The sequence below is a fragment of the Phodopus roborovskii genome, unplaced genomic scaffold (genome assembly GCF_943737965.1).
Source record: "Phodopus roborovskii unplaced genomic scaffold, PHOROB, whole genome shotgun sequence".
Classification (NCBI taxonomy): Eukaryota; Metazoa; Chordata; class Mammalia; order Rodentia; family Cricetidae; genus Phodopus; species Phodopus roborovskii.
The window spans coordinates 6,276,486-6,348,574 of record NW_026126603.1 but is presented as its reverse complement, the minus strand read 5'-3'; the positions used below and the strand labels follow the sequence as shown (position 1 = coordinate 6,348,574).

At 40.0% G+C, this 72,089-nt stretch overlaps 1 pseudogene; it reads left to right on the top strand.

The window, feature by feature from the left end:
- The first annotated feature begins 61,741 nt into the window (after positions 1-61,741).
- Positions 61,742-62,680, top strand: LOC127237530 (glyceraldehyde-3-phosphate dehydrogenase-like; annotated as a pseudogene).
- The last annotated feature ends 9,409 nt before the right edge of the window (positions 62,681-72,089 follow it).

The following is a 72,089-nucleotide window of genomic DNA, read 5'->3' as shown; positions in this document are numbered from 1 at the left end:
TTACTGAGAATTCTCTATTTAGTTCTGTAACCCATTTTTAATTGGATTATTTGGTGTTTTGGTGACTAGGTTCTTAAGTTCTTTATATATTTTGGAGATCAGCCCTCTGTCAGATGTGGGGTTGGTGAAGATCTTTTCCCAGTCTTGTTGACTATGTCCTTTGCTTTAGAGAAGCTTCTCAGTTTTAGGAGGTACCATTTATTAATTGTTGATCTTAGTGTCTGTGCTATTGGTGTTATGTTCAGGAAGTGGTCTCCTGTGCCAATGAGTTCAAGGGTACCTCCTACTTTATCTTCTAAGAGGATCAGTGTGGCTGTATTTATGATGAGGTCTTTTATCCATTTGGACTTGATTTTGTGCATGGAAACCCATATGGATCAATTTGCAATCTTCTACTTGTCAGCATCCAGTTATGCCAGCACCATCTGTTGAAATTGCTTTCTCTTTTCCATTGTATTTTTTAACTTCTTTGTCAAAAATCAGGTGATCATAGGTGCGTGGATTAATATCAGGGTCTTCAATTTGATTTCATTCATCAACCTGTCCGTTTTGGGCCAATACTAAGTTGTTTTCATTACTGTTGCTCTACAGTAGAGCTTGAAGTCAGGGACAGTGATGCTTCTGGACGTTCCTTTATTGTACAGGGTTGTTTTGGCTATCCTGGGTTTTTTTTCCATATAAAGTTGAGGATTATTCTGTCAAGGTCTGTGAAGAATTGTGCTGGGATTTTTATGTGGATTGCATTGAATCTGTAGATTGCTTTTGGTCAGATTGCCATTTTTCTATGTTGACCCTACTTATTCAAGAGCATGGAGGATCTTTCTATTTTCTGATATCCTTTTTCTTTCTTTAAAGACTTAAAGTTCTTGTCATACAGGTCTTTCACTTGTTTGGTTAGTGTTACCCCAAGATATTTTTTATGTTGTTTGTGGCTCTTGTGAAGGGTGATGTTTCTCTAATTTCTTTCTCAGCCCATTTATTGACTATATATAGGAAGCTCCTGGTATTTTTTGAGTTAATCTTGCATCCTGCCACTTTCCTGAAGATGTTTATCAACTGTAGGAGTTCCCTGGTAGAATTTTTGAGGTCACGTATGTAAACAATCATATCTTTTGAAAATAGTGAGAGTTTGACTTCTTCCTTTTCAGTTTGTATCACCTTTTGCTTTCTTACTGCTCTAGCTAAAACTTTAAGTACAATATTGAAGAGATATGGAGAGACTGGACAACCTTGTCTTGTTACTGATTTTAGAGGAATCACATTGAGTTTCTCTCCATTTAATTTGATGTTGGCTGTTGGCTTTCTGTATATTGCTTTTATTATGTTTAGGAATGTTCCTTTTATCCCTGATCTCTCTAAAACCTTTATCATGAAGGGGTGTTGGATTTTGTGAAAGACTTTCAGATCATGTGGTTTTCTTTTTCAGATTGTTGATATTGTGGATTACAGTGAAATGAAAGAAAAAAGTATTATTCATTAGAATCCTTCTTAAGAATGAAAGGTATTTTTGTTAGGGAAATATACTGATAACCAAACTGTGGTGACACTGTGGGAGTATTGGTATAGGCAGCATTACTCTCAATAAGTGTGTACATCCTCTTCTTCCACAATGATGGACCAGCCTGAATTCACTTTAAGATCAGAAGCCATCCTGTTACAAAGTCAAAACAAGTCCATTCCTGTTTTCTTCAAAACTTCGATTTGACCAGGTCTTGATCCATCCTCTCTGACATGTCCCCCACACACCCTATACTCTGACCTCCACCCTGAGGATAAGATGTTCTGTGAAATAATTTTGCGGTGTTCAGACAAGGTCCGATGTAACTAAAATTCGTCTGGAAAGCCCCCAAGCTTTGAAGATGCTAGTCTTGCAGTTTTGAGGCTGTATAAATGCCAGTGCCCCCTGTGTTTGCTACTATTTTCTCAAAACCCTCTTTAGGCAGACAGAATTGTCTGGCAGAAAATAAAGCTTGCTTAATTCAACTAAAAGAATTTAGGTGATAGTCTTTCCTGTTTTTTGGTGGGATTAACAATTGGAGACCCCTGTGAGATCAAGATCCCAACCCAAAATCTGAAGCTGGGCCTTCACTCTGGAACTTCTAGACTGGAATGCTGCCCCAGGGGGTACTGTGCACCTTGAAGATGTTCCAGCTCCAAGGTACGCTTTTGGGTTGGTGGATGGTGTAGCCAGCAGGCACTTGTATGAGGAAGCCTCTGTTGATAAATCATACAAGGTGTCTCCTTCTGTGACTTCTGTTAACTGTTTCTGCTGGGATTCAATCTCGGGTCAGAGGGACCTGATGTGGTACACAGACTCCTGTCCAAGTTATTGGGAGAACGTTGCACTGCCCACCTGTTGGTTTTTGTTATTGTTCTTTGTTTTTTATTCTTTTTTTGTTTTGTTTTCCTTTTTAAATTCCCAATTTCCTCACCCTCCCATCTTCCCCTGCCCTCCCAAACCCCAGTCCATCCCCTTTCTGCTCCCCAGAGAGGGTGAGACCTTTTATGAAAAGTCTGTCATATCATTTGGAGCAGGGCCTAGGCCCTCCCTCATGTGTCTAAGCTGAGAGAGTATCCCTCTATGTGGAATGGGCTCCCAAAGTCCATTAGTATACTAGGGATAAATACTGATCCACTACCAGAGGCCCCGTAGACTGCCCAGGCCTCCTAACAAACACTACATTCAGGGGGTCTGGGTCATCCTATGCTGGTTTCCCAGCTGTCAGACTGAGATGCAGGAGCTCTGCCTTGTTCAGGTTGTTTTGTTTTTACCTTGTTCTCAGTCCCCTGTGTTTTATTCTGTGTTTTGTTTGTATTCTGCCCAGGACACTAGTGAAAATCGCGGTGTTCTGCAGGCCTGGTTCTTGGATGCTGGGAACCAAGATAGGAATTGGTCAAGCCTAGTTAAATATATGAATGAAGGTGGCTGCTTTATGTTTTGTTTTTGACAAGTCTTTTTACGTGAATGTTCTGTGATATATGTTTACTGGTTTCTTTTTCTTTTTCTTTTTTTCTTTATGCTGTGTCTTTCTCTTTAAAATTGGCCACTACCAACTGCCATTGCTGTAGCTGTCACAAGTAACTGAAAATATCTGCACTGCTTTTCTCCCTGGGTCTGCTTGGCAGAAAACCCATGGTGGGCAGTGGAAAGTGAGTGCACCAGGGCTGCAAGGGGGTAGGGTAGGAGGGAGAGGGGGCCCTATATGAGAAAACCAACAGGCACTGCTGCTACGTCTTCTGCCACCACTGCTCACTGGACTCAATTTTAGATATGGGTAATATTGAAATATTCTTTATGCTATTGTGCTTTATTGAGAAGCTGGCTCTGGAGTTGGGCTATGGCTCCCCATTCCCTAGACATAACATGCTTATTTAAATGTTTCCTATCTGTCCTATGACAGGGGAGCCACCTGATTTTGTGACAGAAAAAGAGGAGAACAAAACAAATAAAAAAAATAGACTATTGGTTTCACTTGACTTTTGCTAAAATATAAACATTATCTCAAAATTCCTAAAGCTATCATCTGAACTTTCTGTGCCTCAAGATTTGTAAATTTGAAAGAGGCCTCAGCTGGAGAGTGGCAGCTAGATCTGCCTATCACTGCAGAAACAACCTGAGTATCAGCCCAGCCTTTGTCCCCCACTGCCAGGCCTTGGCTAGAGGTGAGTCTGGAACAATCCGGGTGGACTCTCCCCTACACCCTTCCCTGGGAATTCCCTGGGTTGGCCCTAGATGGCCCTGCCCCTGAGTCCTGTCCCCATCGAGAGCACTCTTGGAGCTCTGATACACGCCCACCCATCCCCACCTAGAGCCTGCCCTCCCCCTACCCTGTGCCCTACCCTGCCCACTGTCCCACCACTCTGGTTGAGCACTGGGACAGAGGGTGGAGTCAACAATCCAGACACCTTCAAGGAACTTCCAGGCTCTGAACACAGGAGACCTACCTATCTACATGGGACCACCCGTAATTTCTACCTGCCTGGTCTCTGACCCCCACCTCAGGTCCTCTACTGGAGTTCCGGGCCCCTCCCAGAGATCTGGCTATCTTTGCGGGACCATTCTGAGTTTCTGCTGGCAGGATCCTTGACCCCCATTGCAGGGCCTCTGCTAAAGAGGCCTCAGCTAGAGAGTGCCAGGCCCAGGTTAGATCTGCCTACAGACATCGAACCTCTGACCCACCTAAGCCCACTGGGGAAGTACCATAGAGAGAGGGAGAGACCCCACCAACACCTCCTGGAAGAAGGCAATACAAGAAAACACCTAACAACAGAAAAAAAAGCATGACACCACCAGAATCTAGGGAATCTACACCAACTAGACCGGAACACAACAAAACAGATGAAGCAGAAGGGAACAACTTAAAAATTATCGTCATAAAAATGGTAGAGGCCCTCAAAGAAGATGTGAGAAAATCCCTTAATGAAATGGAAGAAAAAACAAACAAAATATTGGAAGAAATAAACAAATTTCTTAAAGAAAGTAAAGAAAAAACAATTAAGCAGGTAAAGGAAACAGTTCAAGACTTGAAAACTGAAATAGAGAAAATAAAGACAACACAAACCGAAGGAATGCTGGAAATAGAAAAATTGGGCAAACGATCTGGAACTACTGACGCAAGCATAACTAACAGAATTCAAGAGATGGAAGAGAGAATCTCAGGCATTGATGATAAACTAGAGGAAATAGATTCATTGAACAAAGAAAATCTTAAATCCAACAAATCCTTAGCACAAAACATCCAGGAAATGTGGGACACTGTGAAAAGGCCAAACCTAAGAATAATAGGCATAAAGGAAGGTGAGGAAGCCCAGCTCAAAAGTGCTGAAAACATATTCAACAAAATCGAGGAAAACTTTCCCAATCTAAAGAAGGACATGCCCATAAAAGTACAAGAAGCATACCAAACACCAAAGAAAAAAGACCCCTCGACATATAATAATCAAAATACCTAACATACAGAATGAAGAAAGAATATTAAGAGAAACGAAGGAAAAAGAACAGGTAACATATAAAGGCACACCTATCAAAATTACACCTGACTTCTCCATGGAAACCCTCAAGGGCAGAAGGTCCTGGACAGATGTTCTACAAGTACTAAGAGTCCACGGATGCCAGCCCAGGCTACTATACACAGCAAAACTCTCAATCACTATAGATGGAGAAAACAAGAGATTTAATGACAAAGCCAGATTTTCCCAATACGTATCTACAAATCCAGCCCTACAGAAAATTTTCGAAGAAAAACTCCAACCCAAGGAAGTTAACTATGCCCACAAAAATGTAGGCAACAGATAATCTTACTACACAAGAAACCAAGGGTAAAGTAGAACAAATATATTCACAATATCACTGCCAACAACAAATCTAAAACAAACAATCATTAAAAATCAATGGTCCTTACTCACCCTCAACATTAATGGTCTTAACTCACCTATAAAAAGACACAGGCTAACAGAATGGAGATGAAGACAGAATCCATCCTTCTGCTGCATACAAGAAACACATCTAAGTTTCAAAGATAGACATTACCTCAGGGTAAAGGGTTGGGAAAAGATCTTCCAATCCGATGGACCCAAGAAGCAAGCAGGTTTGGCTATCCTAATATCTAACAAGTTAGACTTCAAAACAAAATTAATCAAAAGAGATGAAGAATGTCATTTCATATTCATCACAGGAGAAATCCATCAGTACAAAGTCTCAAATCTGAAAATCTATGCCCCAAATACAAAGGCAACCACATTCATAAAAGAAACTCTACTAAAACTCAAACCTCACATAAAACCTCACACACTTACAGTGGGAGACTTCAATAGACCAGTCTCACTACTAGACAGGACCACCAGTCAGAAACTCAACAAAGAAACAAAATAACTAACAGAAGTTGTGTCTCAACTGGGTTTAACAGACATCTATAGAACATTCCATCCAAAGACAAAAGAATATACCTTCTTCTCTGCTCCACATGGAACCTTCTCTAAAACTGACCACATAGTAGGTAGCATAGCAAACCTCAATAGATACAAGAGAATTGGAATAGTTCCCTGTACCTTATCAGACCACGATGCTTTAAAATTGGAATTCAACAACAACACAAATCAAAGAAAACCTACAAGCTCATGGAAACTAAACAATGTGCAATTGCACCACACCTGGGTCAAAGAAGAAATAAAAAAAGAAATTAAGGACTTTCTAAAATTCAACGAGAATGAGGATACAACATACCCGACTTATGGGACACCCTGAAAGCAGTGTTATGAGGGAAGTTCATTGCACTAAGTGCCCATATGAAGAAAACAGAGGATAGTCACATAAGACAATTAACAGCACACTGAAAGCCTTAGAACAAAAAGAAGCAAACTCACCCCGGAGGAGTAGACGGCAAGAAATAATCAATTTGAGGGCTGAAATCAACAAAATAGAAACCAGGAAAACAATACAAAAAATCAATGCAACAAAGAGTTGGTTTTTTGAGAAAATCAACAGGATCGACAAACCTTTATCCAAACTAACGAAAAAGCAGAGAGAAAACATGCAAATTAACAAAATCAGAAACGAAAAGGGGACATAACAATGGACACAGAGTAAATCCAGACAATTTTCAGGTCATACTTTGAAAACTTGTATTCCACAAAAATTGAAATTTCAAAGGAAATGGACAAATTTCTGGATAACTATCACTTACCAAAATTAAATCAAGAACAGTCAAACAACTTAAATAGACCTATAACTCGCAATGAAATAGAAGCAGTCATCGAAAGCCTTCCAACCAAAAAAAAAAAAGCCCAGGACCAGATGGCTTCAGTGCAGAATTCTACCAGACATTCAAGGAAGAACTAATATCAATACTCCTCAAATTGTTCCACACAATAGAAACAGAAAGTTCATTGCCAAACTCTGTCTTTGAGGCCACAATAACCTTGGTACCCAAGCCTCACAAAGACACAACTAAGAAAGAAACCTACAGACCAATATCCCTGATGAACATCTATGCAAAAATACTCAATAAAATACTGACAAACTGAATCCAAGAATACATCAGAGAAATCATCCACTATGACCAAGTAGGCTTCATTCCTGGATTGCAGGTATGGTTTAACATACGAAAATCTATCAGCGTGATCCACCATATAAACAAACTGAAAAAGAAAAACCATATGATCATTTCCCTAGATGCTGAAAAAGCCTTCGACAAAATTCAACACCCTTTCATGATAAAGGTCTCCGAGAGGTCAGGGATAACAGGAACATACCTAAACATAATGAGGGCAATATACAGCAAACCAACAGCCAATATCAAACTGAATGGAGAGAAGCTTAAGGTGATTCCTCTAAAACCAGGAACAAGACAAGGATGCCATCTCTCTCTCCATATCTCTTCAATATCGTACTTGAAGTTCTAGCTAATGCTATAAGACAACAAAAGGAGATCAAGGGGATCCAAATTGGAAAGGAAGAAGTCAAACTGTCTCTATTTGCAGATGATATGATAGTTTACTTAAGCGACCCAATAAACTCTAAAAGGGAACTCCTACAGCTGATAAACACCTTCAGCAAACTAGCAGGATACAAGATAAACTCAAAAAAATCAGCAGTCCTACTTTATTCAGATAACGAAGTGGCTGAGAAAGAAATCAGAGAAATATTACCCTTTACAATAGCCACATATAACATAAAGTATATTGGGGTAACGCTTACCAAACAAGTGAAAGACCTATATAATAAGAACTTGGTGGCTCTAAAGAAAGAAATTAAAGAAGATACTAGAAAATGGAAAGATCTCCCATGCTCTTGGATAGGTAGGATAAACACAGTAAAAATGGCAATCTTGCCAAAAGCAATCTACAGATTCAATGCAATCCCCATTAAAATCCCACGACAATTCTTCACTGACCTTGAAAGGATAATACTCAACTTTATATGGAAAAACAAAAGACCCAGGATAGCCAAAACAACCCTATACAAAAAAAGAACTTCAGGAGGCATCACCATCCCTGACTTTAAGCTCTACCACAGAGCTATAGTCCTGAAAACAGTCCTGAAAATAGACAGGTAGACCAATGGAATCAAATTGAAAATCCTGATATTAACCCACACACCTATGAACACCTGATTTTCGACAAAACAGCTAAAATTATACAATAGGGCAAGGATAGCATCTTCAACAAATGGTGCTGGCACAATTGGATGAAGGTGTGTAGAAGACAGCAGATAGACCCATATCTGTCGCCATACACAAAACTCAAGTCCAAATGGATCAAAGACCTCAACATCAACCCAGCCACACTGAACCTCTTAGAAGAGAAAATAGGAGGTACCCTTGAACAAATTGGTGTAGGAGACTGCTTCCTGAACATAACTCCAGAGGCACAGACACTGATATCAACAATTAATAAATGGTGCCTCCTCAAACTGAGAAGCTTCTGTAAGGCAAAGGACACAGTGGACAAGACCAAACGGCAGCCCACAGACTGGGAAAAATTTTCACCAATCCTACATCTGACAGAGGGATGATCTTCAAAATATACAAAGAACTCAAGAAACTAGTCACCAAAACACCAAATAACCCTATTAAAAAATGGGGTACAGAACTGAAGAAAGAATTTTCAATATAGGAAATCAAAAAGGCTGAAAGACACTTAAGAAAATGCTCCACATCCTGAGCTATCAGGGAAATGCAAATCAATACAACTTTGAGATACCATCTTATTCCTGCCAGAATAGCTAAAATTAGAAACACCCATGAGAACTTATGCTGGAGAGGATGTGGAGAAAGAGGAACACTCCTCCACTGCTGGTGGGAGTGCAAACTCATACAGCCATTTTGGAGATCAGTATGGCGGTTCCTCAGGAAAATGGGAATTAGTTTACCACAGGACCCATCAATCCCCCTCTTAGGCATATACCCAAATGATCTACACCCATGCAACAAAGACATGTGCTCAACTATGTTCATAGCAGCATTATTTGTAATAGCAAGAACCTGGAAGCAACCTAAATGCCCCTCAACTGAAGAATGGATAAAAATGATGTGGCACATCTACACAATGGAATACTACTCTGCAGAAAAAAGTAATGGAATCTTGAGATTCACAGGCAAGTGGATGGCACTTGAAGAAACCATCCTGAATGAGGTAACCTAGTCACAAAAAAGAGGAACATGGTATGTACTCGCTCATAAATGGATTTTAGACCTAGAGCAAAGGATCACCAGCCTATAATTCACACCACCAGAGGAACTAGGATACAAGGTGTATTCTAAGAGATTCATATAAAGTCCCTCATAGAAGGGGGAAGGGACAAGTCCCCCAGAGCACATGGGAAATGATGGGGGGGCAGTGAATGGAGAGAGAAGTAGGATTAAGAGAAGAGGAGGAGCGGAAAGCACGTGTGACTAGGAAGATTGAGTCAGGGTAGAAATAGCAGACAGATGAGAGTGCGTGAGACAGAGAGAGAGAGAGAGAGAGAGAGAGAGAGAGAGAGAGAGAGAGAGAGAGAGAGAGAGAATGAACATAAAAGAGGGAGCCATTATTGGTTTGAAGAGAAAACTGAACCTGAAAGTTCTAGAGACCTACAAGCCTGCCGACAACTAACAATTTGAGCAACTGTGGAAGGGCTACCATAAATGCCCTTGCGGGATAGTGAGATCAACAACTAACTTATCCATCATCATGGAGCCCTCATCTAGTACCTTTTGGAAACAGAAGCAAACACCCAAACCTAAACAATTAGTTGAACTAGAATCCAGTTGCAGAGGGAGAGGACAAGACTAAGTTGCAGAAACACATAGAGACAGCTGACCTGAACAAGGAGGAGCTAACGAGCCCTCAGACTGATGCTGGGAATCCAGCATGGGACTGACTCAGTCCCCCCACCCCCGAATATGGGTCTCAGCCAGAAGGACTGAGCAGTCTAAGGGACCTCAGACAGTGGAACCAGCATGTATTCCTGGTGCACAAAAGGACCTTGTGGACACATCCCCCATGGAGTGATACTGTCTTAACCTAGAGACAGGAGAAAAGTCCTAGTCCCTACTTCAAATGCCTTGACAGATTTACATGGCCCCCACCTGGATGGCATTGCCCTACATATGGAATTGGGGTGGGGGAATGGGAGGGGAGGGTGGTCAGGGTGAATGTGAGGGGGCAGAGAGGTTAAGATGGAGGGAGGGAGGAAGAGGAAACTGGGATGGACATGTAAAAAAAATATAAATAAAAGATTTGTAAATTTGTTGGATATGGTTAAAGATTTATAAAGATTATAGAATTAAAGATACAAATAAAAATTTTAATGATTTTTATTACTCAATCAAGGTAATGTAAGTGAAGTTTTGCTTACTGTGGTTAATAACTATTTGCTTTTAAAATGAAACTAAATAACAGGTCTTCTGGATGTCAACTTTATGGCAAATGTCACAGACTGACATTATCTGTTTATCCTCAAATGTCCGCACATTCATTGAGTCTTCATTTATCAAACTAGGGATGCTACATTTGATATATGCAAAACTTCTACTAATAATTTTGCTAATTCTAGTTCATATTTTAAATAGAGAACTAAAACTAAAAAAAAAAATCCATTAAAAAGTCAAGACAAAAATACTGCCAACAGGTAAACAAAAGAAGAGAGGAGATAAAAGAAATGTTCTCATGGGGGGAAAAATCAGCGGTACCACCTTCTGGTTTAGGGCCGCTTTTCTTTTTGGCCAGGTTTTTTTTTTTTTTAACTTTTATTTATTAATTTATTTTTTACTTTTCAATCCCAGTTCCCCCTGCCTCCTCTCCTCCCACCCCCCCCCCACAACCTCCTTTCCTCTGCTCCCAGAGAGGGCAAGGCCTCCCCTAGGAAGTCTACTGTCTGTCCCATCATCTTCTTGAAGCAGGACGAAGGCACACACACCACCCCCACACCCCTGTGTCTAGGCTGAGCAAGGTGTCTCTCCATGTAGAATGGGCTCCACTAAGTCGGCTTGTGCATTAGAGTTCAATCTTGGCCCACTGCCAGTGCCTCATATATAGCTCCAGCCACACCATTGTCTAGTTCGGTCTTATGCAGGTTCCTCGTTTGTCAGACTTGAGTCAGTGATCAGGGCAGCTGACTTTTCCCCATCATGATCTTGACTCCTTTGTTCATATTATTACTACTCCCTCACTTTGATTGTACTCCAGGAGCTTGGCCCAATGATTAGTTGTGGATTTCTGCATCTGCTTCCATCGGTTTCTAGAAGCGGGTTCTAGCTTCTCCGGGGTTGTGGATTGTAGGCTGGGTTTGCTTAATATCCGCTCTCCACTTATGAGTGAGTTCATACTATATTTGTCTTTCCAGTTTTGGGTTACTTCACTAAGGATGGCCTTTTCCAGTTCTGTCCATTTGCCTGCAAATTTTAGGATGTCATTGTTTCTTACTGCTGAGTAGTTCTCCATTGTGTAAAATTACCACATTTTATTTATCCATTCTCCAGTTGAGGGGCATCTAGGTTGTTTCCAATATCTGACTATTATGAATAATGTTGCTATGTACACAGTTGAGCAAATGTCCTTGTGGTGTGAATATGCTTTCTTTGGCTATATGTCCAAAAGTAGTTTTTGCAGGGTCTTGAGGTAAGTTGATCCCTAATTTTCTGAGAAATCACCATTTCCAAAGTGGCTGTACAAGTTTGCACTCCCACCAGCAATGCAGGAATGTTCCTCTTTCTCCACATCCTCTCCAGCATAAGCTGTCACTGGTGTTTTTGATCTTAGGCATTCTGATCTGATGGAATTTGAAACTTTTCACTATGGAAATCTAATTTGCAAGCAGTTTCTCAGAAAACTGGGAATCAATGTACCTCAAGAATCAGCTATACTACTCTTGGGCATATACCCATAGGATGCTCCATCCTACCACAAGAACACTTGTTCAACTCTGTTCATAGCAGCTTTACTTATACTAAGCAGAAACTGTAAACAACTTATATGTCCCTCAGCTGAAGAATAGATAAGGAAAAGGTGGTATATTTACACAATGGAGTATTACTCAGTTGTTAGAAAGAATGGCATCATGAAATTTGCAGGCAAATGACTAGAACTAGAAAAATTCATCCCGACTAAGTAACCCTGACCTGAAAAGACAAACATGGTATGTACTCATAAGTGAATATTAGCTGTTAAGTAAATGATAATCATGCTACAATCCACAGACCCAAAGAGGCTAAGTAACAAGGAGGACTCTATGGGGGATGCATGGATCTCCCTGGGAAGAGAAAACAGAATAGATTTTGTGGAAGAACTAGGGTGGGTGGTGCTTGGAGCAGGAGGAATCAGGTTGAAATTCAACATGTGACAGACACCTGTAATCGAGGGACCTTTGGGGTGTGATGTGGAAACCTAGTGCAGTGGAAATGTCCTGGAACCTATCAGGGTGACATTAGTGAGGACTCCTAGTAATGGAGGGTATGGAGCCTTTACTGTTTCCTCTTGAATAACTAGGCAAGGCTTCCAGTGGTGGAACACTAACCCTGTCACAAAACCCTCGATCCTCGACAATCTGTCCTGCCTGCAGGATGCACTGGGGCAATGGTGGAGCAGAGCTTAAGGGAGTGGCCAACCAATGACAGGTCTAACTTGAAGCCCACAGAATGAGGGAGCCCATGCCTGACACTGCCTGGGATGACCAGAAACTGGAGGCTGAATAGCCCAGAGGCCTAGGTAGAACCAAACATGTCTGGCAAAAAAAAAAAAAAAAAAAAAAAAAAAAAAAAAAAGAAAAATCAAATGAAATGATAAAATGATTCCTAATGATATTCAGATCTGTGAGTATCACAGATCAGGGCCTGGTGCAGTAGTCATCAAAGAGCCTGCCTCCAGGAGCTGAAGGGAGCAGACAGAGAGTCTCCATTGAGTTCCTCTTCAGAGTTTAGGAAACTCAGTGGAAGAGGGGGAGGAGAAATTGTGGGAGCCAGAGTGGTCGAAGACACCAGGAGAGCATGGCCCCAGAGCATGAGGGCTCAGAGACTGAAGTGGCAATCAAAGAACCTATGTGGGTCTGTGCTAGGTCCTCTGCATATGTTTCGGTTGTTGACTTGGTATTTTGGGGGCAGCTTCTGACATTGGTGGTATCTCTGACTCCTTTGCCTGCTCTTGGGATCCTTTTCTTCCTACTGGGTTGTCTCATCCAGCTTTGATGTGAGGGGTTGTGCCTGGTCTTACTGTATTTTGTGCTATGCTCAGTAGATGTCCCTCAGAGGCCTGCTATTTTGTGAGAGTTGAAAGAGGGGGTGGAAGTGGACCTCATAGAGAGGAGAGGTGGGGGTTCTAGGAGAAGTGGAGGGAGGGAAAGCTGCTATTGGGATGTATTGTATTGTAAAATTTTTAAAAAGAGAAAGTAACTAATATACTTTGTTTTAGGGTTTCTATTGCTGAGAAGAGATATCATGGCCATGGCAACTCTTTTAAAGGATGCCAGCCCAGATTACTATACCCAGCAAAGTTTTCAATCACTATAGAAGGAGAAATCAAGATAAGCAAGATATTCCACAGCAAAATCAGATTTAAACAATACATATCCACTAATCCAGCTCTACAAAAAGTTCTTGATGGGAGATGTCATTCTGTATATGTTTCTCATACTGGTTAATGAATAAAGCACTGTTGTCCAATAGGAAAGCAAGATAGGACGGACTAGTAGAAAAGGAGGAAAGAGGAAGTAGGAAGGAGGAGCCAAGATGGAGAGTCAGGAGAAAGCAGTATGCCGGTCAGCTCCCTGGTAAGAGAAATACATAGATCAGCAGAAATGGGTTAATAATTAAGGCAGAGCTAGTCGATAAGAAACAAATAACGGGCCAACAGCATTATATCAAATACAGAGTCTCTGTGTGTTATTTGGGGCTGGCGCAGTGGCGAGACCAGATCAGGCGGCAGGCGGAAAAACCGTACTCTTACAAGTTCTATAAGGAAAACTCCAACCCAAGGAAGTTAAGTACACTCACAAAAATATAGGCAATAGATAATCCAACTTTACCAACAGACAAAAGAAACAAAGAAGGGGAAATCTACACACAATACCACCACCACCACCAAATTCAAAACAAACAAGAATTAACTATCAATGATCATTAATATCCCTCAATATTAATGGTCTTAACTCACTTGTAAAAAGACACAGGCTAACAGAATGGATATGAAGACAGAATCCATCCTTCTGCTGCATACAAGAAACACACCTCAACTTCAAAGACAGACAGTACCTCAGAGTTAAGGGTTAGGAAAAGATTTTCCAATCAAATGGACCCAAGAAACAAGTGGGTGTAGCAATCCTAATATCTAACAAATTAGACTTTACACTGAAATCAATCGAAAGAGATGAAGAAGGTCATTTCATTTTCATCACAGCAGAAACCTTTCAAGATGAAGTCTCAATTCTGAACATCTATGCCCTAAATACAAAAGCATCCACATTTGAAAAAGAAACATTACTAAAACCCAAATCACACATAAAACCTCCCACACTTATAGTGGGAGATTTCAACACCCCACTCTCACCACTAAACAGGACCACCAGACCAAAACTTAAAAAATAAATAAAGGAACTAATAGAAGTTATGACCCAATTGGGTTTTTAACAGACATCTATAGAACATTTCATTGAAACACAAGAGAATATACCTTCTCAGCTCCACATGGAACCTTGTATAAAATCGGCCACACACTCAGCAATATAGCAAACCTCAGTAGGTACAAAAAATTGGAATAAGCCCCTATATCTATCAGACCACTATGCTTTAAAGTTAGAATTCAACAACAACACACATAGCAGTAACCCTACAAATTCATGGAAATTGGACAATGTGCAATTGAACCATTCCTGGGTCAAGGAAGAAATAAAAAAGAAATTAAGATTTCCTAGAATTTAATGAAAATAAAGACACAACATACCCAAACTAGTGGGACACTATGAAAGCAGTGCTAAAAGGAAAGTTCATAGTACTAAGTGCCCACATGAAGAAACTGGGGAATAGTCACACTAGAGAATTAACAGCACAACTGAAAGTCCTAGAACAAAAAGAAGCAAACTCACTCTAGAGAAGTAGGCGCCAGGAAATAATCAATTTGCGGGCTGAAATCAATAAAGTAGAAACAAAGAAAACAATAGAAAGAATCAATGTAACAAAGAGTTGGTTCTTCGAGAAAATCAACATGATAGACAAATCTTTATCCAAATTAACCAAAAGACAGAATGAGAACATGCAAATTAACAAATTAACAAAATCAGAAATCAAAAAGGGGACATAACAACAGACACTGAGGAAATCCAGAGAATCTTCAGGTCATACCTTGAAAACCTATACTCCACAAAATTAATTTAAAAATGTAAAGAAAGTAGACAATTTAAATCAAGAATACATAAGTAATTTAAATAGACCTATAACCCCTAATGAAATAGTAGCAGTCATCAAAAATATCCCAACCAAAAAAAGCCCAGGGCCAGATCGTTTCAGTGCAGAATTCTGTGAGAAATTCAAAAAACAGCTAATACCACTACTCCTCAAAGTGTTCCACACAATAGAAGCAGAAGGGTCATTGCCAAACTGTTTTTTATGAGGCTACAATAACCTTAGAACCTAAGACACACAAAGACACAGCTAAGAAAGAGAACTAAAGACCAATATCCCTTATGAACATTGATGCAAAAATACTCAGTAAAGTACTTTTAAAATTGAATCTAAGAACACATCAGAGAAATCATCCATCATGATCAAGTAGGCTTCATCCCAAGGATGCAGGGATGGTTCAACATAAGAAAAATCTATCAATGTAATCCACCATATACACAAACTGAAAAAGAAAAACTACATGATCATCTCACTAGATGCTGAAAAGGCCTTTGACAAAATCCAATACCCCTTCATGATAAAGATCTTGGAGAGAGCAGGGATAACAGGAACAAACTAAACATAATAAAAGCAATATATAGCAAACCAACAGTCAACATCAAACTAAATGGAGAAAAACTCAATGTGATTCCTCTAAAATCAGGAACAAGACAAGGGTGTACAATCGCTCCATATCTCTTCAATTTTGTACTTTAAGTTCTAGCTAGAGCAATAAAACATCACAAGGAGATTAAGGGGATACAAATTGGAAAGGAAGAAGACAAATTTGTCACTATTTGCAGAAGATATGATAGTTTACATAAGTGATATGGAAAAACTCTACCAGGGAACTCCTACAGCTGATAAACACCTTCAGCAATGTGGCAGGAACATCACCCTTTACAATAGCCACAAGCAACATAAAATATCTTGGGATAATGTTAACCAAACAAATTAAAGACCTATATAGCAAGAACTTTGAGTCTTTAAAGAAAGAAATTTAAGAAAATTCCCAAAATGGAAAGGTCTCCTATGCTCTTGGATCAACATTGAAAAATAGCAATCTGACCAAAAGCAATCTACAGATTCAATGCAATTTCAATAAAAGTCCCAGCACAATTCTTTAAAGACCTTAAAAGAATAACTCTCAACTTCGTATGGATAAACAAAAGACCTAGGATAGCTAAAACAACCCTGTACTATAAAAGAACTTCCAGAGGCATCATTAACCCTGATTTCAAGCTCTATTATAGAGCTATAGTTCTGAAAACAGCTTGGTATTGGCATCAAAATAGACAGGTAGACCAATGGAATTGAATTGAAGGCCCTGATATTAATTCACCCACCTAGTATCACCTGATTTTTTTTTCCAAAGGACAAAGAAGCTAAAATTATACAGTGGAAAAAAGAAAGCATCTTCAACAAATGGTGCTGGCACAACTGGATGATGGTGTGTAGAAGACTGCAGATAGACCCATGTCATCTCCATGCACAAAACTTAAGTCCAAATGGATAAAATCCTCAATATAAATCTAGCCACACTGAACCTCTTAGAAGAAAAAGTGGGAAGTACCCTTGAACAAATTGGTACAGGATAATGCTTCCTGAATATAACACCGGTAACACAGACACTGAAATCAATAATTAATAAATGGGACCTCCTCAAACAGAGAAGCTTCTGTAAGGCAAAGGACACAGTCAGCAAGACAAAACAGCAGCCCTCATACTGGGAAAAGATATTTACCAACCCCACAACTGACAGAGGGCTATCTCTAAGATATACAAAGAACTCAAGAAACTAGTCACCAAAACACCAAATAATCCAATTAAAATGTGGGGTACAGAACTAATTAAAGAATTCTTGATAGAGGTATCCAAAATGGTTGAAAGACACTTCAGAAAGTGTTCAATATCTTTGTCATCAGGGAAATGCAAATCAAAACAACTCTTAGATATCATCTTGCTCCTGTCAGAATACCTAAAATCAAAAACACCAAATAAGCACAGAGGTATTCCCTAAAGTGTCCCTTTGTGTACTATATGGGCCTGTTCCTCTCATATGCTCTGTAAGGAATATGTTTTTTTCCGCCAGCCACTGGTCTTGTCCCGCCGCCGCGCCAGCCCAAGTAACGCACAGAGACTCTGTATTTGATATAATGCTGTTGGCCAGGTACTAGTTTCTTATCGGCTAGCTCTGTCTTAATTATTAACTCATTTCTATGTATTTCCACGTGGTCTTACCAGTGAGAGGCGGCTGGCGGTTCTGCCTTCTCCAGACTCTCCATCTTGACTCCTCCTTCCTCCTTCCTCTTTCCTCCTTGTTTCCTAGTCCCTCCTACCTTCCTTTTCTACAGGCCAACAGTGCTTTATTCATTAACCAGTATGAGAAATATATACAGAATGTCATCTCCCATCAATGTTGGATAGGATATGGAGAAAGGGGAACACTCCTCCACTGATTGTGGGAGTGCAAACTTGTACAGCCACTTTGGAAATCGTTATGGCATTTCCTCAGGAAAATGGGGATCAGTCTACCACAAGATCCAGCAATTCCACTCTCAGGCATATACTCAAAAGATGCGCGTTTATACAACAAGGACATCTGTTCAACTATGTTCATAGCAGCATTATTTGTAATGGTCAGAACCTGGAAGCAACATAGATGCCCCTCAACGGAAGAGTGAATAAAGAAAATGTGGTACAATTACATAGTACAGTACTCCTCAGTGGGGGGGGGGGCACAAACAAAACAAAACAATCAAACAAACAAAAAAACCCCAATGGAATCTTGAAATCCACAGGCAAATGGATAGAACTAGAAGAAACCATCCTGAGTGAGGTAACCTAGTCACAAAGAAACAAACATGATATGTACTCACTCCTATATGGATTTTAGACATAGAACAAAAGATCACTAGCCTACATTCCACTCTGTCAGAAAAGCTAGGAAACAAGGAGGACCCTAAGAGAGACATGGATGGATCTCCTGAGAAGGGGAACGGGACAAGATCTCCTGAGCAAATTGGGAGCATGGGGGTAGGGGAGAGGGAGTTAGGAGAAAGAGAAGTGGAGAAGAGGAGGGGAGAGTAGGGCATGAGGGAGCAGGAAGATCAAGTCAGGGAAAGAATAGAGGAGAGCAAGAAAAGAGATACCATAATAGAGAAAGCCATTATAGGTTTAAAGAGAAATCTGGCACTAGGGAAATGTCCAGAGATCTACAAGGATGACCCCAAATAAGAATCTAAGCAATAGCGGAGAGGCTACCTTAAATGTCCTTCCCTGATAATGAGATTGATGAGTACCTTATGTGCCATCCTAGAGCCGTCATCCTCCCTGGAGAGCAGAAAGGGAATGGGATAGGGGGTCAGTGGGTGACAGGGGAGGATGGGAGGGTGAGGGAACTGGGATTGACATGTAAAACAAGCTTTTTTCTAATTTGAGTTAAAAAAGAAAAAATAATCATTTTTAATGTGCATGAGCATTTGCCTATATGTGTGCTACATGTGTGTAGTACCCATGGAGGCCAGAAGAAGACATCATATACTGTGGAAATTGTGTTTCAAATGGTTGTGAGCACCAATATTTGTCCTGACAGCTGAAGAAGGGCCCTTTTCAAGAGCAGTAAGTATTCTTAACCACAGAGCCAGCCATCTCTCTAGCCCAATATACACTAGTTTGGAAACAGATTTCCCTGCTGAACCTAGAGGCTAGATTCAGTTAGAATGCTGGGCCAAAAAGCCCCAGGTTTCTCCTGTATTTTCTCAGTAAGCTCATGTGCAGTCTTACTCGGCTTTTCCTGTAGGTGCTGGGAATTGAACCCAGGTCCTGCTGTGTGTGTGGCAAGCACTTCACCAACATAGTGATCTTGGGTGTCTCACTGGCTTGGGACTAATTTGTTGGTTAGGTTGTCCAGCGAATCCCACAGATCCACCTGGATTTGCTTCTCTAGCACTGGGACTACAAAGGCATGCCACCACACCTGGCTTGTTTTGGCATGCTTGACTTTTAAACATGGGTTCTCATACCTGAAACAAAACATTTTACTCACTTAGCTGTTTCTTCAGTCTGAAGAACTGGAGTGAAGCTCCAATCTCACTTTTTCTAACGGTTATACTCTTTCTTTTCTGCTGTTCTTCTCTATATTTAAATAGTGAACAAACAGGCTAGGAGGGTAAAATTGCAGGATCAACTGGATTTGTACAAACAAATACATGTGCACCATTTGTACAGAAGGAAATTACTGAAAGTGTAATTTCTCCCTTAAGTCTGAAGAGAATGGTTATTAGATAAGAGCTTTAAAAAAATAAATGCCTTCTGCTCACCTATCTGACCCCTTGCAGCCTCATGCCCGGATTTTTTTGTATATGTATTGCTGGATTATAGCATGTACTCATATGTAATTTCACTGGGTACTCTCAGGAAGCCCCAAATGGTATCTCATTTTACACTTATGCTGCAAGTGAATGAAGGAGTCTATCTTTTCCACACATAATAAAAGAGATTTTCAAATACTAAGGTTGTAGCTCAATAGAACAGTGCATGCCTAGATGTGCAAGCCCTGGTTTGATCTCATCCCCTCCCTCAAAGTAGAGGTGAAAATCTTCTCATCTAATTTTTGAAGTATGTGCAATCATTACTTATTATCCAGTTTGAATCAGAGGTTATTAAAACCAAAATAATGAAACCAATTTCATCAAGGCAAGTCAGAGTCCAAATGTAATATTTATTTAATACTGTGAGACCCATGATGCCTCCTAATACAACTTGTTTGTTCTAGCTGTATCCCAGGATGTGCACAATCAAGCCTTTGCCTGTTCAGAAGAGCCAAAACAAATCTAAGATGAACACTGAGGAATTTGCCTTACTTAATGTCATGGTTCAAAGAAATGGAGCCAGTGCAGTCCTGTAAAGCATAGAATAATGGACTAGACTAGATGACTCAGAAAACACTATTGAATATAAATAATCCAGAAATAAGGTGGGGTAATATTAAACCCATGTCACAAAATGGCTAACATGTATAAATAGCATATATTCATCAGCAGAGAAATTAGTAAAGGGATCATGGTATGTGTACAAAATGCAATATGAATGAACTGAGCGCTGTGCTAAAAGCGAGAAAGACATAGAAAGACATTTGTGCATGAGCTTCCATGTATTTAAAATCTGTTTTTGCTTTGTTTTATTTTATGAGACAGGGTCTCACTCTCTAGTACTGGCTGGCATGGTATTTAGTAGGTAGCCCAGATGGCTTCAAATGCCTAACAATTTTTCTGCTTCAGCCTTCAAAGTGCTGAGATTATAGAACACATCATTGCAGTTGAATTATATTTGGAGTCTCAAAACAAACAAACAAAATTAATAAACCCAAAGACATGTAAATATTAGGTAGAAAGGTGATTATCATGAGCAAGGATGGAGGGGAAAAAGGGAGATAGATATGTCAAAAGGCGTAAGGTTTTAGGTGTGAATAACTCTAGAAGCAGAATATATGCCATGCTGAATATCATCACAATGTATTATATATTGAAGATTTTCTCAGGAGATTTTAGGTGCTTTAGTCACAAAAGGGTAAAAAGAGATGATTATGGAAGCTAAAGTAATCATTTCCCAGTTCATATTAAATTAGCATTTATATATTGAAATATATACAGTCAAAATTAAAAATTAATGGCCTAGGTGCAAGTGGCTTAACAAACTACCAAAATAATTGGTTATTCATGTTTAAAAAAAATAAGTTTAAAAAATATGTATTTCATTGTTAGGGTTTCTAATACAATGATAAAATACCATGATCAAAAACAAGTTGGGGAAGAAAGGCTTTATTTGCCTTACATTGACATATCACTAGGCATCATTGAAAGAAGTCAGGGCAGGAATTCAAACAGGGTAGGGACTTGGAGACAGGACCTGACTCAGAGACAGTGGAAAGGTGCTGCTTACTGGCTTGCTCCTTTGGCTTGTTCTTAAAGAACTCAGGACAGCCAGCCCAGGGGTGGTGGGCCCTCCCCCATCAATAACTCATTAAGAAAATGCCCTATAGGGTTGCTTACAGCTGAATCTTATGGCAACATTTTTCTTAGTTGAGTTTTCCTCCTCTCTAATGACTCTAGCTTGTGTCAGGTGGACATAAAACTAGCCAGCATAATATATGCCATGGCCAGCAAGGCAAGAAGGAAATCTGGTTCAACATGACTCAGTAAACCAAACTTCTAGAGTCTGTCAATGGGCAATTTATTTTAGGCATGTTTAAGTACAGTACAATTTGGAAAATGTTTCTTGGTATAACACAATTACCTATGCACAACGAGACAAATACATTGATACTCTTCTTAAAGTTCATGTTACTTCTTCTATGAAGATGAGTTTTATAGATAGGCCGCATGTGTTATTATAAGGTCCTAAGAGAGGATTTTGTGTGGTCTCAGTCACTCAGGTAGTGCAGAGGTCATCTAGCTATTAACTATCTCTTGTTCTATATTTGGGAGCCCATGAGAGCCCCTAGCCATACTGTAGTGCAGAGGTCACCTAGGCTATTAACCATACCCATTCCCAGAACCCTGTGTTTAACATTCTTGATTTTCCTGGTGCTTATTTGTGAACACAAGGACCTTAGCGCTCCCAACATCAGATTTTTTACAGAGTTAAAAATAAAAACATTTCTAAGATTTAAAAGAAGACATAGGAAAATGCCTTTATGACATGTAAGGAAGGAATTATTAGATAAGATACAAAAACATGGAATATAAAGTCAATGGTAGATATATAACTGCATCACTTTGAGAAAATATTTCTATAGCAAAATAGTTTTAGTAAAGTTAAAAAGACATACCACTAACTAAAAGAAATGCACAGTTGCTAATATTTCACATTCAGGATAAAGAATACATGTAAATCAATAAAGAGATAAACTGCTATTGGCAATATAGCCATTTTCACAATAGAATTCTGTTGATCCATGAATACAGGAGGTCTTTCTATCTTTCAGAGTCTTCATTTCTTTCTTCAATGTTTTCAAATGTTTATTTTAGAGGTCTTTCATCTCCATAGGAAGGTATATTCCTAGGTGCTTTTTGAAACTATTATAAATAGGATTTCCCCATGACTTCTTTCTCAGAAAAATTGTAATTAGTATGTACAAAGCTGCCAATTTTTCTATGTTGAGTCTATTTATATCCTGCTACTATGCTTAAAGAGCTCACTAGATCTCTAAGTTTCTGTTAGTGCTTAGAATACCAGCACTTGAGAGGCTGATGTAGGAGGGTGGTTTTGAGTTCAGTGCCACCCTGGACCTACATGGTAAGTTTCAGGCTAGTCTGGGCTATAGACTAAGAGTGTCTCAAAAAAACAAAAGAAGAAATAATATATAGTTCAACCTCCATGCATTTATATTTTCTTTTAATATTTTTGAGTCTGCCTGCTTTTTTCCATTATGATATAAGACATAAAATATTATTTCAATTCTCTTATTGCATTAAGATTTGCTTTATGACATAAAATTTGGTCTGTTTTAGAGAATATTCCATGGGTCACCAAGAAGACCATGAACATAATGTTCAGTAGATCTCTGTTACAATCATTGCTCTATGGTACAATTTAGCACCAAAGTTTCTTTGATGATTCCTTTTGATCCTGATGATCTATTTATGAGAGCAGGTATTGAAATCACCCACTATCATTGTAAGTGGACAGAACCATCCTAAGAGTATTTGTTTTGTGAAATTATGTGTTTTAATTTACATGAACATGTATTTATAATCATTTTACACTCATGATGGAGTGTTCTATTTATGAATATATATGTGCTTCTTTTATTTCTTTGAGTGATTTTGGGGCAGTGTATTGTATCAGATGTAAGTACTTGCAGGTATTCAATTTCCATGTTCTTGGTCTGCTGACTTGCATTTTTTATTCTCAGGCTCTGTGTGTGTGTGTGTGTGTGTGTGTGTGTGTGTGTGTGGTTTCTAATAGACAATAAGAAGTAGCTAATCCAATAGTGAGTCTGGATCTTATAATTGGAGAATTCAGGTGTTTACATTGAGGTTATTGTAGAAACAGGTTTGCCTACTTTTTTGATTATTTTAATTATTGTTTTTCTTTCTTTCCTAGTCATATAGAAACTTTATTGATTCCCTGAGTTGTAGGTGACTTCTTATTTCTTGTTCTCTTTTGATAATATATTTCTCTCATAGTACATGTTATTTTCTGTGATGTTAGGAGTCCCATAAGAAGACCAAATACACAACTGTAACATATATGTGGAGTGCCTAGATTAGTCCCATGAAGGCTTCCTGGTTGTCAGTTCAATCTTTGTGGGCTCCTATGAGCCCAGGGTAGTTGATTCGGTGACTTGTGGTCTCCTTGACCCCTCTGGTTCCTACAATTCTTTCTTTCCCTTTCTTCTGCAGGATCCCCCAAACTCCATCTAATGTTTGGTTGTAGGTCTGTATCTGTTTCTATTAGTTGCTGGATGAAGCTTCTGATGACAATTGGGCTAAGCACCAATCTGGTCACAGTAGATGGCCAGTTCAGGCTATGTATCCACTATTGATAGAAGCCTTAGTTGGTGCCGTCCTTGTAGATTCCTGGGAGATTTCCTTGTGTCCAATTTTTGCCTGACCCTGAAATGACACCCCCTTCCAGTCATCTCTTTCAGTACTCTCTGCCCACCCTTGCCTCAATCTGATCTCTCATGTTCCCACCTCTACCTGCCTTCAGTCACCTCACAAAAATCTCTATTTCTCCTTCCCAGTGAGACTAGGTGTCTCCCCATGAACCCTCCTCGTTACCTAGTCTCTCTGGTTCTGTGGATTGTAGCATGGTTATCCTTTATTTTATAGCTAATATCCACTTATGAGTAAGTACATTCTATGTTTGTTTTTCTCAGTCTGGTTTACCTCACTCAGGATGATTTGTAGTTTCATCCATTTGCCTGAAAATTTCCTGGTGTCCTTATCTTTAATAGCTGAGCAATACTTTATTGTGTGAATGTACCACATTTTCTTTAGCCATTCCTCAGGGACATCTAGGTTGTTTCTGTGCTCTGGCTATTACAAATAAAGATGCTTATGAACATAGTTGCAGCTCATGCTTGAGAGGATGTGGAGCAAGGGGGAACACTCCTCCATTGCTGGTGGGAGTACAAACTTATACAGTCACTTTGGAAGTTAGTGTGGCAGTTTCTCAGAAAATTGGGGACGAATCTACCACAAGACCCAGCTATACCCAAATGATGCTCAATCATTCCACAAAGCTTCAAGTCTTTAAAGAAAAAAATTGAAGGTTTCAGAAGATGGAAAGATCTCCCATGCTTATGGATCAGTAGGATTAACAGTAAAAATGGCCATCCTACCAAAAGCAATCTATGGATTCAACAAAATTCCCATCAAAATTCCAACACAATTCTGTACAGACTTTAAAAGTACAATTCTTAATTTAATATAGAAAAACAAAAATTCAAGATAACTAAAACAATCTTGAACAATAAAGAACTTCTGTAGGTATCACTATCTGTGATTTCAAGCTGCACAACAGAACTATAGAAATAAAACCCCATGGTACTGGCAAAAAACTACACACATTTATCAATGGAATTGAATTGAAGACTCAGACAGAAATCCACACACCTATGTACAGCTGATTTTTTGATAAAGAAACCAGAAAAGCACAACGAAAAAATAGCAACTTCGACAAATGATGCTGGTCTAACTGGATGTCAGCATGTAGAAGAATGAAAATAGATTAATATCTATCACCCCACACAAAACTCAAGTCCATGTAAATCAAAGACCTCAACATAAAACCAGACACACTAAATCTGGTGGAACAGAATGTCGGAAATAGCCTTGAATGCATTGGCACAGGAGACAACTTCCTGAACAGAATACTAACAGTGAATGCACTAAGATCAACAATTAATAAATGGGATCTCATGAAACAGAAACTCTTTTGCAAGGCAAAGGACATTGTCATTCAGACAAGGTAGCAGCCTACAGAATAGGAAAATGTTTCCACCAACTCCACATCTGACAGTTAATATCCAAAATTTATAAAGAATTCAAGAAAGCAGACATCAACAAACCAAACAATCCAATTTAAAATGAGGTATAGATCTAAACAGAGAATTCTAGAGGAATCTCAAATGGCAGATAAACACTTAAAAAATGTTCAACATCTTTATCCTTCAGGGAAATACAAATCAAAACTACTTTGAGATTCCATCTTACACCTGTCACAATGGCTAAGATCAATAAAAACAAGGTGACAGCTCATACTGGTAAAGACATAGAGCTAGAGGAATATTCCTCCATTGCCAGTGGGAGTGAAAACTTGTACAGCCACCATGGAAATCATTATGGCAGTTACTCAGAAAATTGGGAATTGATCTACCTCAAGACAGCTATAACTTTTCTTGGGCTTATACTCAGAAGATGTCCCATCCTATCACAATGACACCTGCTGAAGCACATTTTTTTGTGGTCTTATTAATAATAGACAAATACTATAAACAACCTAGATGTCCCTCCACAAAGAACACAAAGAAAATGTTGTATATTTACACAATGGAGTATTATTCAGTAGTTAGAAAAACGACATCATGAAATTTGCAGGCAAATGGATGGAATTAGAAAAAAGTAATTCTGAGCAAGGCCACCCAGACCCTGAAAGACAAACATGGTATGTACTCACTTGTAAGTGGATATTAAATGTTAAATAAAGGATAATCATGCTACATCCCACAGACTCAGAGGAGTTAGATAAACAGGAGAGGTCTAGGGGAGACCCATTGATCTCCATGAGAAGGGGAATAGGATAGATTTTGTGGGTGGACTAGGGATAGGTAGGAATGGGAACAGGAGGGATCAGGTGGGAGGGAGATTGAGGGATGGAAGGAGAGAGTAAGGGGGAGATTCTGGTGTATGTGGGCATTTTAGGGGTGATGTGAAAAGCTAGTGCAGTGGAAACTTCCTGGAACCTATGAGGGTCACTCTTTCGAGGACTCCTAGTGATGGAGGATATTTGAACCTGAACTGGTCATCTTTTGTAACCAAACAAGGCTTTGGTGGACACCAAACCAACCACAAAACTTATGACCCACAACCTGTCTTGCCTGTAAAATGTGCTGGGGAGATGGTGGCTCTGAGCTATGGGAGTGGCCATCCAATGATTGGTATAACCTGAGACCCAAGGCATGAGAGGGAGCCCATGCCTGACACTGCCTAGATGCCCAGAATCTGAAAGCCGGATGACTCAGAAACCTAGGATAGAACCAGAGAGGACTGACAAAAGTAAACAAATAAAGTCAATGAAATGATTCCATAATCCTAATGATACTCTGCTAGACTCATAGATAGGTGCCCAGCCCAGTTGTCATCAGAGAGGCTTCCTGAAACAGCTGATGAGAGCAAATGCACAGCCAAACAGCCAAACATTAGGCAGATCTCAAGGCACTCCATGGAAGAGGGGAAGAAAGAAGTGTAGGATCCAGAGGGTCAAGGACACCAGGAAAACAGAGCCCACAGAGTCAACTAAGCAAGGCTCATAAGGGCTCACAGAGATTGAAGCAGCCTGCACAGATCTAGTCCCTCAGCACACATGCTGTGGGTTTTTTTTTTTTTTTAAAGCTTGGGTTTTTTTGTTGCATTCCTAACAGTGGGAGTTAGGGTTTCTCTGACTCTTGCCTGCTCTTGGAACCATTTTCTTCCTACAGGGTTGACTTGTCCATCCTTGATATGAGGGTTTATGCCTTGTTTTATTGTAACTTTTTATGCAGTGCTTGGTTGATGTCCCTGGGAGGCCTGCTCTTTTCTGAAGGGAAATGGAGAGGATCTGGGAGAGAGGGGAGGGGGAATGAAAGGAGAGGAGACTCTGGTTGGGATGTATTGTATGAGAGAGGAATAAAGAAAAAAAACATAGTTCTAGTATGGGGGAGTGGAATAAAACAAGCAAAAAGTTATTTCAATGGCTTCTTTTTGAGTTCTAAAATTAGAATCTGGTAGGTGACAGGGAGGTCAGTTAAACTGAGAAGATTAGCATTTAGGCTGGTGCTAAGCCTGGCCCCATGGTGTGTCTTAGCTCTGTTCTCCCTAGAGCTTCTGCTTCCCTTCCTTGACTCCTGGCCCTGCTTAGCTCTGCTGTCCGTAGGCCTGGTAGGCTCACCCATGCTCCCAACTTCCAAGGTCTGAGTACTTCTATGGGTGACCACTGTTACATGTGTTTTTATACTAAAAATCATTTTAGAGAGGTATCTTTTTTTTTTTTCTCTACCTTAACGATGGGTATTTACTCATCTAACTAGCACAGAACATGTCCTAGGTCATGTGACCAAACAAAGATGAGGGCTGAGTCCAGATACAGCCAACCCCGAGGCTTGTATGACAGATGCCTATCTCTAAACACATCCCTATGCTCCCTGAAATCTGCCCTTAAAGGCGGCAGAGTAGCTTATGTTAAATGTGGACCACTTCCAGAGAGAGAATCCATTTGAGCAGAAGTTATAGATTTTCAACTTGAGGAGTACAGTAGGTAGAAAGAGGAAGTTCTACTGTTAGTCTGGAATTTGGTAAAAAGTGTACACATCCATACCCACAGGTGAGTTTACATTCTCCTTCAAATGTGCTCTCTATACATTGGTTTCATATTTCTTGCAGAATCTGGTGAAGTGGCTTCTTGAAAATTCTAAACCTTTCTCTCATCCTGTCTTCTGTGACCACTTCTAAAATTACTCCCCAAAGTGACATTGCGGTGGACTCCATGTCAGATGTTATTGCCTATTATGTTTGTCAGAGACAGATTATTCTGGCAAAAGCAAATGTATTCATGGAAATATTATCTTTTCAACAAGCAAACAAATACAACCATTGAGACCTTGTTTCCTGGGTCAAAGATTTGTGGTATTTTGTGCATAATTTTTATGGGTGTGGGTCAGAGACTGTCTATGCCAATAGCTCATCTTAAGGAGACTGAAAACAATTTCTCTGAATGATGACAGAGAATCTAAACTCACAGAGGCCCTTTACACTCAACCTTGGCCCAGAAGCAACAGCTAGGGGTCAGAGGTTGCTGCAGCAATGACCCGTACTTCATAATGCATCCCATCTGTTCACAGATATGTGGGTTTGCTCAACAATTTTATTAGATGTTTATTACATTTTCATAGGGCCTATCCCTTCTATATTTGTCAGCATGTTTGCAAGTTCTAGAATTCCTAATCCATTGGCTATTCAACATATGACACTATGTATTGAGATATGCTCTGTTTAAGTCTCTGCTGCCATTTTTCTGATTTATAAACATGTTCTATGGATATAATAGAATTGAGAAAGAAATCACCACAGACCTCCTGATGATGATAATGGTAGTGATGATGATGATGATAATGATGGTGTATGTCTGCTAGTGCCAAAGGCTCACCAGGACAATTAGCCTTCTGTGGTTCATAACATTAAATCTGCTCCAATTCATGAACAATTTGATCTGTGAAGAGAGAAGACAGATGGAGAACAACAATAGCAACAAAACTCAAACAAAGAAAAAACAGTTCACACATGGTATATACACATTGTTTCCAGTCTTAAGAATTCTTGGAGCATTGCTTTCTTTTGCAGCCAACTCTAGTGTTTTGCTTTGAGAAATATACATCTAAGAACTTTGTTATTCTGATGCCAGCGGCGGTGCCCTTTTAGTCTGAGGGGTTACAGTCACTTGTGGCTTGGTAAGCCTGTGTCCCACTCTATAAGAATGTGATGCCTGTTTTGCTCACGCTCAGCTCTCAGCATGGTACTTATCATGTGGCTGGCTCTCGATAAAGATGTATTGAGTAGATGCCTGAATCCTTCTAGGCTTGTACCAAATTTGTCATCTCCAGCTGGTTGACAATTACTGGATACTTACCAACAGAATCAGCTACAAGTCCGCTATTAACTTTATATTTCATGGTAAAATTTTGATTTATCATAGCCATCATTTGTCATGGAAAATTCAACCGTACACCTACCATAAGATCCTTAGGAAACTCTCTATTGCATTTACACCACTCTGTGTAACTCAGCTATGTGAGGCTGAGTTACTTATATGGGTAGTTGGAAAGTTCTTACACTAAAGCATAGTTGTTTTCATCTTTTGATTTAAAGGAGATTTGAATGACACATTCCTTTCCTTGATTTGAAGTGAGAGAGATGTTGGTATTAATAATTGTCTTTGGCTGCATTCTGTGAATGGATGGGAGTTTTCTTCCCATCTCCGAGGCAACTGCTCCATCCACGGATCCTTTGTGAATACATTACATTTTAAGCTGTTTATCCCATAGCAAAATGTGTTTCACATATACTTGGAGGTCAAGAGGTAATGTTCTGTCTTTCAGATTTTAGCCATGTGCAAAATTCATCATGATGATATCATATTATTCATTATTTCATTTCTATTTAGAGAGAAAATAATAGCATCAGAGAAACCCTGAATGGTATCCATTTGGTTGATAGTTCATGGAGGTCTGTTTCTGATGCCAATCTTAGCTATGCTGAATTCAGTGAGACACCAGGCATGGTTTGTGAGTATCATGGAGTTCCAGCATGGAGTTCCATATTCCACTTGTAGTAGGTATCCCTGGGAAGGAGAATTTCTGTGGACGAAACCAGTGCTGGTTTGTGCTAAGAAAGCATCCTGCACTCAAGCTGAAAACAAGATAGTGGATGTGTGAAAGGAAGAGCGGAATGCTTTTGTAACCTAGCAGAAGACACTGCCCTGAGAAACTGGTTATTTTCACATGTGTGGACAAGGATGAATGAGTGTCATTTTCAAACCTAACTCACCAACCAGAAATGCATCCACCCACGTCATCTGGAAAGAAATCCAGTGGGGCTGCAACAGTGTGTGCGTTGTTGCCATTGACTCTGCACTGGGTGTTTCTCACACTTATCTGCTCTCTATTTCAGTGTTTATAAAACGTGTTCCCAAGCCCTTTAGGATAAAATCAACAATAGTACCCAGGACTCCAGCGAAGGATTCCCAGTGGGAGGGTCTGGGCCCTTTGTTCCAGAAGCTCTAATAGAGTGTGAAACTGACATAGAAATGGGAGGGCCATTCAGCTAAAATTAACGCCTTTGTCCCTTCATTAGTGAAACTTGAACTTTACATTCTGAAGTTCTACTAGGCCACCTTTACTAAAACTCTGATTTAATCAAGGTGAACAGGGAAGCTCATTAAATCTGTTCTCTTGCTTTCTCTCTCTTTCAGCAGAGATCTCAAAAGTCTCCTTTTGGTTTTGCTATAGTTGTTTGCTATATTGTTGTTTCTAGATGAATATTTTAGAAACTGGCCAGAAATCTTATGTGTCTATCATTTTTTTAAAACAAAAGCAAAGCTACTTTGTTGAAATATTAATCAAATATGTAAAATGTTCACATAGAATTTGGAAACATTTTCTATAAAGGACCAAATATTTTATATTTTAAGATTTCTTGGCAAGGAACTTATATTGTATCCTTTTGATGAAACATAGAACAAGCACAGGTCATTTATACAGATATGTCCTAATAAAACTTTGTTTTCTACCATTGAAGTTTGAATTTCACATTAAATTGATATTTACTAATACTGATATTTTGTTCAAATATGTAAAACTGTAAAATGTATTTAATATGTGGATTTCATGAAGATCAGGGGTAGAGAACATTTGTACATATATTGTGGTTTTCCTTTACCTGTGAAAGTACTGTGATAGATAAATTAGTTACATGACTGACAATAGAAGAAGTAAAAGTTGTGGATTCATATAGAATGCTAAATTATTATATTCATAATGGAAACTTTCCTTAAGGAACTCTAAAATAAATTCAGAAAGAATACCAATCCTATATTGTTTGTTACAGAAATAAGAAAGAAGTTAACATTGAAATTTATTTTCTCTTACAAAAATGTAACAGGATATTTTTAGATAAAATCCATGTATCCATACATGATTCAATATATATTTTCATTTTTTAGTATCCACATCAAAATCCCAGCACAATTCTTCACAGACCTTGAAAGAACAATACCCAACTTTATATGGAAAAACAAAAGACCCAAGAGACCAAAATCAACCCTGTACAATAAAGGAACTTCCAGAGGCATCACCATCTCTGACTTTAATCTCTACTATAGAGCTATAGTCCTGAAAACAGCTTGGTATTGGCACAAAATTAATATCAGGGCATAAGACCCTGATATTAATCCACACACCTATGATCACCTGATTTTTTTTATAAAGAAGCTAAAATTATACAATGGAAAAAAGAAAGTATCTTCAACAAACGGTGCTGGCATAACTGGATACTGGTGTGTAGAAGATTGCAGATAGATCCATGTCTAACACCATGACATAACTCAAGTCTAAATGGATCAAAGACCTCAACATAAATCCAGCCACACTGAACCTCTTAGAAGAGAAAGTGGGAGGTACCCTTGAACATTGATACAGAAGATCACTTCCTGAACATAACACTGAGATCAACAATTAATAAATGGGACCGGCTGAAATTTAGAAGCTTTGTAAGACAAAGGACACAATCAACAAGACAAAATGGCATCCTACAGAGTGGGAAAAGATCTTCACCAACCCCACATCTGACAGAGGGCTGATCTCCAAAATATACAAAGAACTCAAGAAGCTAGTTACCAAAACACCAAATAATCCTATTAAAAAGTGGAGTACAGAATTAAATAGTGTTCATCATTCTTAATCATTAAAGATGTTTGGTTTTGTCTCTTTCTTTTACATTCTGTGGAGTTGTAATTTCATGTTATCAGTTTACTGACATTCTCAGCCCCAACAGGAAAGAAAAAGTTCAGTTTCTGTTATCAATGATCTCATGCCATTACATAAAATTAATTTTTCTCCCATTTGGGGGACAGTTGAGACCAAGAGGGAGCTTTCTCTGCATATCTTATCTTTGACCTCTTAACTTTCACACCACTCACATGTGTTTGAGCAAAAATTCTTGCTTTCTTTAGTGATGTGATTCTCTGGGATTAGGGATGCAGGCAGGTAGGTGGCTCTGGCGTTCTAATGCCATCAACCACATCCTTGGTATAATTACAATAATAGTCTATTTATAGAACTCAAGGGAACTTTCTCGAGTTTGATGATTCTAACTATAAGGTTATATTTTGCTTCTTCGTGAATGGAAATATCTATTCTTTTATTGTTTTACCTTTTCTGCTCTTTTTGCTGCCAACATAAAAGTATGCAATATCAAGTCCTTCTGTATTATGTTTCCAAGTAAGAATGGTTAGAAAATGAAGGACTGGCTGATTATTGAGAAAGGACAATTCTTTGAATACTTTTTAAGTTTCCATCTGTTCATTGTATAGCCTATGCTCTGTGATTTCACTCTGGTTGTACAGATGACCCACTCAGCAGGAGGTACCTCAGTTTCCATAGTGCCCTACCCAAGAGGAGGTAGCTGAATTTCCATAGTGCCCTAGGATCTTATATGTATGTATGTATACATATAATTTTTTCTTATTTTACATATTGATCCCAGTTCCCTCTCCCTCCCTCCCATGCCCCCACAACCCTTCCCATCTCATTCACCCCCACCCCACTCACAGGGAGGTTGATGCCTTCCAGGAAGGATTATCAAAATCTGTCAAGTCATTTGGAGTAGGGACGAGATCCTCCCTCCTGCCTCTAGGCTAAGGGAGTATCCCTCCATGGGGAATGTGCTCCCAAAGTCCTTCCATGCACCAGGGATACATCCTGGTTCCACCGTCAAGATCCCTTAGATTGCCCAGGCCTTCTAACTGAGACCTACATTCAGAGGGTCTGATTAGGTCCAAATCTGGTTTCCCAGCTATCAGTCTGGGGGTTCATTAGCTGCCCCCCTTGTTCAGATCAGCTGTCTCTGTGTGTTTCTGTAGCCTGGTCTTGTTCTCCCTCTCTGCATATGGATTCCAGTTTGGCTCAATGTTTAGCTGTAGGTGTCTGCTTCTGTTTTCATCAGCTACTAGATGAGGGCTCTATGATGATAGATAAATTAGTCATCAATCTTACTATCAGGGAAGGGCATTTATGGTAGCCTTTCCACTGTTGCTCAAATTGTTAGGGCCAGTCATGTAGGTCTCTGGACATTTCACTAGAGTCAGTTTTCTCTTCATACCTATAATGGCTCCCTCTTTTATGGTCTCTCTCTCTTTCTCTTTCTCTCTCTCTCTCTCTCTCTCTCTCTCTCTCTCCATATCTATTCGTTCCCAACTCAATCTTCCTAGTCCTACGTGCTTTTCTCTGCTCCCCTTCTATTTCTTCTAGCTCCCTCTCCACTCACTGTCCCCCCAACTCCAAAAAATGCTCAGGAGATCTTGTTCCTTTCCCCTTCTGGGAGGGACCTTATATGAATCTCTTAGATACCTCCTTGTATCTCAGTTTCTCTGGCAGTGTGAATTCTAGGCTGATGATCCTTACTTTATGTCTAAAATCCATATACTAGTGAATACATACCATGTTCTTCTTTGTGTGACTGGGTTACCTCATTCAGGATGGTTTCAAGATTCCACTGTTTTTTTTCTACAGAGTAGTAGTCCATTGTGTAAATGTGCTGCATCTTCTTTATCCATTCTTCATTTGAAGGCATCTAGGTTGCTTCCAGGTTCTTGCTATTACAAATAATGCTGCATGGAACATAGTAAAACTGATGTCTTTGTTGCATGAATGTGGATCATTTGAGTATATGGCTAATAGTGGAATTTCTAGGTCCTGTAGTAGACTGATTTCAATTTTCCTGAGGAGCCACGATACTGATCTCCAAAATGGCTGTACAAATTTGCACTCCAGCATAAGCTGTTATTGGTGTTTCTAATTTTAGCCATTCTGACAGGAGTAAGATGGTATCTCAGAGTTGTTTTGATTTGCATTTCCTTGATGACTAAGGATGTTGAGCACTTTCTTAAGTGTCTTTCAGCCATTTTGGATTTCTCTATTGAGAATTCTCTCTTCAGTTCTGTACCCCACTTTTTAATAGGGTTATTTGGTGTTTTGGTGACTAGTTTCTTGAGTTAATTGTATATTTTGGATATCAGCCCTCTTTCAGTTGTGGCGTTGGTGAAGATCTTTTCCCTGTCTGTGGGCTGCCATTTGGTCTTGTTGACTGTGTCCTTTGCCTTACAAAGCTTCTCTGTTTGAGGAGGTCCCATATATTAATTGTTGATCTCAGTGTCTGTGCTACTGGTGTTATGTTCAGGAAGCGATCTCCTGTACCAGTTTGTTCAAGGGTACCTCCCACTTTCTCTTCTAAGAGGTTCAGTGTGGCTGGATTTATGTTGAGGTCTTTGATCCATTTGGACTTAAGTTTTGTGATTGGAGATAGACGTGGGTCTATCTGCAGTCTTCTACACATCAGTATCCAGTTATGCCAGCACCATTTGTTGAAGATGCTTTCCTCCTTCCATTGTATAATTTTAGCTGTTTTGTAAAAAACCAGGTGTTCGTAGGTGTGTGGGTTAATATCAGGATTTTTTATTTGATTCCATTAGTCTACCTGTCTATTTTTGTGCCAATACCAGGCGTTTTCAGGACTATAGCTCTGTATTAGAACTTGAAGTCGGGGATGGTGATGTCTCCTGAAGTTCTTTTATTATACGGGTTGTTTTGGCTATCCTGGGTCTTTTGTTTTTCCATATAATGTTGAGTATTATACTTTCAAGGTCTGTGAAGAATTGCGCTGGGATTTTAATGGGGATTGCATTGAATCTATAGATTGCTTGCTTTTGGCAAGATTGCCACTTTTACTTTGTTTATCCTACCTATCCAAGAGCATGGGAGATCTTTTCATTTTCTGATATCTTCTTTAATTTCATTCTTTAAAGACACAAAGTTCTTGCTATATAGGTCTTTCACGTGTTTGGTAAGCGTTACACCAAGATACTTTATGTTGTTTGTGGCTTTTGTGAAGGGCGATGTTTCTCTGATTTCTTTCTCAGCCCATTTTTCTTTTGTATATAGTAGGGCTACTGATTTTTTTTGAGTTTATTTTGTATCCTGCTTGTTTGCTGAAGGTGTTTACCAGCTGTGGGAGTTCCCTAGTAAAGTTTTCCAGGTCACGTTTGTAAACTATCATATCATTTGCAAATAGTGACAGTTTGACTTCTTCCTTTTCAATTTGTAGCCTCTTGATCTCCTTTTTGTTGTCTTATTGCTTTAGCTAGAACTTCAAGTACAATATTGAAGAGAGTGGACAGCCTTGTCTTGTTTCTGATTTTAAAGGAATTGTCTTAAGCTTCTCTCCATTTAGTTTGATGTTGGCTGTTGGTTTACTGTCTATTGCTTTTATTATGTTTATGTATGTCCTGTTATCCCTGATCTCTCCAAGACCTTTATCATGAAATGATTTTGTATTTTGTTAAAGGCTTTTTCAGCATCTAGTGAGATGGTCATGTGGTTTTTCTTTTTCAGTTTGTTTATATGGTAGATCACATTGATAGATTTTCATATGTTGGACCATCCCTGCATCCCTGGGATGAAGCCTACTTGTTCATGGAGGATGATTTCTCTGGTGTGTTCACGGATTCGATTTGCCAGTATTTTATTGATTATTTTTGCAACAATGTCCATGAGGGATATTGTTTTTCTTAATTTCTCTTTCTGTAGCTTGGTGACCAAGGTAATTGTAGCCTGTAGCCTTGTAAAGAGTTTGGAAATGAACCTTCTGCTTCTATTGTGTGAAACAATTTGAGGAGTATTGGTATTAGCACTTCTTTGAATTTCTGGTAGAATTCTGCACTGAAACCATCTGGGCCTGGGCTGTTTTTGCTTGGGAGGCTTTTGATGACTGCTATTTCATTAAGGGTTATAGGCCTTTTTAAGTTTCTTATCTGTTCTTGATTTAATTTTGGTAAAGTGACAGCTATCCAGAAATTTGTCCATTTCATTTGCATTTTCAAATTTTGTGAAGTACATGTTTTGAAAGTATGACCTGACAATTCTCTGGATTTCCCCAGTGTTGGTTGTTAGGTCCCCCTTTTCATTACTGATTTTGTTGATTTACATGTTCTCTCTCTGCTTTTTGGTTAGTTTGAATAAAGATTGAATAAAGTTCTATCTTGTTGATTTTCTCAAAAACCCAACTCTTTGTTACACTGATTTTTTTGTATTGTTTTCCTAGGTTCTACTTTATTGATTTCAGCCCTCAAATTGATTATTTTCTGGCTTATAGTCCTCCAGGGTGAGTTTGCTTCTTTTTGTTCTAAGGCTTTCAGTTGCGCTGTTAATTCTCTTATGTGACTCTCCTCTGTTTTCTTCATATGGGCACTTAGTGCAATGAACTTTTCTCGTAGCACTGCTTTCAAAGTCTCCAATAAGTTATGGCATGTTGTGTCTTCATTCTCATTGAATTTTAGGAAATCTTTAATTTCTTTCTTTCTTCCTTGAACCAGGAATGGTGCAATTGTGCATTGTTCAGGTTCCATGAGTTTGTAGGGTTTCTGCAATTTGTGTTGTTGTTGAATTCCAACTTTAAAACATGGTGGTCTGATAAGATATAGGGGGCTATTCCCTTTTTTTTTTTTTTTTTTTTTTTTTTGTTGAGATTTGTTATGTTCCCTAGTTTGTGGTTGATTTTAGAGAGGGTTCCATGTAGAACTGAGAAGAAGATATATTCTTTTTTGTTTGGATGGAATGTTCTATAGATGTCTGTTAAACGATTTCTATTAGTTCTTTTGTTTCTTTGATAAGTCTCTGAGAATGGGGTGATGAAGTCTCTCACTATGAGTGTGTGAGGTTTTATGTGAATTTTGAGTTTTTTAGTATTTCTTTTACGAATGTGGGTGCCTTTGTATTTGGGGCATAGATGTTCAGAATTGAGACTTTGTACTGATGGATTTCTCCTGTGATGAATATGAAATGACATTCTTCATCTCTTTTGATTAATTTTGTTTTGAAGTCTAACTTGTTAGATATTAGGATAGCCAAACCTGCTTGCTTCTTGGGTCCATCGGATTGGAAGATCTTTTCCCAACCCTTTACCCTGAGATAATATCTGTCTTTGAAGCATAGATGTGTTTCTTGTATGCAGCAGAAGGATGTATTCTGTCTTCATTTCCATTCTGTTAGCCTGTGTCTTTTTATAGGTGAGTTAAGACCATTAATGTTGAGGGAAAGTAAGGACCATTGATTGTTAATTCTTGTTTGTTTTAAATTTGTTGTTGGCAGTGGTATTGTGAGCATATTTGCCCTGCTTTTTCTTTTGGATTGTGGTAAAGTGGGATTATTTATTGCCTATGTCTTTTTGAGTGTAGTTAAGTTCCTTGGGTTGGAGTGTTCCTTCCAGAAATTTCTTTAGAGCTGGATTTGTAGATACATATTGTGAAAATCTGGCGTTTTCACTGAATATTTTGTTTTCTCCATCTATAGTTATTGAGATTTTTGCTGGGTATAGTAACTGGGCTGGCATCTGTGGACTCTTAGAATTTGTAGAACATCTATCCAGGACCTTCTGGCATTGAGAGTTTCCATGGAGAATTCAGGCATAATTTTGATAGGTCTGCCTTTATATGTTACCTGGCCTTTTTCATTCACTGCCCTTAATATTCTTTATTAGGGGTTTTTATTATTATGTGGCTAGAGGATGTTTTGTTTTGTTTTTTTGGTTTAGTCTATTTGGCGTTTAGTATTCTTCAGATTGGGAAAGTTTTCTTCAATGATTTTGTTGAATATGTTTTCTACACCTTCTTCATCTTCTTCTATGCCTATTATTCTTATGGCCTTTTCATGTGCCATATTTCCTGGATGTTTTGTTAAGGATTTGTTGGTTTTAAGATTTTCTTTGGTCGTTGAATGTATTTTCTCCAGTTTATCTTCAGCGTATGAGATTCTCTCTTCCATCTCTTGTATTCTGTTGGTTATGCTTGCATCTATAGTTCCTGATAGTTTACCCAGTTTTTCTATTTCCAGCATTCCCTCAGTTGTGTTTTCTTTATTGTCTCTATTTCAGTTTTCAGGTCTTGAACTGTTTGAACTGTTTCCTTCATCTGTTTGTTTTTTCTTAGCTTTCCTTACTTTCTTTAAATGATTTGTTCATTTCTTGCCTTTTTTGCTTGATTTTTCCCTCTTCCATTTTTTTCCTTCCATTTCTTTAAGGGATTTTCTCATATCATCTTTGGGGGCCTCTATCATTTTTATGAAGTTATTTTTTTTTCACGTTGTTCTCTTCTCCTTCATCTGCTTTGTGTTCAGGTTTAGTTGGTGTAGAGTCCCTAGATTCTGGTGGTGTAATACTGATCTTTCTATTGTTGGATGTTTTCTTGTATTGCCATCTTCCCATCGCTTCTTCCAGTGGAGTCTCTCTCTTTCTCTCTCTCCCTCTCTCTCTCTCCCCTGCTCTCCTGGTGGGTGTAGGTGGGTCAGGAGTTTGATAACTGTAATTCTGGATGATCCAAGCTCTCTTGGAGTCTCTTGTCTGGCAGACGGCAGGCTAGTGCTGCCTCAAGGTGGTTCTGCATTAATAGGTAGATCCAATGTGCTCATAATAGACCCCGGAAGTTCCATGGAGGTGGAGGGGTTGTTGGACTCGCATTCTGGCCCAATGCTCAACTGGAACAGCGAGCCCAGGTGGACAAAGGGGAAGGGGAAGGCATGCTCTGGGTTGTGTGTGGAGCAGAGTACCAGGACTGTACCATCCAGGGCTAGGATATAGAGGGAATAGAGATGTGGAGCTAACCTACAACACCATCCTTCTCCCGCATCCAAGAAATATACAACATCAAGGACAAATATTACCCCAGGGTAAAAGGGTGAGAAAGATATTCCCTATTTAGGCCTAAGAAGCAAATTGGTATAGCCATTTTAATATCTAACAAAATAACTTCAAACTAAAACTAATCAAAAACAGTAGGGAAAGATGCTACATATTCATCAAAGGAAAAATCCACTAATAGAACATTTCTGTTCTTAATATCTTTGCCCTAAACACAAGGACACCTGTGTTTGTAAAGGAAATACTACTACAGCTTAAATCTCATATTGATGCTCATATACTGATAGTGGGATACTTTAATATCCTACTACCACTAATGGACAGGTCATATAGACAGAAACTAAATAGAAATACTGGAGCTAACGAATGTTATAAACCAAATGGATCTAACAGATATTTACAGAACATTTCACCCAAACATAAAAGAATATGCAGTCTTCTCTACACTGCATGGACTCAAGTGTCATATAAACTAACAAACACCCCAAACCTAGAGAAATCTCATGGTACCAAAGCTCTAGAACAAGCAATCATACCCAAGAGGAGAAGACAGCATGAAATAAACTCAGGGCTGAAATCGATAAAAAAATAAAAACAAAGAGACCAATACAAAGAATCAATGAAATATAGAGTTTGTTCTTTGAGAAAATCAACAATATAGGCAAACTCTTATCCAAACTAACTAAAATGCGAAGAGAGAATATGTAAATTAATAAAATCAGAACCAAAAAGGGACATAACAATAGACACCAAAAAAAAAAAAAAAAATAATAATCCAGAGAATCATAAGGACATAGTTGAAAACCTGTACTTGACAAAATTGGAAAATCTAAATATAATAGATCATTTTCTCAACAACAACAACAAAATGCCCAGATGGCTTTAGCAAAGAAGAGTTATCTCCAGTACTCCTTAAATTATCGCACAAAATAGAATCAGAGGGAATATTGCCCAATTCATTTTATGAGGCCACAGTTACCCTGATACCCAAACCAGTAAAGAAAGAAAATTATAGATCAAATAATTTTAGTTATGAATAAAATACTTACAAACCAAAGCTAAGAACACATGAAAAAAATAATCCATTATTATCAAGTAGGTTTCATCCCAGAGATTCAGGGATAGTTCAACATAGAAAAACCAATAAGTGAAATCCACCATACAAACAAACTGAAGGAAACACACACACACACGATCATCTCACTAGACTTAGAAAAGGCTTTTGGCAAAATCTAACACCTCTTCATGATAAAAGTCTTGGAGAAATTATGGATACAGGAGGTATACCTAAACATAATAAAAGCAATTTACAGCAAGGTTAAACTAACATTAACTTTAATGTAGAAAAACTCAAATCAATTCCACTAAAATCAAGGACAAGACAAAGCTGTCCACTCTCTCCATATCTATTACATATAGTGCTTGGAGTTTTAGCTGGAGCAATAAGGCAACTGAAGGAGATCAAGAAGATCCCATTTGGGAAGGAAGACGTCAAAGCATCATTATTTGCAGATGATAAGGTAGTAAACATAAGTGATCCTAAAAATTCTACCAGGGAAACCCTACAGCTGATAAACACTTTCAGCAAAGTAGCTGTATTTAAAATTTAACTCACAAAATATGTAGCCATCCTATATGCAATGAAAAATGGACTAAGAAAAAAATCAGGGAAACAACACCCATCACCATAACCTCAAATAATATAAAATATATTGGAGTAACTACAACAAAACAAGTGAAATACTTGTATGATAAAAACTTAAAGTCTTTGAAGAAAGAAATTAAAGATTTCAGAAGATGGGAAGATCTCCCATGTTCATGCATCTTGTAACGCGTACAGTTTTTCCACCGGCCGCCCGGTCTTGTCCCGCCGCCGCACCAGCCCCAAATAACACACTGAGACTCTGTATTATATATAATTCTGTTGGCCCGGTTACTTGTTTATTATTGGCTAGCTCTGCCTTAATTATTAACCCATTTCTGCTGATCTATGTATTTCTCTTACTGGGGAGCCCGCCGCATACTGCTTTCTCCCGACTCTCCATCTTGGCTCCTCCTTACTCCTTCCTCTTTCCTCTTTGTCTCCTAGTCCCTTCTATCTTGCTTTCCTATTGGCCAACAGTGCTTTATTCATTAACCAGTATGAGAAACATATATACATAATGGCATCTCCCATCAGATCAGTAGAATTAACATAGTAAAATGGCCATCCTACCAAAAGCAGTCTATAGATTCAGCACAATCACCATCAAAATTCCAACAAAATTCTCTAAAAACATAGAAAAGACAATTCTTAACTTCATATGGATAAACAAAATTTCAGGATAGCTAAAACAATCTTGAACAATAAATACCTTCTGGAGATAACATCTCCGTGATTTCAAGCTTCACTACAGAGCTATAATAATAAAAACAGACACATTGGTCACTGGGCTGGAATTGAAGAATCAGTCATAAATCCACACACCTATGGACAGCTAGTTTTTGTTTGATAAAGAAGTCAGAAATACACAATGGAAAAGAGACAGAATCTTCAACAAATGGTGCTGTGGTCTAACTGGATGTCTTCATGTACACAAATGCAAATAGACCCGTATTTATCGCCCTGCACAAAACTCAAGTCGAAGTGGACCAAAGACCTCAACATAAAACCAGATGTACTAGACCTTACAGGAAAGAAAATAGGGAATAGGAGACAACTTTATGAATAGACAACAATTAATAAATGGGACTTCATGAAACTGGGAAGCTTCTGTAAGACAAAGGGAGCTATCATTTGGACAAAGTGGCAGCCTACAGAATGGGAAAAGATTTTTACCAACTACACATTTGATAGAGGACTAACACCCAAAATTTATAAAGATACTCAAGAAATAAATATCAAAACACAACAAAATGAAACAAATAATCCAATTAAAAATGGTGTACATTTCTGCCATTTGAGATTCTTCTGTTGAGAATTCCCTTTTTAAATGAGTAAACCATTTTTAATTGGGTTATTTGGCATTTTGATAAAGAACACAGGCAAATGTCTGTGGAATGAAGAGCTGCTCACAGGAACATGAGAATCTATTAGAATCCATCTTCATCACCAACACTGGATGTAGAAGGTGACAGAGGCAAATGAGAACAGAAAGGAGAGAAAGGAAGAGAAAATATGACACAAGACATGAATCAAAATCTATCATCAATCAGAGCACTAAGAGATTAGAGTTCAGATTGAAGAAATAGGAGTTGGATGATTATAAGAAATATTTGTTAATGACAACACAGAAAGCTTACTATAGATAGTTAGAAAGACAAAATAAGAGGGATATTTTCTGTTGATGTTGATATAAACTATATTTAAAGTGTAATCCAGACCAAAGAAAGACACCTTAACCAATGTCACAGCTGAAGGAAAACATGGGGATATTTTAAAATTATAAGCAGATAAAATATAAGTTTACACCAAACAAATTTGAATATTAATTGAAGTAAATGGTTTACAGTAAAAGTTGAATAGCCAAAATCCTGAAGAGGCCACAATGCCCAGTCATCTGAGTATATTGAATTAAAACTACAAAGCACACAGAATTCCTGTAATGTTTACACTGGTGTAGAACATAGAAAGCACAGAAAGTTTCAGCTTGTTCTACAAATATCTCTTTGGAATCATAACCATATAAAAATAGAAAGAACCATACATACACCAACAAAACCCCAAATCAAACAGAGGCAAAAAAAAAAAAAAAAAAAAAAAAAAAAAAAAATCCAAGAAGTTGTGGGAAATTTAATCCAGTAGTTCAGTAAGAAAATTCTAGCATAGAGCAGAATTCCTTTCTTTTCACAGAAAGCTAGGATAGGCTAAGTCTTTGCTTTGGTGTACATCACAACAATGCTTGTGAAAAGATACTTATTAAATTGTAATGATCATTCTTGACAAATTTCTTGTGTGACTTGACAGAAGACAAGAGGAGAAAGTTGTAGGATGCTTCCAATGAATCACAAGGACTGTTTCTATTCAACCAGATAAAGATCCCACTGCTCCTTGATCCCTTCAGTACAAAATACTCCACCAAACCAAGACAGTCAAACAAGAGACAGACAAGCTGGAGTTGATATCCACCTGTAACCCCAGCACTCAGGAGATGGCAAAAGGAAGATCACAAGTTCAAGGCCAGCTTGAGCTACCCAGCTAGTTCCTGCCTCAAAAATAAAAAGTAAAGGAAACAGAAAGATCTAAGATCCAGGAAGTAGAAGGGCAAACATAGGAGAGAGGCTGATCATAGTGAAGGAAAATCCAGATGGACATACAGGCTGCAGATCTAGAAAGAAAAGAGCAGACACAGGAATAGATACAGAGTAGAGGAAGGGCTGAGTGATACGGAGAAGGAAAGTGTGGGCTGGTGGAACAGGGTTAGAATGCATGTAGGAGATGGACCTCAGATACTTTAATGGGAACTAGATATAGGGACATAGAAAAGTCAGCCAAGAGATTAAATGAGCTAAGTATTAACCCAAAAAAGCATATTACATAAATCAACTACAAATACTATTGACAGACAATATATGTATTGATTTGACCAAAATTAGGTATAAATTATTTGAGATAATGGGGAAGTTAAATTTGCCAGATGGGAAGTCAAAAGGTAGTGTCTTTTAACTAAAAAGTTGCAAAGTAGTATTAACAGACCATCTACAAATACAAATAAAGTCAGTGGATTTGTCTAATGGTTTGGGTAATAAATGCTATAAACACTGCATGTCTTTAGAATATTTTCATTGGCTGACAAGATGGCAAAGGAGATGAAAGCACTTGTCACCAAACAAGGAAACCTGAGTTTGATCCTGAGACCCATGTGGTAGGAGGGGCCAAAGAGATGTCTCAGTACATTAAACCACTTGCCACCAAGCCAATGAGCAAACTGAATTCCTGAGCCCCATGTGGTGGAAGCAGAGACTTCCGCATGGAAAGAGTTGTTCTTTGACCTCTACATGTGGTGTGACATGCAAGCACATGTGCTCACACAATACATGAAGACGTTTAAATGTGGTTAAAATCTTAAATGCTTTCATGCATTTCTTTCACAATTAAAATTAAGGCTGGGCATAATAGTGCACACCTGTAATCCCAGCACTCAGGAGGCAGAGACAGATGGATCTCTGTGAGTTCCACTTCAGCCAGGTCCACAGAGCAAGTTCCAAGACAGCCAGAGCTACAGGTGTCTATTATATTTTTGTGTATTGTCTAACTCTTTTGCAACATGTGTTCTAGTTTCATTTCTGTTGCTATATTTTTTAAATGAATTTATTTATTTACTTTACCTCCAGGTCACAGTTTCCCCTCCCCCGTCTCCTCCCAGGTCCTCCAAGCCTCCAACCCCCCCCCCCACCCCACCTCTGTTTCTGTTTAGGAAAGGGCAGGTCTCCCACGAGTATCAACAAAACACGGCATATCAAGGCGCAGTATGACGAAGCACCTCTCCACATATTAAGGCTGGGTTACTCAACCCAGTATGAAGAGTAAGGTCCCACAAGACTGTAAGAGTCAGGACCGCCTGGTTACTACCACTGTTAGGAGTCCTACAGGAGGTCTGTGATACACAACTGTCACATATTATGTGGAGGGCCTAGGTCAGTCCCATGCAGACTCCCTTGTTGTCAGTTCAGTCTCTGTGAGCCCCTATGAGCCCAGTTAGTGGACTCCGCGTTTTCTTGTGATGTCCTTGAACATTCTGGCTCCTACAATCCTACCCCGCTCTCTTCAGCAGGATTCCTCAAGCTCTGCCCAATGCTTAGCTGTGTGCCAGCATCTGTTTCCATCAGTTGCTGGATGAAGCTTTTCTGATGACAATTGGGCTAGGCACCAGTCTAGTCACAGGAGATGGCTGTGTATGTCTCTGCTATTACTAGGAGTCTTTGTTGCTATGGTTTTTAAAGGTTGTCTTTTTCCTTTATGTAGGAAGCACAAGTATTTCTTGGCAAAAAAAAAAAAAAAAAAAAACCCAAAACAAAGCAAAACAAAACATGATCATCAAGAAGGTCCTTACCTTACATAGTTCACTGCACTTCCCTGAACTCAGCTATCCCTTCCTTGACCACACACGTCTCTCCCAACCCCCCAGTCTCCTCTGTCTGTACCACAGAACACTGGACGAGATAATCAGAAAAACCACCCAGAACAAGAAAATGGCGAGACTCTTTTACATGTTCAACAAGCCAGGGAAAAGAAAACTGATGTCTGTTCCAGTTCTCCAGTTTCACCTCAAGGGCAAAGTGCCGCGGATGCCCTGGAAGAGCCCTACAGAGCCACAGACGCTCAGGAGGCGACTGGCATGGAAGAAAATCAGCCAGGACCGCAAAAGATGGTCTTTGTTCTCACTCTCTGCAGTCCTTCACAGCCCTGCAGGAAACGCACGATAATGTGCAATGTTATTACTGCAAATGCTGGCCCTGGCAAGTTTACTCTAAAGTCTGACTATCACTGGCTGTTCGCAAAATAAAATCATTTTAAAGCTTATGGGGAGAGCCAAGTGCAAACCACAAATCAGAAAACCACCAAGGCGGGCTGGTCTAGCTGCCAACGTTTAATGTGAGCTAACAGGAGGACAACGAGATGTGAGAATTGGACTTTACCAAGCTCCGTGTAACACTGGGCAATTCAGAGGGGCTGGGTCTAGCTTTCCCACCCTTAAGCAAACACTCAAAGTGATGCATCACTCTCTCTTGTGTTTTAATTCTGTCACCCAGTGGGTGGAGAGCCAGCCTGTTTGTCCTCAGTTGTTTTGAATGTGTCCCCTGCTTTGGATAGTTATAGATTTCGTTAATGCTGGTTCCTATAAAATGAAGATGGGCAGGTGGGGAAGGGGCCAGGAAAATAGGATGAAGTTGTTTAGTGGCAGCCAACCAACTACATTGGAGTTCTCTTCACATTTGGGATTTATTTCACGGGGAGTGAGTACGGCTAACTGCAGCAACATTCCTTTTACAAGTAAAAACTAAGCCTGGAGAGAGAGGCAGTCAAAGATGAGCTGGATCAAGTTCCTACTCAGACCAGACAGAAATGAGACTCAGGTAGAGCTCTGTTCCCATCATTTGCGTGAAGAAAAAGAAGGAGAAGGAGGAGGAGAATGAGAAGAAGGAGGAGAAGGAGAAGGAGGAGAAAGAGGAGGAGATGGGGAATGAAAAGGAGGAAAGGAGAGGGGAGGGGAGAGAAGGAGAGGGAAGGAGGGAAGGGAGATGTTGAATCTTTACAAGTGAAAAAAATTAACTGAGAACTCTATGGACTAAAACTGTGAGAAAAATCTGATACAATGACATGTGAACAAAGAAGTATAAATGGGAGTTATGTTTCACAGAGCTTTTGTCTGTTGCCAGGACAAAGAGCTGAGGGTCAGTTCTCTCCTTCTCTGCATTTCTTACAATGCCAAACTCTTACAAAGTCAAGCCAATGAAGGGATGCAAACCCCTCAGAGTGGAGTTTCCTAAAGTGAACTGTCAGGGTCAAGGAAGATACTGTTACAACTTCTGTTTCTACTCATTCTGGAGTTGCATACTAAGAAAGCAAGCCTTACTGAGAGCTAAGAGGGGCAAAACACCAGGTATCTGCCTTGCTGTCTTCATAGACTATGAATGCAGGCAGACTCGGCAATTCAGGTGCCCTCACTGCCTAACAGACCAGATAGTCAATGGTCCAATGTAACTGAAGCCCAGTTCTCACACAGTTATTAGTCTAATGATGAGATAAGCGGAAGACCCCAGGCAACCAGTCTCTAAGATGGATTGTTTGCATGGCCATCCAGGTCATTGGCTGATCACATCACCATTGCTAATTAGAGCAGGAGCATGGTTCTGGACTTAAGAAGAGGAAAATGAGGTGAATGATATCTCTCTACTCACTGGAGTTTAGTGTTGTCTTACATAGACATACAATTAATATAAAGAAGATAAAGTTGAAGGAGACAGAGATAAAGTGGTATATGCTGGGAATTTACATGTTCACATTTAGAATCTACCACTAAAAGTTTGGAGCCAAGAAAGAGAATAACAGGAATTACATTTTTAAAGTCCCGATGCTAAAGAGTAGAACACTTATCAGCTTGGAAAAAAGTCAAAAATAATGATTGTTCAAAAAGGGAGAGGTTAGACAGAAGTATAAAATGATTAGGCACAAAGATAGTAAAACAGGGTGATGATGATGATGAACAGTTTTGTGGATGATGATGTGTTTACATGTGTATACAACCTGTATGTACCTCTGTGGGTGCATGTAGAAGCCATATGTTAACATTAGACATCTTCTTCAATTTCTCAACACCTTGTTTTTTGAGACAGGGTCTCTTGCTGAAGCTGGATCTTAGCTAGGTTGGCTGGCCCATGAGCTCCAGAGATACATTTACTTCAGGTTCCCAGGCCCCCAATGGCTTTGGGGTTAATAGATATATGCTGCCACACCCGGTTTTTTGTTTTTGTTTTTTTAATGTGGTTTCTGGGATCATAACTCATACCCTCTTGCTCATGTGGATGTCATTTTATCAACTGGTGCATATCTTCAGTCTCAACAAGATGGCATTGATTGTACAAACAGTAATGGACAAAACTCATTTTGGAAAAAGCATCAAGGAACATACTGAGATGATTATTTTAAAATCCCTATTTAGGGCCTGTCTTAGTTAGAGTTTCTATTGCTGTGAAGAGACACCATGACCACAGCAACTCTTATTAAAACAAAACAAAAAACCCAACATTTAATTAGGGAGGGGTGTCTCATTTACATTTTCAGAGATTATCATCATGGCAGGGAACATGGGGCACACAGACAGACAAGTCCCCACATCTGACTTCAACATCTTTGTTGGTAAATAGAACGGCAGAGACTTAGTTTAAACCTACATATTATGGCCTTGACAGATCCAAGGTTGAGGGACCAGAAGTCCCTCCAGACCTTGGCCTGAGTGGCTGGCAGGGAACTGTCTGTGGGGCATGGGGCCATAGACAGTAGTAAATAAAATATCAGTAGCTTCAAGTGTAGCCAATAAGCCGACAGAAAAACATCAAACCTTTCTTGGGTATGCAGTGACAATGGTAACTCTGAAGCCTAAACCTACAACTTGAAAAATTAAAGAAGCTTGGGGTTCAAGCTTCAAACTGAAAATTAGGAAAGCAAAGTAGTCAGCCACTAGCTCTCACCTCTAGCTCAAGGTGAAACTGCTGACCATCCTCAGTGTGGCTGGAGAAAGAATGTCTCTCTGAGACCTTGCTTCTGTCTTATATACTTCCATATCCAAAATATTGGGATTACACGTGTGAGCAATAATTCTCTTTTAGACTGATACAGTTTTGTGTAGATTTAGGTGGTCTTGAACTCACAGAGATCTGTCTACCTCTTAATTCTCAGTCCTAGGATTAAAGGTGTATACCATCACCTCCTAGCTTCTGGCTGCTGGGATTAAAGGTGTGTGCCTGGCTTCTGTGGCTTGTGGCTGACTGTTTTCTGAATCCTCAGGCAAGCTTTAATAAAACATAATCAATATATCACCACTTAACCATATGGGCAAAAGCAGAAGCCAAGAGCAAAGCCCCTTGTCTTTCCTTCCTGCTACCTCCTTTCTCTCTGCACTTGCTGCAGTTGAGCTACACACTGTCACTTAATCAAGACCTGTTGAGACCAGGGCAGATATCAGTGAAGAGGCCAAAAGACACCGTCAGAAGCTACAGGTGAATATTGGATGCCACCATTGTCCACTGAGATAGACTGAATCCCTCAGTTATTGAAATAATAGGGTTAGAGTTGTAGCTCAGTTCTTGAAGCAGTTGTCTTGCAAGCACAAGGGCCAGAATTCTATCCCCTGACTCCACATTTTTTAAAAAAAAATGGACATTGAAGTTCCTGTCCATGATTCCAGGGCTGTAAAAGCAGAGACAGCAGATTGCTGCAGCTCACAAGTCAGACAGTCCTTCCTACTTAATGAGTACCAGGCCGAAGGGAGACCCTGTCTGAAAATCCAAGGTGGATGGCACCTGAGGAATAACATCTGAGGTTGTCCTTTGATCTCATTCATACACTTGTGCATGATTCACACACACAACACACACAGAAGTCACAGGATTAACACCTTCAGGAATACATGAGGCCAATCAGATGCAGGGGGAAATCAAAGGTCAAAATGGCAACCTGTTTGGGGCTGAGCCAACAAAGGAGATTGAGTTTGTCTACATGGTGTTTGTAATGTATCATTTTAATTCAGTCTTTGAGAATTACATACATTCATACAATGTGTTTTAAATATATTCATACCTCAATCCTCCCTCTAAGAGTCCTCTCAGATACATCCTTATTCCTTCCAACTTCATGTCCTCTTTTTCCTTTTTTAACTCCAAGGAGTTCAATATGTGCTCCCCACATACTTGTTGGTGTGAGGCCATCCAACAGAGCACTTTGAACCTACCAGAGTCAAAACCCTTAAAGAAAACTGATTCTCCCTCCCCTGGAAGCCAAAACTGTAGAAAGCTCACCTCCTCCCTCCATGGCTTAATGTTATCTGGCTTGGTCATGTACAGGTAACTGCCACACAATGTTTTTTTAAGAACCACAGTATTTGCCAAAATTGGAGGCTTTGGCTAGAAAACCAGGCAGGCTGCCTGTAGAGCTTCTTTTCTCCCTCTGCCCCCCCCCCCCCAGATTAAATCCCCCAGTCTCATACCAAGCTCTGCAGCAAACACCCATGGCAGTTTCCCTCGCACACCACCCTGTTCCTATCTCCTATGAGTCCCAGGCTCTTTCCCTTCTAACCTCCATCCCCTAATTCATTGTTTTATTCCAGCCACTAAAGTAACACTAGCAGGCATCCCCTGCTAACCCAAGGGCTGTTCCTACTATGGAAACAAGTAGGCTGAAGGCTGACCCACACCTCTCCTTCTGTTCCTCCCAATCTAGCCCCCTCCCAGTCTCCTCCCAAGCTCTGTATCATAAAGTCTGCTGTGGTCTCCTTTTGCTATGACCCCATCCCCAACAGATCACAAAGATCTTCTCCTCCAATCTTCCTTTCTCCAACTCATCCCAGTATCTCAGCCTCCACACGAGCAGGCATTTGCTGGGAACACACCAGCTGAGCAGAGCAGAAAAGCAGGGATGCTAACTGAAGACCTTCACCATTCCCTCCTCCCCTCCAAACCCAACCCCGGGCTCACCCCTATCTCTGCAACAGAACACCTGCAGCTACCTTCCTTCCCCTCTCCCCACATCTCTTGTGGATCCCACAGACCTTCTCCCCAAAACCCCTCTCCCCATTTGATGGGGATGTCCTTCTGTATATGTTTCTCTTATTGGTTGATGAATAAAACACTGTTGAGCCAATGGCCAATGAGGCAGGAAGATAGACAGGACTAGGAGAGGAGAAGTCTGGGACAGGTAGGCAGAAGAGCCTGCCAGAACAGTATTGATGTAGCAAGCAAAGGAGTTGCATGTCCAGCATTCTCCTATAAGCCAAAACTACATGGAAATACATAAATTAGTAGTAGTTATGGGTTAATAATTAAGACAGAGCTAACCAGTAAGAATCCCAAGCCATCGGCTGACAATTTAATAATTAATATAGTGTCTGTGTTCATTTGGGGCTTAAGGGCTAGGACAAAGAACCATCTGCAACACTCATTTGTTGCTTCACCCCAACCCTCAACTCCAGGAGACACTCCCGGCTAACCACTCCTGCCAGAGAAGAAGGAAGGCCAGGCTGTCTGTAGATCTTCCCTTTCCTGTTCCTCTCTCAGTGCCAGTGCTGTAGCAGACCCTCTGGGGTGAGTTCTCTTCACTGTTCCCTCATTTCAAGGAGACAAAACAAGCAGATCCTCACGGAACACTCTGTTCTTGTCACCTTGGAGAACCCCTTCAGACACCTAACCTATCCCCATGTGTCAGTCTCCAACACTCAGAAACTCATTTTACCTGGAACCTGCACTGGCCACAACTATCAGGTTCAAATTAAACTTCCTACCACACAACACACAACCATCACACTCTCCAAAAACCCAGAAAGGAAATAGAAATCAAGGAACAAAATACCCACCCTACAAATACAAATTCAGAAACTGGCTCCTAGAATTATAATCAACTCAATCCTGAATGCCGAGACGCCAGCATAGAAACACAATCATTAACGGCCAAGGCAACATATCTCTATTAGAGTCCAGCTACCCTATGACAGCAGGCCCTGAATATTCCAACATACCTGAAGCACAAGAAAAATACCTTAAAACAACCTGTGTTAGATATTAGAGGTTCTTAAGAGGTAAATGAATAAATCCCTTAAAGAAATGCAGGGAAACACAAACAAAATAATTGGAAGGAATGGATAAATCCCTCAGTGAAAGCCAGGGAAGCACAGACAGTGAAAGGAAAGGAATAAAATTGTTTAAGACCGTGGCTCTGCTTCTTCTTTGAGGGTCATTGGGCGCATTGGTCCACAAGGCTAGAGGGAGGAGAAATGGGGGGGCAGGTCCAGATGGCTGTGGCTGTGATGGAGATAGCCTTCCAAGAGACAGACTTGGCTGAATCAGCTCAGCTCTATTCCAAAATATAAGTAATACATAGGATTGAGAAGCCTGTGGACAAATGCTAATTTACATTAAGTGGCACATTCCTATCACAAGGCTTCGTATGTGGCAGTACGGTCCGATGGCAGAGCTCCTAGCACAAACCCTCTAGCAGGGATCTGCACCAAGGGTCAAGCTAAAGATAAATCAGGCATGTGGTTTAGACACAGCTTTTAGATGAGGTCAGTCCTCTGGGCCCAGTGACATTTTCCAGACAAGGGCAGGTAGAGAGCAGGAAATTTCTCTGGGGAGGGAGGGTGTCTCCATGTCTTCAAGCTTTTTGGCAAAAGCTGCTAGGGCCATGATGGGCAGCAGCCTGACCAGCCAGCAAGGCTTTCTAACACAAGACCTGAAAATGAAAATAGACTCAATAAAGAAAACACAAACTGAAGATATTCTGGAAATGAAAAGTTTAGGAATTCAATCAGGAGCCAGAGGCACACTTCACCAACAGAATACAAGAAATGGAAGAGAGAATCTCAGGCCTTGATGATATGCTAGAAGAAAGGGATATATCAGTTAAAGAAAAAGTTAAATCTAAAAACCTCCTAACACAAAGCATTCAGGAAATTTGGGACAAGACCAAATTTGGGAAAAGACCAAACCTAAGAATAAGAGGAATACAGAAAGGAAAAAAATTCCAGCTTAAAGGCCCAGAAAATATTTTCAAAAAAATTCACTGAGGAAAATTTTCCTAACCTAGAGAAGAAAATGTCTATGAAGGTACAAGATTCATACAAAACACCTAATAGATTGGACCAGAAAAGAATGTCCCCTCAGCACATAATAATCAAAACACTAAATATACAGAACAAAGAATATTAAAAGCTGCCAGGGGAAAGACCAGGTAAGATATAAAAGCAGTCCTATTAAAAATTACACCTGACTTCTGAATGGAGACTCTAAAAGCCAGAAGGGCCTGGAAAGATGTGCTGCAGACTCTAAGAGACCACAGATGCCAACCCTTACTCTACTATAGCCAACAAAACTTTCAGTTACCACAGATGGGGAAATAAGGCATTTCATGATGAAATCAGATGCAAACAATATCTATCTACAAATCCAGCCCTTTAGAAGGTGCTAGAACAAAACTTCCAATCCACAGAGGTTAACATACACATGAAAACACCGGGAATAAATAATCTCAGACCAGCAAAAATCAAAAGAAGTGAAGGCCAAATGTTTTGTGGCTGGGCTTATGTTTCTCCTTCAGCAGCCTGCAGAATACTTTCCTGCCCCAAAGACACTAGAATGTTAGGGGTGAAGACTCATAATCATTGAGTGTGTAGGTGTTGTCTTCAGCAGTGGGGCCCTGCTGTCAGTTTCTGGAGAGCAACCCATTGTCTTAGCAAGAGTTCAGGTTGTTTGGGGGTTTCCATGGGACCCTTAGCGAACAACTTACTTGAATGCAACTTAGTCCTGCTACTGGAAGTCTCATTTGGAGACAAGAGATGGCAACTTTGGACTCCGTATCCCCGTTATTAGGAGACCTCATTAGGATCACCTTCATATGTTTTAGGAAGTTTCCATTTAAGTTCCTATATCATCCCTCAAATGCCCTTCATTCTAGCTGTGTCTCCCCCCATTACCTACCTCAACCCTATCTCCTCTCCCCTCCCCATCTAGTTCTCTCCTTCCCATCCCCATTTGCCCAAGCCCATCCTTAAAATCTTTCCTGCTTTCCCCTCCCAAAGAAAACCATGTGTCTGCCCACTCCCATCCAGTCCCTTCCTATATACTTAACTTCTCTATGTCTATGGATTGTAAACTATTATTTACTTAATGGGTTATATCCACATAAAAGTGAATACATACCATATTTATCTTTCTGGGTCTGGATTGCCTCAGGATGATTTCTTTTAGTTCTATCTATTTGCCTGCAAATTTCATGATATTGTTTTTTAAGCAGCTGAGTAATAGTCTGTTGTGTAAATGTACCATATTTTCTTTATCCATTCTTCTACTGAAGGATATCTAGGTTGTTTCCAGTTTCTGGCTATTATGAATAGAGCAGCAATAAACATGGTTGAGCAAGTGTCCTTGTGGTAGGATGAAGCATCCTTTGGATATGTTCTTGAGAGTGGTATAGCTGGGCCTTTAGGCAGATCAATCACAATTCAAGAAACTCAACACAACCAATGAACACAGCAGGAGCTCAGGTGTTACATTATCCATTGATGCTGAAGCTTTTAATCTATGAATCCAATTCTTTGAGAAAGTGTTTCTAAAAGAATAACTTAGTCATTTCCACTTCACTTCTTTGGGAACACCTCCCATCCATTGTTAGAATCCCTACCCACATCCTCCCTGTGTCTGATTTTTCTCTCACATCTATATGTAGTAGAGAGAAGATCTGTAGGGAAATAGCTCATCTCTATAGTCTAACTAAATTATGAGATATTCTCTATGTCCATTATCCTATTCTGTCTGTAGACTGATGGATATAAATAGACATTTATATTTTAAATTTATAATTATTTATAAAACCATTTCATATTATTTTCCATGTCATACTTGCTTTCAGTATTGGATGCACCACCCTCAAATGTCTGATAACGTAAACATTTTGCCATTTCTTTGCATCATTCCCAATAAGAAGTAAGTCCAACTTGGTGTGTAATTACTTCCATCTTTGCTGGGATGGATAGTATACTTCTTTGTCTGTAAGAGAAACCTTTGCATAACCAGAGAAAGCATCTAAAAGAAATCCACAGAACAGCTTTTGTAATTTTGTAGGATTATTGGCAATGGGTATCTTTCAGTGAATATTCAGTTACTAACTCTCTGTTTCTGCCATTTGAGCAAACTATCAGTAGTCCTTTCTATAAGGCCTCCAAACTAGTTCTCTAATCCCACTGTACCTGGCTGTCTTGGAACTCACTCTGTATACCAGGCTGGTCTCAAACTCAGAGATTCACCTGCCTCTGCCAGCCCCCACTCCCACCATATTGGTATTAAAGGTGTGTACCACCACTTCTTGGCTCCAATCTCGTCCCTTTCTACCATGGCAGTTTGACCCAGTGATTGGTTCTTGCCTGTGAACTGCTATTGGTCTCTCTCCATCTCTCCCCCCCAGCCAAAAAGCACAGTCATATACAGACTGATATGGCTGGAAACTAAAGTCGTCTTCTTGCCCCTTGTGACACATTTTGAATTTTTGTTCTTTGCTGGTAATGCTGGAGATACATTTTTTGGGGCTTGGCAGACAGAAGTAGGCCTTTCAAAGGCATGCCCTTTTCTGGTTCTGTCCTGTTTCCTTTGTCTTTCATCATGCAACAAGCAATGGCTGCATTCTGCATGCTCTCGCCTGATTGCAATGGCTGGATGCTCTTACCTCCATAGCAATGACTGCATATTCCCGCCTCCAAGGAGCTGCTCTGATTAGCCTCCCTTACGATGACTGAAATTTTGTGCCCAAATCCACCTCTTCTCCTGTAAAATTGCTTATTCCAGGTGGTTTGTCACAGTGGACAAGATAAGTAGCTCAAACAATGTATCCTTTTGATTGTCCCTGTATTGGGGTTGTCATGTGCTGTGGATCAGTTTTGGTTTGCGCTTGATTGACATCTTTTTAATCTAGTGGTTAAGAGGTTCTCCTTCTGAGGCTGTGTGCTTTATAAAGTTCGGGAGAGAATACAGGAAGGTAGAAGTATTTGCTAGTATCTGTTTATTGAAGGAGACAAAGTTTATTCTGAAGATTTTTATGCCTTTCCTATGAGGTTTGGTGAGTGACCTCTCATTGTACCTGCATTGGAAACAACATCTTTACTAAATATACTGAACCATCAGGTCGGAGCCATTTGACCTGCTCTGTCTTGTGATCAAGGAGCCCTCGTCATCTTTGAAACAGCTGTGGCCACTGTCAGAGTCTCTGGGTTGGGCCTGTGGACTATGAGGTTCCCTCATAGATGGAGGGGGTGAGGAGGGCTCTTAGACTTCTGCTGGAGATTCTGGTAACCTCCCTTCCTTACCTCCTAGCCAGTGGTATATAGTTCTGAAAGAACTGGCTTGAAAAGATGATTGTATATTTCTGTATTCTCTTCCCAAATCTGTATTATGCTGAAATACATGTTCCTGCCCTACAACAGCTACATTTTCTGAGCTGAGGCCTACCCTAAAACACCCAGACCCCAGTTTACTCACAAAAAATAACAACTGGTTTTTCTGTGAAGCAACTAGTTGTTTGTCTTAAATCATTATTGAGTGGAAAGACAGTGCACTTGGTAACAGACCAGGGACAGCTCACTGACATGTGGCAACAGATACATTGTCTTTTTTTAAAAAAACATTTTTACTTTCCTTAAAACATTTCTTTTTTTTCCACCTGGAATTATCATAACACACATCTCTAGTGTTCAAAGACCACGCCAGGTGCATAAGGATAATTTATTAGTCATCTTTATGTGAAGCTAATAAAGCATTTTTGATAATGTAGATATTTTCTCTTTCTTCTTTTCTTTATGTTGTGAATATGTTTTATTCCCATTGGTTAATAAAGAAGCTGATGTGGCCTATAGCAAGGCAGGATAAAGTCAGGCAGGAAAGCCAAATAGAAAATACAGGGAGAAGAAGGGCAGAGTCAGGGAGAAGCAAGCAAGCCACAGGAACAAAACGATGTACTAGAGAACAGGCAATGCCACGAAGCCACTTGGCAAAATATAGATTAGTAGAAACCTGTAGTGAGATATTTACTTTGTCTCCTTCTGTGGCACTGACCACTCCCATTGGGGGGTGGAGCCATGGGCGGAAGTGACCTGTGGAAGGAGGTCTGAGGGAGAACCTGGAAGCTCTCTCTCTTGCATGTGGGACTCGTTCAGGAGGGCATCTGGTGGAACTTGCTGGTGTTCATCTGTCTAGGTTGTAAGTTATTTCTCCCTGAATAAACATCTATTCAGCCTATTTGTTTATCCTGATCCTTATTTAACCGCAATAGAAACCAGTTAATTTAAGTTGTAAGAGCTAATTAGTAATAAAGCCTGAGCAGTAGGACAAATGATTTGCAATTAATATTAAGCCTCTCTAAGTGCTATAGGACTGGGCGGGACAGAAAAGCCTCCATTAGCATATATACACATACATATATACATGCATATACATATATGTATGTATATGTATACACACACACACACATATATATGTATGTATATTCTCAGATATTGGGAGGTGTTGTAGTAAATAGTGATATATATTACACCCACCTGAAGGAGCTTAGAGGCTGTTCAAAGTAGACAAATGCTAAATCTTGCACCACAAAGATTATATAATAATAATTATATGATATTGATGAAAGGTCAAATGCTAGGCAAGTAGTCTACCACTGAATTATATGCCCAGCCCAGATGCTTCTTAAAATAGGGCTGTAATTACTGAGTTAGGTTCTCTGACAACCTACCAAAACAAGCTTCAATATAAGCAAGAAAACTTTCTGCTTAGTGCTTATGTTTAATTAAAAGTTTTTGCTATGGGAAATACTTGAATTAATAAAATAGCCCCAGGCTTGCGTTATATCCTAGCCAGTTATAGTTTATGCACAGTGAGAAATAAACTGGCTGCTGCTGTTAACCACTGCACACACCCACCTCTGTTGCCCAAGGACTGTGTTGCTTCCCTGGCCATGTTGTTCTTAGGGTCCACCCTTGGAGACATCCTTTCCCAAGGTCTCCTTCGGAGGGACAGACTCCTGGTTGACTTTGACTCCAGATGGGGAATCTTGAGTTGCATTAGCTATTGACTTGACATTCTCTGCCATGCCATGTTCTATTAATAGGAGAAGACGGGTGGAGTGGAGTCGCTTGTGCCACATTTTATTCAGAAGCAGCATGTGCTTCAGGAAAGGGAGGGAGCCAAAAGGGAAAGGAAGAGGTGCAGTTTGTGGTCTTTGACTCCACCAGACTGTGGGTCTATAAATTTCTCTAGGCTGTGGGCCCGAGTGAGAATGATGTTTTGCAGGCCCACAGAGGATGAGTGTCTCTCCATGAAAACCGGGATGTCGAGAGTATTTACACAGACACTAGGGAGGACTATCCGCTCTGTTGTTTCGGAATTAGGAAACGGAGACTCCAAAGCTGTAAGGGGGTGGGGGTGGGGCGGCAGTGCATAGTCAATAGAGCTGTCACCGAGGAGAGCAGGTCGGTGAGGTTTTGTTTTAGCCTCTTCCAACTCCAACTCGCCAATGCGCATGCTACACATGTTTAGAATTAACAAGTAAGGTTTGAGTCTCCATTTCCCATCCCCCACCCTTACAGTATTGCTTATTCAAAGTGGAGTCCCCATCTCTCCCTCCAGGTGGTCAGAGCGCCAGCCATCCTCACCGAGCTCCTGCAGCTGGGCCTCTCACCGGGGAGCTAGCCCTCAGCTCTCCTTAGGTCCGGTGCTTTATTTTCACACCTGCATCCCTTCCAGATTCCTACCACCTAAGCCTGCTTCACAGTTTAAATGCCTTATTGGGGAGGGCAAGAAGGGGCAGAGCCTTGCCTAGAAAAATGAAACTGTGGTTCTGAGACCAACTTTATCCAACATCCACATTCACTTCTTCTTCTTCTTTTTTTTTTTTAAACTGATATACCCACGTTCTAATGCCTTCATTTCCCCTTCGTTTGTAATAGCCTCCTTGACCAGGAAAAAAAAAAAAAAAAAAAAAAAAAGTGCAGTTGGCAGGAGTTGAATAGAGGTCTGCTTAAATGATTTTAATTTATGTTAAAATGCTGAGCCGTTTTCCAGGTCCCAGCTGGATACCCCACAAAATGAAGTTTTTCACAGAGCCTACCTTTACAAGAGGGACTAAATTATTTTTTTTAAAAAAATCACTTTAATTTAGCTGCTCTAACTGTATCTTTCATTCCTGGCTGCCTGGGATCAAGTGGCTGTATCTGCTTGGTCTCAGAACTTAAGTCTGAAAGACAGATACCTGTCTCCTAACCCCACCTCCAGCAGGGTACACAGCAGGCTGAGTGGGGGCTCTCCACTTACTCTTGACTCCTCCATTCTTCTTGTTAAAGAATGTTCAGAAACCCAGATGTAAAGACTGGCTGTGGCTGTGCATGCTTGTGAGTATGTGTTTTGTATGCATTTGTGGGTTTATATGTATCTGTGTGTTTCTTTGTGTATGTACAAGTGTGTATGTGTTCCTGTGAGTGCACAAGCGTGTGTATGAGTGTTTGGGCTAGTGCTGGGCATCTGGAATGCTCCTTGACCAGTCACAATCTCTCACTTAATCTGGAGCTTGTTGATTTGGCAAGGCTGGCTGGCCAGTGAGCTCCAGGGATCTGTCTGCCTTCATGAGCACTGCCTCACTTGGCTTTTTAAAAAGAAAGAAACAAACAAACAAATAAACCTTGGTGCTAGGGATCAGAACCCAGGAAGCCATGCCTGCATGACAGGCACTTGCTGACTGAGCTGTCTTCCAGGACCTTTCTTCATTATTCTTTAAAGAAAATACAGTTTTTCTTGGTGTTTTCACATTAGTAACATTATTTTGCTTGCTTGAGAAAGAACAAAGAAAGAGAAAAGAACTATCCTGGCAGACACTTTTGAATGAAAGACCTAAAAAGAAATGTTAATGATGGACTAACCTGGAAACCAATATCTGTTCCTTGGAATTTGCTAGCTTCCTCTCACAAGGCCCTGAGATAAGAAGAATTCACACTGCCCCTCCTTTCCTGTGAGTCAACAGGTGGTAAATAGGGTCAAGAGATAGCTGTAACTCTGGTTTGCCCAGACAAGATTAATTAGCACACCTGAAGCCCTAAGGTCTGCTGACCCTAATAGCAGACCATCAGGCCTCCAAGGGTCACAGACTCAATGGACAGAGGGTCCCACCCCCTCCCTAAGCTTGTGGGTTTGCCTTTAAAAACACCTGGGCCCAGGGGAGGGGGCTTCTCTCTAGCCTGCATGCTGGAGGAGCCCATTTGCGCAAACGTTTCCTGTTCATTAAAGCCTCTTGCGTTTTGCAGCAACTGGACTGGACATTGAGTTCTTGGGGTATCGACCGAACCTGGAAGACTCCTCATTCTGAGGGTCTTATATGAAGACTTCAGAGAGGTGGGTGCTGTTACTTTTGGGGCTGTTGCAAAGCCACACATCAGAACAGGGGTACAAGGACCATGCATCACAGCAGGGGTGCAAGGTCACACACCACAATAGGGGTGCCTTTACAGCCTTGCTGCTGAGCTTAAGCTCATGTCTATTAAATTTGTGTCTCTCTGCTTGAATCATTTTCACTTGAGATACACCATGTGTTATTTCCGGTTTGTTACCAGTATTTCTGGAACTATTCTTGAAATAGGTGAACACATCCCTATGACCAAAATGTAGATAATGAAGAAAGTGCCATCATCCTTCCCACCACCCTCAGTTTCCTCTCACACAGCTCTTTCCAGAGATCAGCATTGTTCTGACCATTCCCACCTAAGATTTCTTACTAAATAAATACAGGCATAAGCACATTCACATTCTGTCAGACCTCTTTTTGTTTAACATTAGATCTGTGGAGATTATTTCAATTACATCTCATTTTCATGGCTGTGTGGCACTCTGTGGTACACATGTACTTCAGTCTATTCATTCTAATATTTATTTAGGTTGTTCCCAATTTTAAGATCTTATGAAGATGGTATGATCACTTTTTAATATTTCTTTTGCTGAATCTCCTTGGAACATCGACCTAGAGCTGGACTTTGGGGGAAGGCAGAGCATCTCTGTGTTTGAAGACCCACACCCTGTAAGGAGTACGGTTTTTCTGCCCGCCGCTGGTCTTGTCCTGCCGCCAAATAACACACTGAGACTCTGTATTAGATATAATGCTGTTGACCAGTTACTTATTTTTTATTGGCTAGCTCTGTCTTAAGTATTAACCCATTTCTGTTAATCTAATATTTCCACGTGCTCCCAGCCTCTCCATCTTGACTCCTCCTTACTATTTCCTCTTTCCTCCTTGTCTCCTAGTCCCTCCTATCTTCCTTTCCTATTGGCCAACAGTGCTTTATTCAGTAACCAGTATGAGAAACATATATACAGAATGACATCTCCCATCAACACCCACAGTGAGTGTATCAACACTTCCTCATGATATTTTTGTTAGTTCCTGATAGAGAAAAGCCTTTTAACTTGGATGCATTCTGATGGACATGTTGTGGCTTTAATTTTCAGTTTCTTAGTGATTAAAAAAGATGCCCAATTTTTTCCCTTTAATCCTTTGGATATCCTATTTGTGAATTCCCACTACTCTGTGGGGTTATCTTTTTATTATTTATTTATAAGATTTATTTGAAATCAATTAGCTAATTTTGTACTCTTCATCTTTTTTGCTTCTGTTTTCTCAAAAGAGATTTATGCCTGATTTTCCATTTTTAAAATATTTTTGTCAGCCAAGGAGTGCTATTAGTTTTGAAGAGCTCTCCACTTTAATTCCTTGGAGAGGTTTACCTAAAGAGTAGTATTATTTCCAATTTCTCTTGTGAGAGTCAGTGAGTGAGACACATAAATGCACCACCTTCAGTCTGGGCTGCTGGAATTAAATCCAAACATCATTACTCACAGTTTTTACCTATGTATTGCTCTGTGTGTGTGTGTGTGTGTGTGTGTGTGTGTGTGTGTGTGTGTGTGTGTGTGTATAGCACAGCTTGCATGTAGAAGTCAGGGGTAGGTTCTCTTCTTCCACTACCCTCCCACCCTGGAGACTGAACTCAGGTCATCAAGCTTGGTGGCAAACACCCTTTCCTTATGAGTCACTGCTTCCGTACTTATCACTCTTTTATTCAGTTATCTCACCTGTCTGTCTCTGAAATGGTGACAAGAAAAGCCCTTTCAGTTTGTCATGGTTTATGTGCAGAATTCTTAGCCTCACTTGGATTCATAGTAGGAGTTTAAGTAAGAGCTGTTAGGGTTGTTTACCCATTGACTTTGTGCTTTCCCCCCACTGCTCAGTGTTTTAGACACGCAGAAGCTGCTTCCTCTGAGGTGTTGGATCAACAATAAGCCCTACCCAGGTTGAGGGAGTGAGTGGGCACTTTAAAAGTATGCCAGAATCTCTGCTCCTCCCTGTTCTAGAGAGAGCTGCATCTTTTCGTGCAGTGCCAGTCTCGTTTCTGAGACACAATGGTGAAGGTCGGAGTGAACGGATTAGGCCATATTGGACGCCTGGTTACCAGGGCTGCCATCAATTCTGGCAAAGTGAACATTACCATCAATGACCCCTCCATTGACCTCAACTACATGGTCTATATGTTTCAGTATGACTCTACCCACAGCAAGTTCAAGGGCACAGTCAAGGCTGAGCCTTGTCAACAGGAAGGCTATCACCATCTTCCAGGAGCGAGATCCCACCAACATCAAATGGGGTGATGCTGGCGCCAGGTATGTTATGGAGTCTACTGGCATCTTCACCACCCTGGAGAAGGCTGATGCTCCCATGTTTGTGATGGGTGTGAACCATGAGAAATATGACAACTCCCTCAAGATTGTCAGCAACGCTTCCTGTACTACCAACTGCTTAGACCCCCTGGTCAAGGTCATCCATGACAACTTTGTATTGTGGAAGGACTCATGACCACAGTCCATGCCATCACTGCCACCCAGAAGACTGTGGATGGCCCCTCCGGGAAGCTGTGGTGTGATGGGCGTGGGGCTGCCCAGAACATCATCCCTGCATCCACTGGTGCTGCCAAGGCTGTGGACAAGGTCATCCCAGAGCTGAACGGGAAGCTCACTGGCATGGCCTTCCGTGTTCCTACCCCCAATGTGTCTGTTGTGGATCTGACATGCCGCCTGGAGAAAGCTGCCAAGTATGACGACATCAAGAAGCAGGCATCCAAGGGCCCACTGAAGGGCATCCTGGGCTACACCGAGGACCAGGTTGTGTCCTGCGACTTCAACAGTGACTCCCACTATTCCACCTTTGACTCTGGGGCTGGCATTGCTCTCAATGACAACTTCATAAAGCTCATTTCCTGGTATGACAATGAATTCGGCTACAGCAACAGGGTGGTGGACCTCATGGCCTACATGGACTCCAAGGAGTAAGAGCCCATCCTGGGCCATCCACCCCCAGCAAGGACATGATCAAGAGAGGCCCTGGCTGTTGAGCAGTCCCTGTCCAACAACCCCTGACACTAATCTCCCTCACATTTTCCATCCCAGACCCCCAGAATTAAGGGGCTTAGGGAGCCCTGCTCTCTTGAGTACCATCAATAAAGTTCACTGCACCTGTCCCAAAAAAAAAAAAAAAAAAAAAAAAAAAAGTATGCCAGAATCACATTCTTCTCTACACTTGGAGTTTTGTTTTGTTTTTTTATTGTTTTCCGAAATGTCAGGGGAGAGACGTTAGAAGCTCTCCACTGGAAACAGGACCCCAGAGAAGGCACAGCTCTTAGTCACAGTACTTTCTTGGGGTTTTGGCAATGTTCCAGTGAGATGCATCTGTGCATCTTACCCATGGAGCTCTCAGGTGGCTAGAGGGAAGTGGGCACTTTTGATTTCTACAAAATAAAGTTCAACCTTCTCAGGGCTGGGGTGGGTTCCTGATCTGGGTACTGTGTGGGGCTTGGGAGAGTCTTTACCGCATTACAGCAATGAGGGATGTACTATTTGCAGGGATTTACTATCTGCAGATGTTTTTATCTTTTCTTCCCACCCTTTGTGTCCCTAAAACATCACTACGCAGGTGGCACATCCATTTTCATTGGCTTATAGCTGACATTTAAGATATATAGGACCTTATTATGTCTGAAGCCATTAACAACTCACCTTGCTCTGTGGCTTGGCTCAGTTGGTAGAGAGTTTGTCTAGCATGCACAAATCCAGGGGTTGATGCCTGCTACTATACAAACTGGGAGTGAAGTTTGCCTCTGTATTGCCAACATTTGGGACATGGTAGCAAAATCCAGACTTCAAGGTCATGCTCAGCAACATATAAGGTTAGAATCTAGCCTAGGATACTTGAAACTTTGTCTCAAAAACAAACAAATAAATAAATAAATAATAAACCTCCCAAACAAATAATAAATTTCACCAGAAAACAAACAAACAAAACAAACAAACAAAAACAAAACCCCAGCAGACCTCAGGGTTTGATAGATTTTCCTGAGATTTTCTTTAGAAGTTCCCTGCTCTTGCTCTCTTCTCTGCTTTCTGCTTGGGGTGGGTCACCCTGGCTAGCCATCCCTTACTGACTCACACATGGACCTGCAGACCTCTGCAGCTTCTATACTGTGGTTGGAACTCTCCTGCCTATTCCAACAGCAGCAGCAACAAAAACCAGGTGATAATAGCAACAAAGCAAACAGAAACCCAACACCAAACCACTGCCTGAGAGTAGTCACTCAGTGGACCTTGTGATTCAGTCAGATAAATCTTTTCCATCTCAAATTAAAAGAAGAAACCCATACAGTTCTGTGCTCTTACATAATGTTCTGTTTGAAATTCTCATCTTTCATGACAGAGGTCACGTTGTCATTTTAGTATCTGAAAGAGGTTGTTTCTGTGAGTTTCCTCTGTTTGTTGTCAATATCTCTATTATGAAATTATCCACTGTCACAGACAGAAATTGCAATTTAAATCCTAGGCTTGTAAGCAGTGTGATTTTATTTTTTGTTAAGTAATTTTAAATGTTTTACATGTGTTTATGGTGTATGTGTGTGGGGCAGTCAGAGATTGGTGGTAGGCATCTTACCTCCATCACCCTCTACTTCATTTTTTGAGCCTAAGTTTGCCAATGTAGTGAGGCTGCTTGGCCAGTGAGTTTCAGGGATCTACCCATATCCACCCTCCTCCTCCAGCACTAGTGTTATAGATATATACCATACCTGCTTTATGTGGGTGTTAGAGATCCATACTCAGACCTTCATACTTGCGGGACAGGCACTTTACCAACTGAGACATCTCTCTAGCCCCATCTTTCAGAGGCCTTATGACTTTCTCATGTCTCACCGGAGCATGGGCAACTCTGGCTGTCTGAGGCAGGTGTGCTCAGATGCCCTGTCATAAAGGACACAGTGTTTCTCTAGGATTCACAAATGAACTCAGAAGAGCTTTCCCTGATATTAGATAGGGTTTCTGTTATTTCTTCTTCTTTCACAAGACTCAGGACAGAGTAGATAGAGGCAGAGGACAGGGACCAGAGTAGATGGAGGTGAGGATGGGGCTAGGACCAGAGAAGATGAGGTGGAGGGCGGGCTAGAAGCAGAGTAGATGAGGACTCAGACCCTTTCCTGAGAATACATGTTTCTAGTTCTCCAGCTCTTTCCTGCTCCACTCCCTCTGAACCTATGTTTTCTGGGACAGGAGCGTCAATTTTGACAGATTTCTTCCTTATTTTCTTTGTTTATGATGAAAATTTCAGTCCTCAAGTCACTAGAAGCTTTGACCTTGAAGTCTAGAATTTGATTCTTTTGAAATGGGGAACCAGCATCTTGTAGTTAAATCTTGATGTCTGAATGGAGTCAGATTTAATTCTGAAGGAAGAACACTGTATATGTTAGTAATGAAAAGTATTCTCCTAGCAAACATCGTGTTACCTATGGATATATGTATTCACATGTGTAACACATGTGTGTACATGTGATTGTACATGCATATGTGTATTCCTAAATTTGAGACATACACATCTACCCTCTGCTGAGAAACAAAGGATGAAAGGTTTAAAAGGCTCCATGATTGCTTAGCCCCAACCCTTTGGTCCTTGAAGAGACAGAATATGACAACTCATGCAGTAGATGGAGCAGGGCAAGAGGAAGACCGGGTCATCTTTAAAGGTGTGGCCTCTGTGGTCGTCTTCCTCCTCTAATTTTCCACTGCTCAACAGTCCACTCAACTGTAATGCACAAGGGTATAATCCTCAGATGAAATCAGAAGCCTCACCATTCCAAAACCCTGAACACTAATGCACTGGTCACCAAGGCCAACACTTGGCATTATGGGGCACATTTCAGATCTCAGCCATAGCAAGGATTGAACTAATTTTATTTGATCTATAATATATCTTGAATAAACATTTGACTTTTTTTGTTGTAAAATAAAGGTTAAAAAAGTACAGATTCTTTCCCTATATAAACCCACTGCCGATGTGCTCATTTGAAATCTTCCTATTTTACTTTGTTTCAGAACTATAATTTTACTGGATAAAGAATTGTAATTTTTAAAATTTTAATTTATTTATGATATTTGTGTGTTTATGGTGTATGCATATATGTGGCACATTTGCCTATGTGAGCAGATACATATGGAGACCAGAGATTGACACCTGGTGTCTTTTCCTCTCTTGGGTGTCATTTCATTTTAGAGACAAGGTCTCTCACTGAACCCAAAGTTCGTGTTTCAGCTGGACCAACTGGCCGGCGAGCTCAGGGATCCACTTCTCTTGGCCTCCTGGGGTTATCGGCACACACCCGCATGCCCCACTTTATGTGGGTTCTGTGGATATGAACTCAAACTATCTTGCACTTTAACCCTAACCACCTCCCCAGCCCGAGACCAACTCATCGCTAGCATGTTTTACTTGTTTCACTGTTTTCTATGTTGGGAGTTTCTGAGAAGAAGCCAATTTTGCTTTTTCATTGGAACATATTTTTGCCTGGTACTGGGTAACACAAGGACATTTACATAGACGTATATAATGTATTTGAGTATAACCCACCCCCTCCGCTGCTTTTCCTTCTCCCTACTCTCCTCCTCCCACTAGCTCCCATTTGTCTTACAGTTTCCTGTTTTCACACCATGTGTTCATAGCTGATCTTACACATTGCTATGAATTATAGGCACCATCAATGAGAGAAAACACGATGCTTGTCTTTCTGAGCCAGTTGTTTTCATTGTCCTGGAGATGATGTACTTGCCTTGTTCTCTGGGGCTGAAAACTGTTTTGTATATTCATTTATACCACATTTCTCTATCTTTTCTTTGCTCATGGACACGTAGGATGTGGCATAACATGGCTGTTGCGATATGTTGACTTGGAACCCTTTGGGTAAGTTGAACAAGGTAGATGTATTCTTGTATTTTCAGAAAACACCCTACTGCCTTCCCTAGTGCTTCCCCCACCTGTTGTTTCGTGGGTTCCCTTCTGCACCCTTGCTAGTGTACGTTACTTATTTCTTGGGGGTCTTTTGTTCTTCCACTTTTTTTCTGTTTATGTGAAGAATGTCATTGGGAGTTTGATGGGAATTTCACTGAAATTGTTGATTTCTTTTGGTAATATGGCTATTTTACACACACAAATTCTGCCAATCTATGACTTTGGAAGGCCTTTCCATCTTCTGGCTACTTCTTCATTTATCCTGTTCAGTGTTTAAAAGTTTCAGTGGAGAGATCTTTCACTTCCTTGTTTGGGTGCCTTGTAAGGCTTTTTGTTTGTTTGTTTGTTTTAAGAAATTCTGAATGATGTTATTTTTCTGGTTTTAGTTTTCGTATATTTGTCATTTTCATATGGTAAAGATATTGGGTTTTGTATGATAATTTTGTATACAGCCACCACTCTTCTGGAAGTATGTATCAGCTTTCAGAATTTTCTGGTGTAGTTGTGGGCCTTGTCTTATCGTTCTAACTAAAACTTCAAGCACTACATTGAACAAAAGTGGAAAAAATAGGTACCCTTGTCTTGTGTGTAGTGTGCATGGTGCATGTGTGTGTGTGTGTGTGTGTGTGTGTGTGTGTGCTCACATGTGTGCTGGAACAACCTCAGGCATTGTTCCTCAAGTATTGTCCACATTTTATTTTGAGTCAGGGTTTGCACTGGTCTAGAACTTGCCACAAAATCTAGGCTGGCTGGCTGGCTAACAAGCCCAGGGATTCACATGCATGTTTCTCCAGTGATGCACGACAAGCTTTTGTCAACATTCTTGGCTTTTTAAATCCATCACATCTTTTTAATTAACTTCCAAAGTAATGGATCCTCATAAGGATTTTTCATACATCTTGGTTCTGGTTCCCTACTCTGTCCCTTATCCCTCTCCACATACAACTTCAATCCCCAGTGTTCTTTCCTCTCCATTTTAATGTCACATTTGTTTTAACTATCCCTTAAGGCCTCTTCATTTCCCTCTCTCATCAGTTCTTTCTAGCTTCCTGACATCTGCAGACACCTCACATTCCATAAAATATAAAAGTTTGAAGCTAGCATCTGCATGTGAATGTGAACATGAGATACATATCCCTCTGAAGCTAGGCTCTACATGTGAGTGTGAATATGAGATGCATATCCCCCTGAGCTTGGCTTATGTCATTTAGTAGAATACTTTCCTGTTCTTTCCATTTTCCTACAATTTATTTTATTTTATTTTTTCTTTATAAGTAAATGAAATTCAGTTGTACATATACACATTTTCACTGTCCATTTGCCAGTTTTCTGGCTGTCTAGGCTGATTCCACTTCCAGATATTATGCCTACAACAACAATAAACATGGCTGTGCAGGTGTCTCTGTAGGAGGGTATGAAAGACTCTGAGTGCATGCCTGTCTAGGAGTGACAGATATAGTTTTAGATTTTTGAGAAATCTCCAAACAGATTTCCATAGTAGATGCACCAATTTCCACTCCCACCAACAGAGAATACATGCTCACCTTTCCCTATATTCTTTCCAACATTTGTTGTCTTTTGTTTCCAGTTTAGGAATTGAGCTAGCTTTTGTGAACTTTTAGAATTTATTTTTGAGATTATAATTTAATTAAATTTCTTCCTTCCCTTCCTTCCACCCAAACACTCCCCACTCTCCTTCAAATTTGTGCCTCTCTTTTTAGTTGTTTCTTTCTTTGATGATAGCTGTTCTGACTGGAATTCGATGGAACTTACAGCTAACTTTAATTCCGTTTCTCTTGAGCCTTGAGAACTTTTTAAATGCCCATTAACCATTTGTATTTCTTCTTCTGAGGACTCTATCTATGTTCATTCCCATGGCTCATTTTTCTACTGGGTCGTTTTTAATTGTTGAGTTTCTTTATATATTCTAGACTCTAATCCTTGTTGGATATATAGCTGCAAAGTGATTTCTCCCATTCTGTAAGCTATCTCTTTACTTTATTAACAATTTCCTTTAATTTACAAAAACATGTTAATTTCCCAAGGCCCCATTCATTGATTCTATATCTTGAGTGGTCAGACTTCTATTCAGAAAACTAATATCTTGAAATATATTCTTATTTTTTCTTCAGAGATTCAGGTCTTAGGATGAGGTCCTGGATGTATTTGGAGTTGGTTTTTCAGCAGGATGAGAGATAAGATTTAAGTTCATTCTTCTACATGGGAATACACAGTTTTACTAATACCGTTTGTTGAAGATAAATTTTTGTATTCAATGTTTAAAAAGTCAGGTGGCCATAGCTTCACAGCCATGTAGTTTGGTCCTCTATTTCCACTCATTTAATTTTTGTGTTAGGGTTTTGTGCTGGTACCATGCTAAGTTTTGTGGATATGAATCTATATTATAACTGGAAATCCACTATGGTGATACTTTTAGCAGTTTTCTTTTTGCTGAAGATTGATTTGGCCATCCAGGGTCTCTTTGGCTCCCATATGCCTTTTAAGACTGTTTTTATATTTCTGTGAAGAATGCCACTGGATTTTGATTTGGATTATATGGAATCTATGGATTATGTTTAACTTTTTTTTTTTTCACAATGATTGATCCTTGCAATCAGTGAACATGGGAGATCTTTCCATCTTCTAATGTTTTCCTTAAATTATTTCTTTATTATTTTTGGCTCTAAGAGTTTTCTTTTGATGCTTTTAGGGTCTCCTGCATATAAAACTTGCAGAAAAAACAGGTCATTCCTATCTGTATCCCTTTGTTTCCTTCTCATCTTGTCTTTTGCTCTAGCTATGACTCTCAGAACCGCACAACATTTATAGAAAGTGGACACCCTTGTCTCAGTCCCTATTTTAGGGGTGATCCTTTGCATTTCCCCCTATTTAACATAATGTTGGTATGTTTGTCATGCATGACCTTTATTATGTTAAGATACGTTCTTTCTATTCTGAGGTTCTTTAGGACTTTTTAACATAAAGGGAATTTGTATTTTTGTCAAAAGTCTCTTCATATCCATTAAGATGACCATGTAATTTCTGACCTTGAATGAATTTGAATAATTTATGTTTATTGATTTATGTATATAGAGCCTCTTGGAATTTTTGTAATAAACAAAACTTTATCATGATGACTGATCTGTTTGATGAATTCTTGAATCAAGTTTGCAAGTACTTAATTGAGAATTTTTGTTTCCAAGTTTTTCCGATAAATTAATCTGTAATTTTATTATTTTGGGGTCTTTATCTGCTTTTGGTATAAAGAAATGCTAGCTTCATACAAAGAATGGGTAATGCTTCCTCTATTTCTCTTTTATGGAATAGTTAGAGAAAAAACAGTTCTCTTTTGATGGTCGGAAAAGTTTTACCAGGGAACCCATTTGAGGTTGGAGTTCTTTTAGACAGGAGTTTTTTAATTACTATTTTAAGCTCACTGCTTGTGATGTATCTATTTAAATTGTTGATTTCATCTTGGTTTCATTTTGGTAGGATGATATGAATCTAGATGTAGTGAGATAGTCCTTCTGTGGCACTGACCACGCCCATTGGGGGGGTGGAGCCATGGGCGGAAGTGACCTGTGGAAGGAGGTCTGAGAGAGAGCCAGAAAAAGCTCTCTCTTGCTGGCATGACTCGGACAGGAGAGCATCGGGTTGAATTTCCTGGTGTTCATCTGTCTAGGTTGTAAGTTATTTCTCCCTGAATAAACATCTATTCGGCCTATTTGTTTATCCTGATCCTTATTTAACCGCGATATCTAGTAATCTATCCATTTCTTTTAGATTTTCCAATTTAGTGGAATATAAAATTTTAAGCTATGTCCTCAGAATTTTCTGATTTTGTTGTCATCTTGCTGTAATGGTCTCCTTTTATCTCTAATTTTATTAATGTGGGTCTTCTCTTTACTTTGGTTAGTGTGGCAAAGGAATTGTCAATCTTACTTGTCTTTGCAGAGAAGGAACACTTTGTTTTAATTTTTGATTCTTTTGAGACTTTGTAATTTTTGTTAATTTACAATTAGCTTCTTTCTGTCCTGTTCTTTTTAAAAAATAATTCATTGATTCTTTGGGAATTAAAAAATTGCTTCACTCCATCATCTCTCCTGCATCTCTATCACCTATTATTGTTCGTCACAGTGGCATTGGGAACTGTGGCGTGTCTCACTGTATAACCTTTTGCCTGTACAGCTCTACTTGTAAATGTGGGTTGCAATGAGCCATTGGTCTGGTTTGAGGCCTCTGGTTTCTGCTACACTATCAACAGTGGATTCTTACCTAGTCTCCTCTGGGATACCCTGCCATTGTCCCAGTCATGGAGATCTTGCAGCTCTCTGGTTCTGCAGGAGCAGTCCCTTTGCATACTCTAGCAGGTCTTAGATGGGGTAGATTTTGGGGTGGGCCATCCCAAAACACTGGCTGTGGGCTCTGGTGGTAGCTGGGTTGGTAAGCCTGGGCCTCCATTGGGACACCCCTGACCCTGACACACCATGCCTATCCCACTGGGACCAGCTCTACTGCTGTGGTGGCCAGTGAGGAACGGGCCAGCTCTCCCAGGGCCAGCGGGGTCCTAAGTGGTGGCCCAGACCATGGACATCATTTGTCTGCCCTACTTTTAAATATCCCTTCCCATATACTGATTTGGGATTTGGTTTGTTTGTCTTCTTCCATGGCCTTAAATGATATCATTAAGTTATTTATTTGAGATCTCTCTGATCTGTAAAATCCCCTTGCAGGATTGCTTTCATTGTATACAATAGGTTTTAGTATGTTAGGATTTCATTTGAATTTATAATATTTTTATTTCTTTCTTAATTTTGTCATCATCCAGTAGCGTGTGGCTTAATCTCTGTAAGCTGTGTATGTGTTAGAGTTTCTCTTGCTGTGGATTTATAGTCTTCTTCCACTGTGATCAGATAGGATGTAAAGAATTCTTCAATTTCCCTGTATTTGTTAAGAATTGCTTTGTGTTCTGATAGATGATCAATTGTAGAGGAAGTTTCATGGACTGTGAGAAGAATATCTATCCTATAGCATTTGAATGGAATCTTCTATTAAGTCCATTCAATCCATGATGTCATTTAACTCACATATTTCCCTGGGTTTTTTTTTTTTTTTTTTTTTGGGTTGGGAAGACTTGTCCATTGATGAGAGTGGCATATTGAATCTGTACATGAATTTTTGAAAAGTGAAACTTGGACATTCTCCCAGGTTTTGTCCCCCATTGCATTTTGGTTTCATAATTTCTTTAAACTATTTTGTAGTTTTTAATTATACATATTTCCTATTAGATTAGTTTATAGTTATTTTATTTTTAAAGAAGATTTGTTTATTTTAATTTTATGTGTATGAGTATTGTATAACTCATGTATGAGCACCTCATGCAGACCTCATGCCTGTGGAAGGCAGAAGGTGTTGGATGGTTAGAACTGGAGTGAG